The sequence below is a fragment of the Trichomycterus rosablanca genome, chromosome 3 (assembly GCF_030014385.1).
Source record: "Trichomycterus rosablanca isolate fTriRos1 chromosome 3, fTriRos1.hap1, whole genome shotgun sequence".
In the NCBI taxonomy this organism is placed as follows: Eukaryota; Metazoa; Chordata; class Actinopteri; order Siluriformes; family Trichomycteridae; genus Trichomycterus; species Trichomycterus rosablanca.
Genome location: NC_085990.1, coordinates 20171515 through 20243603, shown reverse-complemented (window position 1 = coordinate 20243603; position 72089 = coordinate 20171515). Strand labels below are relative to the sequence as shown.

General features: G+C 39.6%; 4 protein-coding genes across 4 annotated transcripts in view; all 4 read right to left on the bottom strand.

The window, feature by feature from the left end:
- wu:fe05a04 (zinc finger protein 37) overlaps positions 1–1755 on the bottom strand; it is a 14979-nt gene extending 13224 nt beyond the window's left edge. The window contains exon 1 of the mRNA XM_062992274.1: positions 1515–1755. The gene's annotated coding sequence lies outside the window, so the exon portion shown is untranslated. The remainder of the gene's footprint in view (positions 1–1514) is intronic.
- An 8220-nt stretch (positions 1756–9975) lies between these two features.
- On the bottom strand, positions 9976–16831 carry LOC134310370 (zinc finger protein 91-like). Its single transcript, XM_062991939.1, has 5 exons — positions 16755–16831; positions 15241–15417; positions 13960–14075; positions 13461–13604; positions 9976–11582 (listed from the first exon to the last, which is right to left on the bottom strand). Exons 2-5 carry the CDS (start codon positions 15386–15388, stop codon positions 10791–10793), a joined length of 1200 nt encoding a protein of 399 aa, XP_062848009.1. The 5' UTR covers positions 15389–15417; positions 16755–16831; the 3' UTR covers positions 9976–10790.
- A 20053-nt stretch (positions 16832–36884) lies between these two features.
- LOC134310640 (uncharacterized) lies at positions 36885–59451 on the bottom strand. Its single transcript, XM_062992273.1, has 9 exons — positions 58917–59451; positions 53490–54002; positions 45817–48683; positions 43427–43658; positions 41641–41790; positions 40851–40934; positions 40563–40764; positions 38376–38577; positions 36885–38165 (listed from the first exon to the last, which is right to left on the bottom strand). Exons 1-9 carry the CDS (start codon positions 59449–59451, stop codon positions 36885–36887), a joined length of 6066 nt encoding a protein of 2021 aa, XP_062848343.1.
- Positions 59452–63387: 3936 nt separating this feature from the next.
- Positions 63388–70580, bottom strand: LOC134309748 (trypsin-2-like). Its single transcript, XM_062991010.1, has 5 exons — positions 70529–70580; positions 68769–68931; positions 67030–67280; positions 65675–65811; positions 63388–63574 (listed from the first exon to the last, which is right to left on the bottom strand). The coding sequence occupies exons 1-5, from the start codon at positions 70569–70571 to the stop codon at positions 63425–63427; spliced, it is 744 nt and encodes a 247-aa protein (XP_062847080.1). The 5' UTR covers positions 70572–70580; the 3' UTR covers positions 63388–63424.
- Between the last annotated feature and the right edge of the window lie 1509 nt (positions 70581–72089).

Here is a 72089-nt window from a genome sequence, read left to right as displayed (position 1 = left end):
TTTTGGGCAGTGTTCTGCTGGGAAACCTTAGGTCCTGCCATCCATGTAGATGTTACTTTGACATGTACCAACTACCTAAGTATTGTTGCAGACCATGTACACCCTTTCATGAAAACGGTATTCCCTGATGGCTGTGGCCTCTTTCAGCAGGATAATGCACCCTGCCACAAAGCAAAAATGGTTCAGGAATGGTTTGAGGAGCACAACAACGAGTTTGAGGTGTTGACTTGGCCTCCAAATTCCCCAGATCTCAATCCAATCGAGCATCTGTGGGATGTGCTGGACAAACAAGTCCGATCCATGGAGGTCCCACCTTACAATTACAGGAGTTAAAGGATCTGCTGCTAACATCTTGGTGCCAGATACCAGAGCACACCTTCAGGGGTCTAGTGAAGCCCCGACGGGTCAGGGCTGTTTTGGCAGCAAAATGAATGTAAAATCAGGAAATGATGTTGGACAAGAATATTTTAAGAAACCACACAATCTCAAAACTGTCTTGATACAGCCAAAAGTATGTGGACAACCATTCCAGTTATCAAGTTCAGTTGTTTTAGTCACACATATTCATAAACATAATAAAGTACATGCCTTTAACTTTGTCAGTTTGGAAAATACCCATTCCTGTTCCTGTATGACTGTGCCCCAATGCACAAAATGAGGTCTATAAAGACCTGATGAGTTTGGTGTGAAGGAACTTGAGTGGCCTACACAGCACCGTAACTTTGCCCCATTAAACGCTGACTGAGAGCCAGGCCTTCATGTCCAATGTAATCACCTGACCTCACAGGTCACAAAAGAGTGGAGGCTGTTATAGCTGCAAACAGAAAAGTAGTTAAGGGAAACTCCATATTAACGCCCATTAATTTTGGGCATTAATGGGTTCTCAGGGTATAGCAGGTGTCCATGTAGTGTTGATGTTCCTGTCAAGTGTATGTAGACTTACCTACTGTACCTACTGTACAGAATGGCATGAATGTATAGTTCTTGTTACTAGTAATCATGTTCCAAACACCAAGGTAAATACTGATTGAAACGAAAGCAAGACTCTTGCTCTAAGACATTGGTCCAGTTCGGTTGCACATGTAGAGTATGTGTACAGACTGTACAGGAGTGTGCGGAACACCGTGATCTTATTATAGTGTAGTAAACAAAGAGCCACGGCGAGCATAATCTTAATTACCTTGGAGCTAAATTAACTATACAGCCTGCTATACTGTAAATTATTAAATTCACGTTTTTTCAGTCATCATTTTTAAACTAAGTGGTTTATTTAATAAACGATGAAATATAATTTGTGGATACAATATATGTATTTGAACACAAAACCAGTACCTGGGTTGCTAATGCTAACAAGCTAGCATAGCAACTGATAGTTACAATGTAATGCACGTTATTGAACACAGCCCAACGCTAGCATGCCTTAATAATCCGTCAGCTCAGTACCCAGTGATAAAGTAAAAACAGCATTAAAATACAAAATGGTTATAAAATATAAATTAGTACGATATACCTACAATAGATTCCTAGTCCACCTCACGCCATTCAAAGTCAGTTTCAGTTCGAGTGGTGTCAACACAGAGGTTCATTCACTCAAAAAGCACCCCAAAAACACACATCTTCAATATCCCTTCGATCTCTTACGCTTTCGATGCAATATGAGCGCGTCAAAAACACGATAAAGCTTCGTTTAAATGTAAAAACTTGCACTTTTCAAGCTACCCGGCTCTATTTATTAGTATTTCCTACATACTTTTGAGTTGAATGAGTAACACATGGCACGTTATCGCCACCTACAATGCTGGAGATGGAAGCTTGCAAACTTACCTTAAAGTGTACCTCGCTTTATTAGGTACACCTTTTTTGGTAGTACATGGATCATTCCTACAATTCGGTGCCTTTTGTGTCCCCGGTACTGATCATTGTATTTATTAAATAAGATTTTAAACAATACAATTTCTAAACATCTTACTGAAATAATTAACACTTTCAAATACTAAACACAATGTTTTCTACCCCCCTGCCCAAATGACTGTATACATTTTACACTGTTTTATCTCTTAGATACCAGAGGTTTTCCCATGTCCCCAGTGCTGTACATTCTGATGTATTGATGGATATATGAGGTTTAATCATGAAAATATCTCAGTCTTTCAATACTGTTTAAAAGGTTTAAGTCCCTCTAAACCTTGGATTTTTTTTCTTTATGAGTTCCATTGCTGATTATAAGGGTTTTTCACACGTCCCTCAAGTTGCTGTCCACCCTGTTATCTCTTACTACTGTCTCTTAAAATGAAAAGCTGTTTTACATACTGACATCATTTCCTGGAGCTCACATGATCTTTTTGGAGGGAAAACAACTGTGGAAGATGAGTGGCTAACTCCTCATTTTAAAGTTGTCTTATATGGTCAACCATAACATGTCCACCCTGTTATGTGATATATGGGAAAAAGCAATATGATTGATCATTTTAAAAATTATCACACTAAAAAGCAGAGAATTCTTTGTCTGAATTCACTATTATGCTAGCATGGTTTTGCTCACTCACTAGCTAATGGCTAATTTTATGTCAGAATGTCCACACGTCCTGATATTGCAGAGTGAGATGTGGCACTGGGTCAACAGGGGAGGTGCTACAATCTAAATCGTTCGACCAATCAAAAACTAGCTGCTGCTATGACATCACCACATTTGCCGGGCCTTTCTCGTTTTTCTCCTTTTTTTTCTATTTTTCTAATTTTTTAACCTCAACCAGAGAAAAAGCTCCGTGCCACGCACGCACTGAATCCCCTTGTTATAATACATGTAGTAGTACCGTTTTTTTTGCTTACACAGAATAATATTTTACATATTGTAGCTAGCCTTGGCTTGGCTAATCTCTCATAGCTTTTTGCTATGCTAGTTAGTAGTTAAGCTAGCTGGCTAACCTAATATTAAATCTGAGAAATTTATTTCATGCTTTGCACACTGTTAATATTTTGCTTGGAACAATGATTTCCAACATTCTTTCAAATACTAAAAGTAACACAGTTGCCGGATCTTTCAGCTTGCATGCTTATTACCTAGCTAGGATTAGCTAGCCCCGGCAAATGTGGTGATGTCATAGCAGCAGCTAGTTTGTGATTGGTCGAACGATTTCGATTGAAGCACCTCTCCTGTTGACCCAGGGCCACATCTCACTCTGCAATCCGCTTGTTAAGTGGTGACGTGTCGACCTTATGATACGTCACATCCGGGTCCAAGTTGGCCGAGTCCCTCGTATTTTCAATATGCCACAGTGCTGTGTGCCGTACTGCTTCAACAGGTCCGAGTCGAAAAAAAACTACCCAACTGTCTTTTTACCGCTTTCCTTGCGATTAGATATCATGAAGTAATATTTTTGTTCATAATTCAATGTAAAAAGGTAAACTGTCATTGTATATTCATTACACGTGTTTCAAGGTTTTTTTATTTTATTTCATATAATAATGTGAGATTCTGGATTTTTACTATATAAGCTATAAGCTATACTGATTAAAAGTAAAACCAAAGAGTTAGAAATGTCAGTTTTCATGTAATGAATTAAAAATATGACCGCTTACCTCTTGATGAGGTGACATAAAATGAAATAATGACATGAACTTTTCATGATATTCAGATTACCTGAAGTGCACTAGTGTACTGCACATCGTGTCTTATTTGTATCTTAATGTATGTTTCTAATATATATATATATAATATATGTATATAATAAGACCTTTTCTCGTCCAGACAGCTATTGAGAAGGACTAGACATTTATGACTCGGGTAATGTTTGTAAATCCAATTTCCAACGACAGCAACACGAGTTCCTTAAGTTTTCCACAAACAGAATTTATTTTAACTTTCTTCTTACATTGACTTATCCGTTAATCCAAATTTCTTATAAAAACTCACTATGTTCGCAATTGGCGTATAACAAACAAAACTACGATCATAAATCTGTTGTTCCACGTCCTCTTTCTTTCCGTATATTTGATAAATATTGTCAGTATATAGAGTCAGTACAATTCTGCCCCCCGCAGGCTCCACCGAAGAGGACTAATGAATAACAGCATACACTGATTACCAGGAAAAATCATCAATAGCTGAAATACCAAGTCACCTCAAATAAGTATTCTTTAACCAAAGAGAAAATATTTATGACAATAAACATAGATCATTACAATTAGTGCAATATGGATCTTACAATATATATATAAAAAGGTTCACAGGTTTAGCCATAGTTGTTTGCGTTTGCGATTAGGTTCGTTTGGCCCCGGAAATGACGCGTGACGTCACACTTAACAAGCGAATATCAGGTTGTGCCAGAACATCCACCATGTTACGGTCCACCCTGTTACAACCTAATACGTAACAGGGTGGATGTCACAGTGTAAATGAGGTGCATGTGTAATTTAGCTTGACCAATATTAGTTTGGAAAAGTATAACATTTCCTTTTTATAATAAAACATGAAAAACAAATAAAAACAGTGTTTCATTTTAAGGTCCAAAAGGCACCCAATCCCAGGAATGACCCTTATACTTTTACTGATTATTTATATGGCTATATCTGCCATACAGAAATTGTGTCACCCCCGTACCCTATCAATCAAAAAGGATCCCCATATGACGACCATTGACCATATGATGTTTGGGTGGTGGACCATTCTTAGCACTCCAATGACATTAACATGGTAATGCCATGGTGTTGTACTGGTGTGTCTGAGATGTGGCTGAGTTTTTTTTAAAATACTGCTTAAACTTACTGTACTCTTTATTAAGAAGACATTTTTGGTTAGAGTCCAGTTACAGACTAGAGTCATTTTTATGCACAATGTGTGCTAATATTATAATACTCGTATATAAGCTGCTATAGCTGTACATCGCTCTGCGGGGCTGGGCAGCTATATGAACAACGTTTGGCTGTTGTTCATACAGGGTGGGGAGCCAGATAGAAACCTCGTAACTGATGCAATTACGACCTCTGCTGGCTGGTTGATGGTGTCTGCACAGAGTAGAGGAATAATGCTGATCAGGATGTGGCTCTCTGTGCACAGGGCTGATTCGCATATGAACTCGGCTGTTTTCTTGTACTGGACACAAACTAACGTGTTGTGTTTTCTTGTACTGGACACAAAGTAATATGTGTTGTGTTTTATTTTCTTGTACTGGACACAAAGTAATATGTTTTGTGTTTTATTTTCTTGTACTGGACACAAACTAAAATGTGCTTCGTTTTGTTGTACTGGACACAAACTAATATGTGCTTCGTTTTGTTGTACTGGACACAAACTAATATGTGCTTCGTTTTCTTGTACTGGACACAAACTAATGTGTGTTGTGTTTTATTTTCTTGTACTGGACACAAACTAATATGTGTTGTGTTTTATTTTCTTGTACTGGACACAAACTAATGTGTGTTGTGTTTTATTTTCTTGTACTGGACACAAACTAATGTGTGTTGTGTTTTATTTTCTTGTACTGGACACAAACTAATGTGTGTTGTGTTTTATTTTCTTGTACTGGACACAAACTAATGTGTGTTGTGTTTTATTTTCTTGTACTGGACACAAACTAATGTGTGTTGTGTTTTATTTTCTTGTACTGGACACAAACTAATATGTGTTGTGTTTTATTTTCTTGTACTGGACACAAACTAATATGTGTTGTGTTTTATTTTCTTGTACTGGACACAAACTAATATGTGCTTCGTTTTCTTGTTCTGGACACAAACTAATATGTGTTGTGCTTCACTTTTTTGTACTAGACACAAACTATGGTTTAGACATTTCTGCAGATTGTCCTTTGCTGTGATCTTTAAAGTTGTGCGCTTGCCGTACTCCTAGCAAGAGTTGGAAACAGTGCAAAATCCCCTTCTTTTGCCCCAACCCAAGTCTTTAGCAATGCTCATGTAACTGTTTTTTCCAGTGCATCTTTGCATTTTTTCTGAAATGCTGAGAATTTGAAGCAATTCTTCTGACACTTTTAATTGACTGATGTGGCTCATGAAGCAAAAAGGCCTGTTGCTTCTGGGCTGTGCGACCAGACACACACAGCTTCTTTTTGTGTTAATAATAATTCAAAAAATAATAAACCACTGTAAACATCACAATAATTAGACTAATTAGTAATGCAAAAATCTAGGTACTGTGCTTCCAAAGGCACACACATTTAATTCATACGTAGACATACATTACAACTTTAGACTAATGATGCGGCTAAAGAATGCTTTAAAATAAATACATTTAAATATTAGCATATTTTGCTCTTACTTAAAAATACCACTTACCATGCAGAAGCTCCAACCCCCCCCCCCCCCCCCCCCCCCAAATATGACTGATAAACCAAAAACACAGTGCCATTGATGCACCAGTTTAACTAGTCTAAATACACCAACAACAACAGAGCTCCCTTAAGGAAAAAAGATTAGCTGCTCCATGTCCATGAAGATCTTAGTGTCTAATAAAAGTTTGTTTCGTTGTTTGGATTTTAACGCCATGTTTAACATGTTTGTGTCATTTAATGGCAACAATAGGTATTATGTATCTGTCTTTATACAGATTCCATGGAAGTAGATTTGCAGTTTGCTTTATTGTGCATCAAAAGAATCTAATTGCAACAAAGGGACACATTCAAGTAGGATATAGCAGGATTATTTTTAAGGTCCACAATTGTAAGGCATGTATTACTAATTTGTCTCTTATTTCCGCTTAGAAAAATTAACATTTTAGCAGGAATGTCCATACTTCTGCATAAGACTGTAAACATTTTGATTAAAAATGAACGACAGGTTCATTTAGCAAAAACTAATAAATTGTACTTCTTTAAAAACAAACATTCTGACATCGGTTTGCTAATACTCTAGCAAACAAAGGTAAATATTTAGCACATATTCGGGGTCGATATGCTGGAAAGGGGGTGGGGGCGTTACTTTTCCACTGTGGTTTCCACTGTGCACGCTGGTGGATCGTGTCTCATTCAAACCAGAGCGGTAGAGAGAACAGAGTGGCGACACTCCCATAGGGAACCGTTGGAAAGGGGGCGGGACATATTTTCTGTGCAGCTTCCGGGTTGTGGAGCTCTGTATAGTTCCAAACATCCCATAGAGCCCCATTCATTTCCACTACTTATCAAGCATTTTTAGCTGTTTGTTGCTTTGTTTTAAAAAAAATAATGAATTTGATGTCATTAATATACGTAATACTGTTATTATTTAGCATTTGCTCAGCACTAAATGTTACATGTTTATCTTAATTAATAGGTATAACTGAATTTAGCTTAGTCAGCTAAGCTAAATTATTGACACTAGAGTCTTTTCACCTAAAATTGATTAATTAAAAGTTGATTAATCAAGAGTCTTGTTACAGAAATGATAATAAAACATCAGAGCCATAATAAATCATTATACTTTTACTTTCATTCTTAAGTACATTTGAAGGTAAATTTAGTTTAGTACTTTAGTGGAGGTAAAGAGTATTTTTACTTTTACTACTACTTTTACTGGAGTAATATGTTACCTTGGATATCTCTACTTCAACTCAACTACATGGTTTGTGTACCTTGTCCACCACTTACATTAGACAAAATGAACTAGTGCATATTAATTATGAATTAATTCATGTATTACATGTAGGAATAAATTATTACTTACTCATGAAATAAGACATGAATTAATGCTATTTCATGTACCTGCACTATAATGTTAAAGGTATTGGTACGGTAGTGTGTTTATGAATCTGTTCATTCAGTGCAGGTAAACCTTATGAATCCAGCCACATGGCTTAGTGTTTAACCAAAATGATTATTATTATGAATCCTCAGGAAAGTGAAGGGAGATTAGTTTATGTAAAAAACAAAACATAAAAAACTGTCTAATCTCTGTACTGTATATTGTCTCTACTACTTAATGATATCGCATTATGTAATGTATGCTAATATAATGTACTGTGTGTTAACAAGAACGACCTATTAAGTCATTATAAACATCAATCTTCCACTTCATATACCAAATTGATATTAAAGCAGATGCAGTAAATGTAAACGCAGTTGAAAATACCCAGAAATTGTACAAATGTTTATTATTTACTGTTTAATATTTCACTCACTGCTGCCTGTCCCATATGAGAACATGACAGCGCCGGGTTTGTTTGGAACTATTGGAGGGTTACATGAACCACGTGACCGCGTAGCGGCGAGATCAAGGAGTGTCGCAACTCTCTCTATCTACGGCTCTGATTCAAACAGGTCAACGTGATTGACATGAAAAGTGACCACTGTTTCTTTAATTTGCGGTTTGTTACCATAGCTACGCCTCAGCCCACCTAAAGCACTGCTAATCTAGAAAGTTTTCATTCATCAGAAGCCAGTTGCATTATTTTCCTTTTGTAACCATGAGTGTGCAACCAAGCACAAAGAAACCAAAAAGTTTCGATTCGGGCAAGACCACTGCAATGACGGCTGTTTCGTTCATACATGGAAGCAGCTGACGGATAAATTTTAACTCTACAATCTGACGTTCATATGAAATCAAGCGCTTCTGCTGGACAATTCTGGAACTTGCTGGCTGAGGTAAAAATATCCTAACAAAAAAAATGTGCCACATATTTGACTGCCAGCATTTTTTGATCAACCTACTTGTGTGAAACAGCCTTTTGCCACATAAATAAAATTAAGTCTAAATATTGGTCCACCCTTTCTGATGAACACAATTGGTATCAGCAGCTACTGTCCAGACTACATAAACCTGGCTGACACCATTCAGTGCAAATAATCAGAATAAGGTTGGTGTGATTTTTCAGCTGGTAGCCCTGTAAAGCTGAATATCAATATAGGCAACTGAAGTAGGGCTGCCGTGATTGGTCGACCTAGTCGATGACGTTGACGCAAAAAATGCGTCGACTTCAATATTTTACGTCGATGCATCGTTTTTAAAACTATGTTTATAAATTATCCTATTTAATTTCTACAAAGTTTCCATTCATATAACCGTTCGTATGATTTCCCTCAGCACTACTTGCTACGCAGCATGACCTAAGTCGTATTTGGTCCAGTCACTGGTTGCCAGCATTAAGCGCAGTCTTAAAAAATGCCATCTGAAGGCGATTGTAGAGAGCTTTCAAAGAAAAGCTAAAAGTTTTCCAATACCCAAATCATCAAAAGTTTGGGAATACTTAAAACTGGCACAAAACAAAAATGTGGTTTGTACACTGCTTTAATGGAACCACAGCAGCACTAGCACAATGTTGCACATCTTGTTTCTTTAAGCTTCTTAATCATGGAGATCCTAGAATACCCTATTTCTTAGCGAGTTCAGTTAGGGCGCATTTTTACTTCTATATTGTTTTATTAAGCTTCTTAATCATGGAGATCTTGGAATACTGTATTTCTTTGTGAGTTCAGTTAGGCCGCATTCTCACATAAATGTGCTTTAACGCTTACCACTGTTATAAGTGAATGTGTATGTTAGAATCTGGGCTCAATCTGTCGATACTGTACGTTGGACTTAATGAGACGTGCCCACCTCTAACTATTTTATTTCTGCTATAAATTTAATCACTTTGCTTTGCTGTACGGAATGCCATAAACACGTGTTACACTTTTTGTTTAATATGGAGCACTTGAGAATTGATAATATGGACATAAACCCTCTTTACATTTAGTTTTGTGCCATATTATTATGTCATACAGCTTGTTAATAAAATAATAAGCTTAAATGAGATTCTGAATTAAATTTTTTGAAGGAAAATTAATCGTTAAATTAATCGACTAATCGATAAAATAGTCTATAGATTAATTGATAGAAAAACAGTCATTAGTGGCAGCCCTAAACTGAAGCACATTTAAAAACAGCTACAAAGCTTTGAAAATGATGAGGCCAACCTTAAAAAGTAGATCATGATGACCTGTCGACTGAAATAGTAGATCTCAAGCCACGAAAGTGTGGACACCCCTGGTATAGAACAGCCCAAACTCAGGATAGGATTGGTGATTTTATATACGTTTGTTTATTACACAGGTTAGAATCTTCAGCCACAGATAGAAAAGTTAGAACTAACATCGTGTTACTACAGAAAATGAAATGATGCCGATTTACTAAATTCATTCAGGTACAAGATCACTCTGCAACACACACACTTCTAAAAATGAATGTTAAAACAGGATTATTAAAAAAAAAAAAAAAGATATTAAAATAGACTAATAAAAGGTGATGCAAAGCGTGTTGCTACAACTTTTTCAGGTTTAGGACCGTTGATATCAGCATGTATAAGCCATGGGTTTTATTCTGCTACACATCTGTTTTTTATTTGTGGTCTGAACCAGTGTGCCTCGAGACCACAGGCTTTTTAATGACCCCAAAAGCCTTTTAGTTAACTGTAAACTGTTGATTAATGACTGTTAATTACTGGTTGAAAGAAATAGGCAAAACTTGCATTGAATCAGAGGTGTAGCCAAAGAGATGATTGTACAAATTTAAACACAGTTTTGTACAAATAATTAAGCAGTCAATACCAGTAACATTTTCTTTAAATTAGCAGAGTAAGTATACTGGCCTTAACTATTCTTTAAGAAACACTGGCCAAAATCATACACCATGCCACACTGCAAAACACATCAGAATGTCAGGAGGCCACACTGGACTTTCTGCTTTACACTTCTGACAAAAATCTAAAAAAGACCCACCCACTAAAACAATCAAAATCATATTTAAACTTAACAAAAAAACATGTTGTTCCTCTAAAGTCCACTTTTAAAAACTTTCCATCAAACTACTGCTGCTTTTCCATGCCAAACTTATCTCTTCCCACGTCCAGCTGGCTTTTCATCCTCTTTTTCATGGGTCTGTTGGTGGTTTTTAAGGTTGCTCTCCCGACCAAAGCTCTTGCCACAGGTTGAACAGCAGTAACGACCGGCCTGGTGCGCACGGGACATGTGGGCCTCCAGCTGTTCAGGACGGTTGAAGCTCTCCTCACACTCTTGACATGGATAAGCTTTCCGTTGTGTGTGCTTCTCCTTCTTGTGCGCCCGCAGTAGGACCACTGAGGGGAAAGAAAGGTCGCATTCTGAGCAAGGGATCTGGCGAGCAGCCAGAGGTGAAGCTTTTGCTTTCTTGGCATCAGGTTTTTCTTCGTCAGCGTTGGGATCTTGCACGCTGGACTTTGGTGGACGCCCCCGCTTCACCGTTGCTTTGTCCTTCGTTTCAGCTTCTGCTGGTGCCAGAGGTGTGTCCTCTGTCTTCTCAGTCATTTCATCTTCTTCGGTCTTGCTTTGTTTCTTTTCTCCAGCTGCTACTATTTCAGCTTTGGGTGGTCGACCACGCCTCTTGACAGGTCCGCTGCCATTGCAGTTTTGATTTCCTGCATGGTTCTCTTGGTGCTGCAGCAGTTCGGCCTCTTCTTCGTAGCCCCTGCCACATTTGCCACAGCGATGGGTTTTGTTGGGGTCATCAGCATCATCTCCCTCTGGCTGTGCAGGGTGCTGGGACAGACGGTGAGTACGAAGAAGTGCTGGACTACGGAAAGTCTGGTTGCATTCTTTACATGTAAATTGACGCTCAGGACACACCTGCCGCCGGTGTGTGGTCAACTAGAGACAAAAAAAAGCAAATATAAGCACTATTAAACACTGCAAGATTCGGAGTGCTCAAGTGGCATAGCAGTAACACACATTTGCCCACCAGTGTCGGGGCACCTATACGGACAATAACAGGCTTTTCTGTGGATGAAAAGGTTGGAGGGATTCCTCATAACTGTAGCAATTTCAAACAAAAGTTAAAAAAAAAGATTTCCTGTGTTTGTATTGACTAAATTGGATTTTGTGAATATAAACAAATTAGATGCCTGTAATTCTTATAAAGCTTTGGACAAAGGCATGTTTCTCACATTTTCTGTAATTACACTTTTAATAGTTTGGCGGATACTAATTTGTGTATTTTTGCTTTTTGGCTCGTTTCCAAATTTTTTACCAGCTCAGCAATCCACAAGCACTACTGTCTGATCTCCCTCCTCATGATGTGCCATACATTCATTGTATATACAAAGCCACACTGTTTGGTACTGGCATTGTCTTGTTAGAATAACCATGGACTTCCCGAAAAAAGATGTTGCCTTATTATGGCAGTCTTTTTACCATAATAAATGTTGGCTTCTGCACCTTTCTCTGTTAAGTCTGGATGGATTCTTCGCAAGTTTGGCAAGAAAAACATTCTGCCCAAATACAAGTTGAAACAAGGGCCCATCTGAAAGTCTTTTGATCAATCCGAGATGAACTTGGCCTAGATGACGCAATGGTATTGATGTATGGCTTTCTTTTTGCATAATAGTTTTAGGTTGCATTTCATGATGCAGCAGAAGATTGTGTTAAGTAACAACAGTTTTTTGAAGTACTCCCATGCATATGTGGCATTTATCAAAGTAGCAAGACGGTTTCTCGAGTACCACTGTCTTAAGGCACAAAGACTGCAGACATTCAGCAGTGGTTTTTGGCCTTGCCCTACACTAATTCCCTAAATATTTTTACGGCATTACGCAGGGCAGATGGTGAATCCCTACATTATTGCAGTACTGCATTAAGAAATGTTTGTTTCTTTTAAATTGATTGACAGCTTTCTCATGAAGTTTGACGTAAAAGTGATGAGCCATGACACATCTCTGCTTACATCCTCATTAATGGATCCTACTTTGATACCCAACATTGTTACCCTCACCTGTTACCAATTCACCTGACTATTGTTGAAGGTTTTAAAATGGTGTAGCTTGAATATTTTAGAAACTTTTTACATTTACAATTTGCCAGTTTGCCAATTGTCCTAATTTTTTAGTGTTGCGGGCATCAAAATCTATATTTGTTTACATTTTAAATATATAATAAAAAATATAACCCCACTGGAAACAAAGGACAACGTTTGGGGCCTAAGGTAACAGAAAAAAAAATTTTTGTTTCCCACTATTTTTCCCTAATTTTCTCCCCTAATCTAGTCGTGTCCAATTACCCTGAATGCGTTCTCTATACTGATTCGACCCTTCACCGCTGACTGAGGACACCTCTCAACTGACATACGCCCCCTCCGGCACATACAGTCAGTACAGACTGCATTTTTCACCTGCACGAGTTCATACACTGACGGGCACTGTGTACGGAGGGCCACACCCCCATCAGCAGTATTCCTCAGCCCTGTGCAGGCGCCATCAGGGGCCGCAGTTGCACCAGTTATGAGGACCTATGGTCCGACTTTTTACCACCATGAAGCAGAGCTGAGATTCCATACGACGTATTCGAAACCCCAACTCTGGTGTGCTAGCGAACTTTTTACCACTGAGCCACCTAAGCGGCAGAATTTATTTTAGAATCTTATGTAGAACAATATTTATAACAGAATTCAAAACAACATACAAGTAAACTTTCACAAGCAAAAACATTCTTGGAAGTATTCCTTCCAAAACAACATCTTTAAACGGCACTCACCTCTGAGAATGTACGGAAACACTCTCTACAGTGAACACATTTGAAGGGCTTCTCTTCTTTGTTGTGGGTGGACTGATGCTGTGTTAGTTCCTCAGAGGATGGAAAAGTGCGGTCACACACGTAGCAGGTGAAGAGTGTGTCGCACTATAACAGATAAATGAAAAAGCCCTTTGTTCATGATGAATCCAAGATGTTGCTCTGGCATGCAAACCATGAATTAGCTGACAATAACTTACACCTACAGTGTCTACAAAATGTTTTGTATAGTGATTTGTGGCAGCATGCAGGTTATTGTAATCTGGACAGGATTAATAAAAGAATACTGGATTTAAAAAAGAAAAAAAAACTGCTTCACTGTGTCAAAAACATAGTGACATAGTGGAGTTCAAGTAAAAGCTCAAAAAGTGGGGACTGAAAACCTTTTTAAAAACACTCTTTTTAATCTACACAACACTTAAAACCTAGCATTCGTAACATTTCTTTAAACAATTGAACATACCTGCTGCAACTGCTGTTTGTATTCCTCCCGATGACTCTTTTTCATGTGCCGTTCTTTGGCTTTGGAGTTACAGAATGTTATGAAACACTGGAAACACTGTAGGCTCTCATGTTGGTCTAAAAAATTGACACAGAAGACAAAATGTACAATATTATTAGTCTAGTACTTTAACTAGCATAACTTTCAGCTCCAAACCAGTAAAGCCTTACATTTTACAGGCTACTAAGAAAGACAATAATTGTTTTGGAGGCATTAGGATGTTTTTTTCTTCAGCATGGATAAACAAACATTCAAACAATTACTACAACTCAAATTTAGTGGCCAAAAACTCTCCATGAACCTAAGTATCTTAGGCAATCCCATGTGGGATCAAACCTAACACTTGGGTTTGAGAACCTGTGACTTAAAACTTTTAAAAAAAAATGCCCAGGAAATAACTTGACACTGGGAAAAAAAAAAATAATCCACCATAAATGTGGGGGCTCAGGCTACCTTAGTTTCGAAGTAAAAGCAAAAGTAATATTGCTGTAAGAGAGTGGAGAGCAAGGTAACCAATGCAATTTAACCCAATCTTTCAACATCATGCCTAGTTCACACTACACGATTTTTGCCCTGATTTTCGCATGCCGACTGGTCGGCGCTAGATTTGCAACTCGGAGTGCGCTCTGCAACCGGAGAGAGATATCTAGCATGTCAAATATCTGGATATGAGTTGCCAGACTGGCTTGAGTGCTATGTCGAACAGCCAATGAGAACGCAAGATACATAGTGAGGGGAAACGCAGGGGAGGAATTGTAAAAAGGTGGGACAGGGGTTTAATATAGTTTATATCAGAATACATCAGCACACACACAAGTTTTACAGTGTTTCTGACCTTATCGTTCTCTACAAAACATAACACCAACGTTGCACCAAACATAACACCAAAATATTTGTTAACCTCCAACTCACTATAGAACAATCAATGCTGTTCCTATTTTTTCTACTTGTTTTTACGCTGCACATCAGCGCACAAACTTTGATCGCTCGCTACTTGTTGACGTGCATTTTTGGATGTGGTATCATTTAACCCCTCGTCACTTCTCGTGTTTGTTTTCGTGACAAAACGTAGTTTGGGAGACCAGTGTAGTGTATGTGTGAAAGCCACATCGACTTGATAGACTCCCGAATACAAGAGATCCAGTTGTGTAGTGTGAATTGTACAGTGACCTGATCACTTGGAAAGTCGTGTAGTGTGAACTTGGCATTACTTGAACCCCAGTTTAACGGAGCAGTCCTTACATGATGAAATGGTGGGTGGTGCTGAAGGATTTTGAATGACTATTGTGGTGTATGGCTGCTCTAGTTTTTCAGCATTCAGATCAGCAGCTGTGGCGGTCTCTCCACCTCCCATTACAATCTCCTCAATCTTCAGTATATCAGAATCCATTCTGTAGAGCAGAAGTATCTGTACACCCTCTATGGAAAAAAAAAACAAAGTGGTGGTGATTAACAAATACTCCCTATTACAAATTCAAGCTATTCACTTATGTTATGGGTATAATACAATAAAATCAAGTTCATGGAAAACCAGGAAAGCTCGGGGGGTCACATGGAGCTTAGAATGGCTCTCTGTGTACACAATGTGGCACTGTGTGGTCTCTTTTGGGGGTTGATCAGATTGGGGTGAAAGCAGCAACAGATTTAAAATCAAACCTTGGAAACAACTGGGGTACTACAGTAAATAATTTAAGGAATTTTGTTCATAGTGTAAACAACCATGTTCATAAGTCAGGTATGAAAGAACTACCCCAACATTCTTTCATGTTCATGGGTCATTCACAATTGGGGGTAATTCCTATTAGACTAACAGTCAGTCTTTTTTCTTCTTGAAAGCCTTTTACCTTGTTGTTGTTTTAATCTCCATTACAATGCTGCAATCAACCTACCTTTGTTCAAACAGATATTTAGAAACAATTTGGAGGTTAATCGAATGCAGCAGTAATAAACAAGTTTACGAGACGTGACGTTGCTCGAGAACTTCCGATGAGCACTTGAATGCAGCATTGCCATACTATAATTAAATAAATACTTAGACTTTAATATGTTTAGAGGCAAGCTAAAAATATTGAAACCATCACATAAATACATCGCTGCATTTCTGAAACTAGCTCAATTATAGGGTAAAAAAAAAAACTTTACCAATTTGTGCACCGTGAACGCAACTCTTGCGAACACTGACTGCAAGGCGGACTATCAAACTAGCCAGTTAGCATTAATCGGAGACCTAACCGTGCACACAGTGGAAACATTACCGTGCAGATAAAAATTCGTATGAATATTAAATCTACATAAATTGCATTTCGTTACTGCAGAACAAGCCCAGTTCAATTAAAAACGTGGCCACGTTTTAATGAAGTCCGAAGTGACAGGAACAGTTAGCATTAGCTTTGCTAACAAACCGAGGGCCTGAACATCCTAACCGCCTCTTTTCTACACAATGCAGCGCCCTAAATAACAACTCAACATGAAATAAAAATCACACTATACCATGATCAATGCTACCAATTATTTTGTTAGCGACTTAAATAACAACACGGATAATTGTACGAATGCCTTCTTGGTCAAATAAAGCATCGTTTGCATTTAGCTAGCTTGCTGGCAAAGCTAACACATTTCATATTACTAGCCAACTGTTCACCAGCACTAATGAACTGAAAGAAAATAAATATTTTTGCAAAACAGTTTACATAACACCATGTATTTAATTACAGTTTGTAATAAAGAGAGTAGGAAGGAAAAATAAAAGTTCTTACGTGCACGTTTATAGAAGTAAATCAACACCAACAAGTCATTCAAATAGGTTTCAAGGGGGCGCAAGTGGACCGAAACGTTAGCCACCAGCTATCGACGGGCGGGAGATAATCGGTTTGTATGTGTGGTTGACGAAAGAATCGGTTCATTGAGTCAACTCCTTCAGGTTAACGTTGAAGCCGACGTGGTGAAGAGGCATTTTAGACAATTGTTTGTTTGTTTGTTTATTAGGATTTTAACGTCATGTTTTACTCTTTGGTTATATTCATGACAGACACAGTAGTCACTCGTTACACAAGATTAATCGTTCACCAGGTTATATCCAGCACAGTCATGGACAATTTTGTTCACCTCACTTGCATGTCTTTGGACTGTGGGAGGAAACCGGAGCACTCGGAGGAAACCCACGCAGACACAGGGAGAACATGCAAACTCCATACAGAAGGGACCCGGACTGCCCCACCTGGGGATCGAACCCAGGATCTTCTATTTTAGACAACTGAGGTGTTGCAGTCCCACTTGCGAGTCAAGTAAAAATAAGTACAAATATTGCCAGTGAGTTTTATCTGGTTATTGTGTGGCACGGTGGCTTAGTGGGTAGCACTGTCGCCTCACAGCAGGAAGGTCCTGGGTTCGATCCCTAGGTGGGGCGGTCCAGGTCCTTTCTGTGCGGAGTTTGCATGTTCTCCCCGTGTCTGCATGGGTTTCCTCCGGGAGTTCCGGTGTCCTCCCACAGTCCAAAAACATGCAGTCAAGTTAATTGGAGACACTGAATTGCCCTATAGGTGAATGGGTGTGTGTATGTATGTGTCTGCCTTGCGAAGCACTGGCGCCCCATCCAGGGTGTTACTGTGTGCCTTGCACCCATTGAAAAGCTGGATTAGGCTCCAGTGTATGTGTGCATATATTTTTATTTATGTAACCTTTTTCATATATTAGTACATAAATACATTATCCTTATACATTTTTTTTATCAATTTAACCTTTTTCCAATTGAGAGTTAAGGGCCATGCTTTCAGGCATAACAGTGGCAACCTGGAAGCTGCTGGGGTTTGAACCATTACTAGGTCAGTTTAATACTTCATCTGTGTAAACACTGAGTTAATATGCACTGGAAGGATATTCTGTTTGAATACTTGTTTTAACAATAGTGTTAAAAATGTCTCAATGCGTACAATTTCAAAAAGACCATAATATCAAGAAGGTGATACCATCGCTAATTATAACCCTACACAGAGTTTGAAATATAAATAAAAACTGACAATACTACTGAACAAAGAATCAGTTGAAAGAGTCGGTTCATAATGTGATCTGTGCCGACTCATTGAGAATTTGCAGAAAACTGCGCTTGCGCAGATACTTGACCATCATTAAGACCGATTTCTTGAAGTTCTACATGCAGTAAAATACAACACATTTAAGTCCAAAATAAAAAGCACATCCTTGATACACCCAACCACTACACAGTCATCAGGAAATTTCTGAAGGTGGCAGAGGTCTGACCTGTTCTGGAAGCCAGTGGTGTACCGGGTGAAAAGAAAAGGGGAGAGCACATTTCCCTGTGGTGGTCCAATGTTACTAACCAGACAATCAGACTGGTAGGTCTCAAGTTGCACATACTGGGGTCTTCCAGACAAGTAGTCCAAGACACAGGCAACATTGCCCTGTCCACCTGCATGTTCTTTATCTTCTCCCCCAGCATGAATATAAATATTTGCTGTTTACAACACCATTGCTGTATTGTGGTTTTTATTTTAAATGTTGAGGCATCATGGCAGGTTTACACATTTCTTGTACAGCGGTACCTTGAAACTCAACGTCAATTAGTTCTGGGAGTGGTGTTGAGTTTACAAGGCGTTGAGTTTCAAGGCATTTTTTCCTCTAAGGATGTATGGGAAACCTGTTAATGCGTTTCATGGTCCTGTGGAAAATAATTGGGTTGTTTTTGACACTTATACACTGAAAATAACACAAATATAGTGTAAAAACACTGGAATAAAAAGCTCATTCTTACAATTTCTCATTACCTCGAGCTGTAACACAAGTTTAAAAGTGAAACATTGAGTAAAATCCAGCTAAACACAAATACATGTGGACACTTTCAGAGTGGATTTGATGGTTATTCCACACAAATGCAGATTTGTCTTATATTCATACTTTGATGATGTATTACCTCACCGCTCAAGCCAAGCGGTGAACAAAGTGACTGTTCATTGTTTTTTAAAAATATTTTCTTTATGCATTTTTCTCCCTTTTTAGCTCGTCCAATTGCCTGATTGCGTCACGCTTCCTCTCCAGTGCCGATCCCCGCTCTGATTGAGGAGAACGAAGCTAACCCACGCCCCCTCCGACACGTGGGCAGCATGCCGTATGCATCTTATCACCTACACTTTGACAAGTGCAGTGCAGCTCAGCGTTGTGTACCGAGAGACACACCCTGAGAGCACTCTTTTCTCATCTCTGTGCAGGCGCCATCAATCAGCCAGCAAAGGTCGTAATTGCACCAGTCATGAGAGAGAGACCCTATTCGGCTTAGTCCCGCCCATCTGAACAACAGGCCAATCGTTGTTCATGTGGCCACTCACCCTTAGCCAGCAGGCAGAGCTGAAATTCGATACGATGTGTTCGAGATCCCAGCTCTGGTTCCAGCGTGTGTTTTTACCGCTGCGCCACCTGAGCGGCCTGCGACTGTTCATTGTTAATTTGAAATTAAGTAAATAAATTTTTAGAAAACAAACTGAACACATTGAGTTTAAGGGTACAAATTTCTCATCAAATGGCATGCAGTTTCAAAGATTTTGAGTCTAGGGGACGTTGAGTTACAAGGTACCACTGTACTTGTATTTGCCTAATTTCATCCTAGGCCCGAGTTGCACCATGCATGAGACAGTATGGCATCTTATCCAGGGTTTATTACCACATTGTGCCCTCCGCAAGATGAATAAGGCTTACCAATATTTAATTCCGCCAGTGACCAAAAGTGGAAATAACTAAGGTAAGTTTACAAAACTCTCTCTCTCTCTCTCTCTCTCTCTCTCTCTCTGTGTGTGTGTGTGTGTGTGTGTGTGTGTGTGATTTCATTAGCTAGTATTTGCTGATGTAAAAGTCTAATTAATGGTAAAAAAGGAATGCAGTGTAACATCTGGATTCTCCAAAACACCATCTAAAACTTATTAACCCTGTTCACACAGTATCACTTCGATATTTAATATTGTGCAGTGAGCTAACAAGCTAACACTTTTAGCATTTATTGTAAATTGAATTTGACATTCACTATATTCCTGGTGTGGTGTGTGAGTGGAATCGTGTTTCAAACTGGCCCTTATCTTATTTTTGAATCAGAATTTCTTCGTTCTACACAGAAACTTAATTGTATGTATTAATATACAATTGTTTTGCCGTTCAGGTGGCACAGTGGTAAAAACACACGCTAGCGCACCAGAGCTGGGATTTCGAATACATCATATCAAATCTCAGCTCTGCCATCCGGCTGGGCTGAGCGGCCACATGAAGAACAATTGGCCTGTTGTTTATATAGGGGTGGGGTATTAAGCCGGATAGGGACTCCTCGTAACTGATGCACCATGACCTCTGCTGGCTGATTGATGGCGCCTGCACAGAGGCGGATCAGGGTGTGTCTCTCTGTACACAAGGCTGATTCGCATATATGCACTCGCTTAGTGTGGGTGACAAAATGCATACGGCTGCTGCCCATGTGTCGGAGGGGGCGTGGGTTAGCTTCGTTCTCCTCAAATCAGAGCCGGTAGTGTAGAGGAAGCGTGATGCAATCGGGCAATTGGACGCGCTAAAAAGTCGGGAGAAAATGCATAAACAAAATATATTAAAAATACAGTGTATCACAAAAGTGAGTACACCCCTCACATTTCTGCAAATATTTTATCATATCTTTTCATGGGACAACACTATAGAAATAAAACTTGGATATAACTTAGAGTAGTCAGTGTACAACTTGTATAGCAGTGTAGATTTACTGTCTTCTGAAAATAACTCAACACACAGCCATTAATGTCTAAATGGCTGGCAACATAAGTGAGTACACCCCACAGTGAACATGTCCAAATTTATCCCAAAGTGTCAATATTTTGTGTGACCACCATTATTATCCAGCACTGCCTTAACCCTCCTGGGCATGGAATTCACCAGAGCTGCACAGGTTGCTACTGGAATCCTCTTCCACTCCTCCATGATGACATCACGGAGCTGGTGGATGTTAGACACCTTGAACTCCTCCACCTTCCACTTGAGGATGCGCCACAGGTGCTCAATTGGGTTTAGTCCATCACCTTTACCTTCAGCTTCCTCAGCAAGGCAGTTGTCATCTTGGAGGTTGTGTTTGGGGTCGTTATCCTGTTGGAAAACTGCCATGAGGCCCAGTTTTCGAAGAGAGGGGATCATGCTCTGTTTCAGAATGTCACAGTACATGTTGGAATTCATGTTTCCCTCAATGAACTGCAGCTCCCCAGTGCCAGCAACACTCATGCAGCCCAAGACCATGATGCTACCACCACCATGCTTGACTGTAGGCAAGATACAGTTGTCTTGGTACTTCTCACCAGGGTGCCGCCACACATGCTGGACACCATCTGAGCCAAACAAGTTTATCTTGGTCTCGTCAGACCACAGGGCATTCCAGTAATCCATGTTCTTGGACTGCTTGTCTTCAGCAAACTGTTTGCTGGCTTTCTTGTGCGTCAGCTTCCTTCTGGGATGATGACCATGCAGACCGAGTTGATGCAGTGTGCGGCGTATGGTCTGAGCACTGACAGGCTGACCTCCTACGTCTTCAACCTCTGCAGCAATGCTGGCAGCACTCATGTGTCTATTTTTTAAAGCCAACCTCTGGATATGACGCCGAACACATGGACTCAACTTCTTTGGTCGACCCTGGCGAAGCCTGTTCCGAGTGGAACCTGTCCTGGAAAACCGCTGTATGACCTTGGCCACCATGCTGTAGCTCAGTTTCAGGGTGTTAGCAATCTTCTTATAGCCCAGGCCATCTTTGTGGAGAGCAAAAATTCTATTTCTCACATCCTCAGAGAGTTCTTTGCCATGAGGTGCCATGTTGAATATCCAGTGGCCAGTATGAGAGAATTGTACCCAAAACACCAAATTTAACAGCCCTGCTCCCCATTTACACCTGGGACCTTGACACATGACACCAGGGAGGGACAACGACACATTTGGGCACAATTTGGACATGTTCACTGTGGGGTGTACTCACTTATGTTGCCAGCTATTTAGACATTAATGGCTGTGTGTTGAGTTATTTTCAGAAGACAGTAAATCTACACTGCTATACAAGCTGTACACTGACTACTCTAAGTTATATCCAAGTTTCATGTCTATAGTGTTGTCCCATGAAAAGATGGGACACTTTTTTTTTTTTTTGGATATCACTTTTGTGATACACTGTATATATGGGTCAAAGACGAGACGTAACTTTTTAGTGTCCCCACTTGATAAATAATATACAATTATATTAATATAAGTGGATATACCTTCAATCTACTCCATTTGTACATCTTTACTGAAACCTAAAGTAATTTTTACGGAAAATGTATGATTTTTGAAAAAATAACCCTTGAAACCCCCAAAATGTCATTCAGTGCAACGGTCCCCCTACCTCTTTAAGTAATAAAACATTAAGAAAAAACTAATTAATCTTAAGTAAAACTTAAAATTTACTGCTTTGGCATAATTGTACAAATGTCATGTGTGACATATTAAATAATATTCAATCAGATGTGTTTTTTAATATTAATAATATTCAGGATACTTTCAGTCCCCATTTTCCCAATCTTCAGTTGTCATTCAGTACAACGTTAATAAAGAGCCTTATTTTAATATGCAATCAAGCTACTGCAGTCATGTGACCAATTATAACAACAAAAGAAGACTCCTGGGGACCCTTCAGCACACACACGAGGTCAATGCATTTTAACATTATTTGATAAAAATGTCTTTTTACTGACATAGTACATTAAAGAACAAAACTGAGTGTCATTCAGTACAACACAGAAAACATAATATTACGGTTAATCTTGTAAACAAATAAGGTTATTAACATTTAAATGTGAATATGTGTAGAAATGTCTTTGAGCTAAGGTCAATGTTAGCTTTTGCTAACCACTGGGATAATTGTAAAATGTGCAGAATTTCGCTGTTGCACTAAATTGACAATGACATTGTTATACTGACTTTTTAATGTTTTAAAATTATTTTTAAATATTAAAACCACTTTTTTTCCATTCGTCTTCCTTAATAAGAGCAGTAATTACAATGAATATTAATAATTATGTTTTTGATGAAGTGGTCCCTGAGATTTTGTTATTGTCAAGTACGATGACCTGCCATTCGTTGGGCAGGTACTGCTGTCTGTAGGAGATGAGGTGCAAGTTAGCTGCATGCTACAAAATTTAAACAGAAATTCCTTTGTGTGGCCAAATCCACCTGATGAAATTTACTACCTTAAGTCTGATGTCAAAATCATAATCGCAGAACCAAAGCCATGTACAGCAAGAACCTCAAGGTTAACAACAAAAGACTGGAAAACATTTGTTCAGTTCATGAAATAAAATGCGACTTCAAATGGTTTTCACGGCTGAATGAATTTAGATTTACTGCAGCAACTTTTTCACGTGTTATGACACAAATTCCACACTTCCACACTGTTCTGGTGCCTTACAAGTTGTTATGATGGCTTCATTAGCTATGTTTTTGATTGGCTTACTTTTTTCATGACGTAGTAATATTATAACACGTACTTGCCACTGGTGTGGCATATTTTCATTCTACTACTGCTACTTTAATCAATAAAGAACTTAAAAACAAATTAAGTCATGAATATTCTGATGTAACAGGATAATTTGGAGTATGTCATTCAGTGCAACATAAAATCATCATACAGTGCAACAAAAACATTTGCTTAAAATAACTGTAATAAGTAATTATTTTTTTTTTTTTTTTCATGTGAATGCAAGAGAATCCAGGCCTGCTTCATAGAAAACAGAGTATGATTAGGTTTCAAATAGAATAGAATGTGTAGCAAAAACATCTTGTATACAAATAAACAAAATCCCAAGACGCATTAGAGTACAAACAATGCACAGAAAATTCAAAACAGAGTAAGTACAGTTTCTTCTGAGGTTTTAAATCTTTTGTAAGAGATATACTAAACTTATAAATTTGAAATGGCTAAGATTGTTCCTTGTGTGTGTATTTTGTCATAAATTAGTCGTTGCACTGAATGACATTTTTGTGCCCTTGTTGTGTGTCAACAACACTAAAATTATCAAATAAGCAAAATGCTGAGAAAAAAAATACATATTTACCATAGGTGACACATTTGTGCACAATATTAAATGAAAAAATTATACAATTTAACCATTTTATTTTTTTGGTACTTGGAACACCCTATTCGTCTTTCACCCATATACAAATATATATACAACTGTTTTTGTTCTACTACATGCAATGTGTTTTTGATCTGCTATTAAGAAAATTGAAGAGAAGCAAAGCTCTACATCATGGATGTTTCTGAGGAAATCAGAACTCTCAGAAATGTTGCAGAAACGGCAGAACAGATGGGGCTATTAAACCAGTCATATCATAAAGGAATTGCTACCATGCAGTCTTTATTTATATAGTCAGGCACAGACAACAATAGTGAAAAAGACGGCCTGATTGTTGTTCTTAAGTTCTTAAGTTTTAACTCCAGCCTCCGCGCCTGGATCAACTGCGATGATTGGTTGGCGGTACAGATGCTGCCGCTGAAGCGCTGGGATCTATTCGCTGGAGTCCGGCCAAGCGTTCAAGCGAACAGCAATCCATTGGTGGATCCTATTTGGAGAGTGACAAAGGGGGTGCACAAGAACACAAACACACGGCACCAAAGAGCGACCAATACAAATAACAATCATGATAATACGCTGCCTTGACGCCGGTGTAACAGTGAGTGAATAGGTGGGCAGATTGAATGACAGGACTCATTACAGGCTTATTGAAGCATTGTTTGATTCAGTGAATAACAGGTCGTACTGTAAAGGAAAACAAAAGCCAAGTTCAGTGCAGTTTAACTCAGTGCAGTTTAACTCTAGCAAAACATCTAAACCTATTAATGTGAGGAGAGAACAAAAGTCTCTTACCTCCTTGATTAGAGTCTCTATGATCTGTTGCTGATCTGCCATGTGGGTCAGCATGATATCCACGCTTTCCTTAGTGGTACGAACCAGTGTGGGCCTGAAAACAATGGCAAGATTTTTTATGTACATCTGACATGACAAGGAAGATGGTGAGACATGGTGTCAAACAAAGAAGTTACTAGTTTCCTACTTTATACTGAAGGTGCTTATTTAAGGACACTGCGTACCTTGTTCTTCTCTGAATTCTGGGCCACTGTTTTAAGGTGAGCTATAAGAAACGCAATGAGAAAGTATTGAGATGGTGTGCTGGCAACTCAAGGACCTAAAAAAATCAAATCTTGGTTACGATTTTTATTATAAGTTCAAATTTGCCGCTCAGGTGGCGCAGCGGTAAAAAGACACGCGCTGCAACCAGAGATGGATTTCGAGGGTGCGTCGTTTCGAATCCAGCTCTGCCTTCACCGGTCGAGGCTGGGCGGCTATATGAACAACGATTGGCCTGTGGTTCAGGTGGGGGGGACGGGATTTGAGACCGGACAGGATGCTCTCTCAGGACTGGGGCGGTTGCTGGCTGGTCGGTGGCGCCTGCATGGAGACGGGAGGGGGTGCGGTGGAGTGTGTGCACGGTTGCGCTGCACTCGTCAAGTGTGGGTGATGACGGTCGATTGGCTGTGCACGTGTTGGAGGAGGCGTGGAACGGCCTCGTCAGCCCCGACCAGGAGCAGGGACCGGCATTAATGAGAGGATGATTGATGAGATGAAATTGGACGCGCTAAATTATTTAAAAAAGAAAATAAATAAATAAATAAGTTCAAATTTGAAAGTTCAAATAGCTTCTCTTTCATCTAGCACCTGTACACCTTTCTCTATTCAATTACCTGTTACCTATTTATAAATTTTCCAAAAGCAGAAGGATTTTCTGCTTTGATTAAAAGGACAAAAATGAACACAAACTCACCAGATTCTTCATCGCATTTAGTCTCTCTACTGAATCCGTGGCTCTGTTGGCACGGATAAACTCACTGTATTTTTCTATAGAGTACACGCACAGTGAAAGTTGGTAAGCTTTAGATGCTAAATGTTGAATACAGATATAATAATATAGATTTCTTACTGTCAGTGAAAAGCGGGTCAGGGAGACTCCTGAAGAAAGATTTCAGTAAACTACTGATCATGTCCTTTAATTAATCAGATCAATAAAAAAACAGAAATTACAGCATTAAATATAAAACATTAGTAAATAAAGCATTACTGTTAATAATCATCATAACAGGTGTGTTTAGTTTTAGCTGTGTGTAGTTTTATAGTTTTGTGTTATTGTACACAATCAACCATAACATTAAAACCACCTTGTTTCTACACTCACTGTCCATTTTATCAGCTCCACTTACCATATAAAAGCACTTTGTAGTTCTACAACTACTGACTGTAGTCCATCTATTTCTCTGCATGCTTTGTTAGCCCCCATTCATGCTGTTCTTCAATGGTCAGGACCCCCATAAGTAGGTATTATTTGGGTGGTGAATCATTCTCAGCACTGCAGTGACACTGACATGGTATGACTGGATAAGACACAGCAGCGCTGCTGGAGTTTTTAAACAGCTCACTGTCACTGCTGGACTGAGAATAGTTCACCAACCAAAAATCTATCCAGCCAAGGTGGACCAATTAGGTAGGAGTGTCTAACAGAGTGGACAGCGAGTGGACACGGTATTTAAAAACTCCACTCATACTAGCACAACACACACTAACACACCACCACCATGTCATTGTCACTGCAGTGCTGAGAATGATCCACCACCCAACCACCCAAATAATGTAGTGGTCTGTAGTGGTCCTGTGGGGGTCCTGACCATTGAAGAACAATAAGAATGGGGCTAACAAAGTATGCAAAGAAACTGATGGACTACAGTCAGTAATTGTAGAACTACAAAGTGCTTCTATATGGTAAGTGGAGCTGATACAATGGACAGTGAGTGTAGAAACAAGGAGGTGGTTTTAATGTTATGGCTGATCGGTGTATAGTTCTGTAATTGTATAGTTTAAAAGTTGTGTGTAGCTGTAGGTAGTGGTATAGTTGTGTATTTGTGTTAATGTAATACAAGATGACCAGACTTTCACCACACAGTATCAGGGTTGATCAGAGGCTCAGCTGTAGTTCGTGATCTTACTGAGTTGTTGTGAGCTGGAGGATATTGGTCCAGTTTCACTCCAAATTAGTGGACTGCAGGAGTCCCCTTTTTGATTGACCACTTCCTCGCCCATTTCACCATCTTTATCTTCTTTCCCTTCTCTTCATTTAAGCTGGTGGTATTTTTTAGGATGTTTTTGCTCTGCTGATGTTCCTTCTTGTGCAGCTACTGCTGGACCTTGTGAGCAATCAGCTCCTCGTTTATGGTGCTGTTCTGCTGAATGGCTCGGATCCAGGCAAGCATATCATCCTCATCCTGAGCCTGGAACAGGTACCCGCTGTCTCGATTCCTCAGCTTCAGGACGTTCTTCATCTTTGTGTCGGTATATGAGATGTCCACCAGGCAGGCCACTGTGCTAGTTTTCTGGAGTTTTTGCCCCTCTTTCCTCTCCTTGTACAGGTGAAGGGTGGGGCCACAGAGTACAGCATACACCTGGCTCCATCCCCGCTGGGCTCTGGCTACATTATGTCAATTACAAATATAGAGATAATAAGATTGGCTCAATTTGTAATAGTTCTGCAATATTGTGTATTACGCTTGCTCACTATACAAACAATGACTCGTTATTAGAACTGAAATAAAAATATGAATGGTGTAGGGATACAGCATTTTATAAAGTAAAAACAAGTAGAGTTCTTATCATATCATATCAATCATTTCTGAATAAATTACAGGAATTAAGTAGCAGAGAGAAATTTAAGTCTGAATCACAGCATTGTATCAGCACTGAATCGTTTTAGATTCAATTATTAACAGAAAAACAATACAGAATCAGTTCATACTGAATCACTAATAGAAAAGAAAACACAGAATCACTTCAGAGTAAATCGCTGCACTAAATTTGTGCTGAATTACTTAAGATCCAATTACTGAACTGAATCATTTCATAATGATCAATATTAGTGAATTTTAGCAGAATGCATTGAATCATACTGGACCAAATCACTGCAGTGACACATCACTAAAGCATTTTAGATTCAGTCCCTCTACAGAATTAGTGCTGAAAAGCATTAAATGAATCAAATGAATCTTTCACAGCCTACAAAAGCTCCTCAGGCCAAAATGTCAACATGACTGTCTCCAGAGTCACAAATGCAGCATCTAACCCGTGTGTGTGTGTGTGTTTTAATGTATGTTACTTTGTCCAAGCTTGGCTGGCGGATGTTCAGGTTTCCCTCAGTGGTGGCATCACATAAAGCTGTTGGGTACAGGTTTCCAGAGGGGCCACCGACCAACTGTAACACAACAATAAACAGTTTTATTAATTAGTTTGGCAGATTAAGCAGCTTATTAGACACAAAAATTTGCGTCACGGATTGTGAAATGTTACCGATTTAACATTTTTCATTCGCGTAACGTATGAAATATGAGGTGCAATATGCAATATGAGGCAGTTCTAGCATATGGCAATTAAGTAAGTGTAACAGACTTTTCTGTGGTGTAGTGTGCTGACAATGTTTAATGTATGTGTTTACGTACCGAGTGCATTTTGTCCCTTTGGGGATTCCATAATCAATGGAAAAGTCTGCTTCTCTACACATGAGATCATCTCTTTGTAGTTTGTGCTCAAAAGAACAAGCCAGTAAAGTATTATGCTCCTGATAGTTTGTCTATGTACAGTTAGTAGGGCCCTACTTATGTGAATAAAAACTCGAGACAATTCAAGTTTGGAAAACTAGCTAAAGCGTTTTTGTTGTTGTTGTTGTTTGCATTTTTTATTTGTTTGGGGCAATTATAAAAAATTTTTTTGTTTTTTTAAATCCTCACAGTTTTTGAAATATAAACATCTACCAAAAGGTTGAGATTTATGGTAAAATCAGAACCCGTACCACAAATACAAAAAACTATTAAAATAACTTAAAATTTTGTGACTTTTTAAACAGTTTGAGACACACAGGTTAAGGATATATCCAAACAGGGGAAATTACCATTGCCTTGACCTGGCAGAGGTCTTGTACATGTGCACCAGCATGTCAGAAAGATCAATGCCTTCCATATGCTGATATGCATGAATGAAATGATTGACAAAGGATGGCAATCTTTGCATGGTCAAATTTGTTTAGGCCTGGGGGTGAAGTAGGCTCACTGGTGTCTTCTGGCTCCAAGTTTTTAGGGAGTTTTTCCTTTTTCTGTTTTTATGGGGCAGCGGTTTAGAAGATGAGCTTGTTGAGGCAATCTCCTCATCCATGGATTCACAAAATGTTTCCCCAGACTCTTCTGCTTGGGCAGATAATAAGGATCCTCTATTTGGTCACCATCACTCAGATTCAATATTAGAGTCTTGAGGATTTTCTGGTATGAGGGCCAGAACCATCTTGCACCGTAAAATGTTTTAGAGTCCATATATTATTTATAAAATAAAACACAAAAAAGTTACAAACTGTGTACTTTTATTAGTTTAATATATTTAATATGTCTAGTAATATGTTAGTATACCAAATATGTCAGTTTGTTAACACAGTATTACTAGTACAAGTAGCATTTCCACAATTTTTTTTAAGATCTACTATATTTACAGTACTTAGGAAACATGTCAGAAATGATAAAAATGACACTGATATAATTTAAGCAAATATATAATGGAAAAACATTAAGTGCATTATAATAATTACAGTGACTATAATTATTTGTTATTTTATAAAATTGTAAATTTATTATTTTGGCCTCATTTCCTTTATCAAAAGCCTAAATGACAATTCAAATGTCAATTTAGACCTTACAAAATCATTCTTCATAAAATATGTTAGCATATATTTAATGTAATAACAATAAATGCATCATATTAACAACAATAAAAGATCAGAGTTTTTATTTTAAAAATGTAGTCAATTCTAATTACATTAGCATATTATAGCTACCTTTATTATAAAGTGACAAACCGTTTTGTAGCGCATGTTTTTCAAAAATAATTTTACCAGTACTAGAGTTCTTTTTGTTGAATAAAGTTACATAATTCTTTACATCAAAACCTGTAAAATTATAATATGTAAATAAAATATGCTTACCTTGGAGAATTACACAAAAATTAATCCACGTGTGGAGTGGTTTTCCTGAAAAGGCATACTATTGAAGTACACAGTGACCCCTTGTGGATTATTTTAGCCTAACATACCTCTACTGACTGGGAGAGATGGCAGTCACGTGGGGTTAGGTTCAACACCTTTTTTAAGGAAATATAGTGACTCAAAATGTGCTCTAGCAAAATGCTGTGCAGAACGTTAAAAGGTTAAACATTTTATAGCATATTTTACATGTTAATCAATAAAGTTAAGCCTTTATACACTAAAGTCAATGTGTTCACGTGTTTAACGTCATAGTACAGAAATCAGGGGCGTAACAACCTAGTGGGTGGCAGGGGGGATAGGTGCACTGGGGCCCATGGCTGGGGGATGGGGGGGGGGGGGGGGGGCCCTCCACGACATGTTTTTTATTTATCCTGTAAAGGTAGGACAAACCCTTTTTGTATTTCATGAAAATATTTCATGAAAATATTTCATGAAAATCTGGTGAACCATAACAGATTTAGTCTGGGGGGTGCAGTGGTCAACATTGCACAGTTACCTACAATACAATACAATACAGTTTGCATCCACATTGCTTTATCCTGTGCTGATCAACAGGATATAGCCCAGAGATTGAACAAGAAGGAAAAAACCATGATCAATATTCCAAGGCCATTATTAGTATGTGTGTACAACCCCAAATCAGAAAAGTTGGGACAGTATGAAGGATGCAAATGAAATAAAAATGCAGTGTTCCTTACATTTACTTTAACTTTTATTTGATTGAAGACAGTTTGAACCCAAGATTTTTCATGTTTTATCTGCTCAGCTTCGTTTAGTTTGTTAATATACCTCCATTCCTGCATTTCAGGCCTGCACAAAGAAAAAGTTGGGAAGGGGGAAATTTAGGGATAGTAATGAGGTGAAAAAACTAAATAATTATGTGATTCCAAACAAAGGTGATTGTAATCATGGTTTGGTACAAAAGCAGCATCCAGGAAAGACTGAGTCTTTGATGAGCAAAGATGATCAGAGGATCTCCAGTTGGTCAACGAATGTGTGAGAAAATTATTGAAAAGTTTAAAAACAATGAACCTCAAAGAAAGATTGGAAGGGATTTGCATATTTCTCCCTCTACAGTGCTTAATATCATTACATGATTCAAGGAGGATTTTTAGTGCGTAAAGGCCAAGGGCGCAAGCTTAAGCAGAACACCCGTGATCTTCTATCCCTCAGATGCCACTGCATCAAGAACCACCCCTCAACAATAGCTGATATAACCACATGGGCGAGGGATTTCCTTTCCAAACCTTTGTCAAGCACTACAATACAGAGTTACATGCACAAATGCCACTTAAAACTTTACTGTGCAAAAAAGAAGCCTTATGTTAACCATGTCCAGAAGCAGTGTAGACTTCTCTGGGCTCGGAAGCATTTAGGATGGACCATCACACAGTGGAAACGTGTATTGTGGTCAGATGAATCAGCATACCAGGTCTTTTTTAGGGGAAAAAATGGACGCTGTGTGCTCCGGACCAAAGACGAAAAGGACCATCCAGACTGTTATCAGCAACAAGTCCAAAAGCCAGGGTCTGTCATGGTATGGGGGTGTGTCAGTGCCCTTGGCAAAGGTCATTTACACTTCTGTGATGGCAGCATTAATGCGGAAAAGTACATTAAGATCTTAGAGCTTTTTCATCTTTTCCAGGGACGTCCATACATTTTTCCACAAGACAATGCAAAACCAAATGCTGCACACATTACAAAAGCATGTCTGCAGAAGAAGAGGGTACCCGTGTACTGGACTGGCCTGCCTGCAGTCCTGACCTGTCTCCAATAGAGAATGTGTGGAGAATTTTAAAACAAAAAATGCAACAATGACATTTTAAGACATGTTTGCAGGAAGAATGGGACAAAATAAAACCTGAAACACTAAATCACTTAGAAAAGTTATCTTCTGCATTTTAAAGCATCTGTGGCTCATGCGTGAATTAACACTGGTTTTGGTAAGACATGCAAAAGAGGAAGACCCAGTGGGACCCCTCCTCCTTTGAAGCACAGAGGAGTGTCCAAGGCACCTCCTAAGATCAGATTTGGACCTGGAAACCACTGGCCTCAGCTCACGGAAGCAAAAAATGCACACAGATGCCATGATGCTCCATGCACACCAAAAAAAACAAGTACATCTACTTGCAGTGTCTTGTGCCTTTGTACCCTGGCTGCTTTGCTAATGTCTACAGTAAATAGAAGTGAAGTCGTTCTATGTTTTCACAAGTAATTGGACTGTTCATGTTTTTAATCATAGCTGGTCCAGTACATGTTAAAACATTATAGAATTTGTTGTACATCCTTAAATGTTTGTATTTTACTTTATTTATTTCTAAAAATTATTGTTTTATTCATTGGGCTGTAAATAAAATATCACTCTCAGTGAAACTCAAATGCATGCTGTCCACCTGAGTGGACACATGAATAACTCTTAATTAATTACATTTAAAATTAAAAAAGCAATTCAATATTTCTCTGAAAGGAAAATTAGACCATTTAGAAAAAAATCTTGATTAATGTTGTCATAATTCACGCATGAAAAGGTTAATATTAACAGATTCACCCATTTTTAGGCCTTGCATATGGACATCCATACACGTTTCCTCTCAGAATAGGTGACAAAAGTAGACTGATAGGGTTTCAAACTGTACAACCCCTGTATTGGTAAAATGACAAAGCTAAACTGAATTAAATCATATGGACACACAGAAATCACCAGCTCTAGTCAATTAAATCACTGACAATGTTACAGCATATAACATTTTACTACACCAAATTACCCATCAAAACAGCTGTTTACATATGACCCCCTTGTTTTCAGAAAACCCACAAGAAGTTGTGATTTTTTTTATTACCAAAGAGTTTTTATTTCAGGTATTTAGTCACAGAAAAAGAACCATTGCAGAAAACAATTAAATCCAAGTGATACAATGACATACCTGTCTCTAGTAGGTGTAGATAAACCTGAACTAAGACCTCATAAAGCCAAAGCTTCAGACAGTTTTACACATCCTTTAGTAAGCTTTCAAAAATAATTACAAAGCAGTTCATAAGCTACGTGGTCAAAAGTATGTGGACATTCTTTCTAATTATTGACTTAATGTGTTTCAGCCACACCTGAAGCTAACCAGTGTATAAAATAAATAATGTACAATAAATCATATGGCAACTGTGTGGGAAAGTCCCCCTCCTGTTTTAGCATAACCATGTCCATTTGCATAAAGCAAGGTCCATAAGGACAGGGTTTCATGTGGGGGAACTCCAGTGGACTGCACAGAGCCCTGGCCTGTAGCCCAGTGAAAATCTTTGGGACGAAATGAAACATCAATGCCTGACCTTATAAATGCTCCGTATTCACACATACATGTTTAAAAATCTTGTGGAATGACACAAATGGGACCAACTCCATATTTATGGTCATAGTTTCGATTGGGATATCCAACAAGCTCACAGCCAGTCGTCCACATACTTTTGTATTGAACCAAATGACTACAATGTGCGCTATAAGCTATCAGAGCCATAAAAAAGGAATTGCATGATACATGTTGGAGGAAAATAATTTACAATTGCATCTACATATTTCTGTACAAAATCATTCACAAAGGATTCAGGGAATTAATGACATACATAGAAAATGCAAATATGATACAAATGTGGCAATAATTTGCAGATAATGTACTGTATACCTCTGAAATGCCAGAAAAATATTTTGTGTGGGTGTATGTGTAGGGGTGCAGCTTAAAGTCAGTCACTTTTTAATCCATAAGCACCGGAAATCTCCACTCAACTGCCTTACAAGTGATATATCATGTAATCAAAATGTAACAACCTTAAACCCAGATCCCAAAGAATATTTAAGATGGCATTTTAAGTTTATGTAAAATGATGTTAGACCCACCAGAGTAATTTAAGACTGTTACCATTTAAGCTACCATTGGTACAGGCGTCCAGTATCAGGACTGCCAAAATGTTGTTTTGAATATTAAAAGTGTGGCTTAGCAGCTTGAAACTTGTCATACAAACCAAAGGTACCCAAATTCTTTGTGATTGGATGTGTAAATTGGCTGACAATGGCATGTTGGCATCATCTTCTGAGTAGCAGTGCAGCATTAATAATCACTTTGCCGCCGCTCAGTGATAAAATGTAAAAACACATGCTAGAACCAGAGCTGGGATCTCGAATACATTGTATCGAATCTCAGCTCTGCCTTGCCGGCTGAGCGGCCACATGAACAACAATTGGCCTGTTGTTCAGATGGGCGGGACTAAGCCAGATAGAGTCTCTCTCTCATGACTGGTGCAATTACGACCTCTGCTGGCTGATTGATGACGTCTGCACAGAGATGAGAAAACAGTGCTCTCAGGGTGTGTCCCTCCGTACATGCAGCTAAGCTGCACTGCACTCGTCAAAGTGTAGGTGATAAGATGCATACGGCATGCTGCCCACGTGTCGGAGGGGGCGTGGGTTAGCTTCGTTCTCCTCAATCAGAGCAGGCATTGGCGGAGAGGAAGCGTGATGCAATGGGGCAATTGGACACGCTAAAAAGGGAGAAAAGGGGGGAGAAAATGCATAAAGAAAAAAAAAAATAAAAATATATATATATATATATATATATAAATAAATCACTTTGCCAGGGCTTTTTATGCTTTTTTTGGTTGAGGATGACATTTAAAGGGTTCAGAATGTTCATGTCTCCCCCACCCCACATATCAATTTTTGCAAAAAGCAAATCATTACCATACGGTATTGGTATTGAATAAAAATGAGTTTTAATTGGAATATACAGCCACAAAATGGAATTAAATTATGCTCTTCTAAAATAAATAATTTGATCTACTTCAAATTCCATATAAACAATTTTGTGAACATTGCCTGGGACAGCATCTATGCATGTCAGGCAACATTATGTATTGTTTACAAACACTAAGTTTAAGACTGCTACACTAAATCATTTTAAATCATATTTTTTGTTTGTGCACAGGCTGGATTTAATCTTTTTATTACTTGTTTACTAAAGTAGCATTTCAGGCTGCTTTTACATGCCATCCTGTGAAGTGTAATGGATACATGTTTATAATACATTTGAACAGAGAAATTGATTCCCCATGTTTTGCCCTTAAATAATGTATTACAGTAATTCATAAACAAAGGCTACCTTAAAATAGTAAAATAAAAGTATAAACAAATACAATCAGCTCCATAAGTCAAATTCATCCTGATCAGGGTTGCCTTGGGTCCAGCACTACATCCTGGACAGGATGTCAATTCATTACTTACACCTATGGTCAATTTAAAGCAGCTAACAAACCACTGAATGTTCTTGGGAGCATGATCAGTCTGATTTACTGATTTACCTTGAAGATTCCGCTTCACCTTTAAGCTGCTTTCACATGATACGCTGATACGCTTTTGTACATTGTTTACAGCAAGGATAGGCCACTTAATGCAGCTTTTCGGCTTGAAAACAATACAACAGTATTGACAATATTGGCTGACAGTATTGCAGTTTAAAACAAGAAAGCTCAGAATGGTCATCATTTGGAAACATGAGAGCATAATAAAATGGGCTGAAGCACAAAAACGTAGGATTGCTATCTAAAATGCAAAATGCTGTATCTTTCTCACAACACGTTTAGGGGTTTGTGAAACAGGGAGAATCAGTTTCTGGCATAGAAATGGTCAGTGGCAAACTGGGTCAAAGTTAAATTAGATTGAACTTGAGTGCCTTTGAGGATCGCACATGCAGATTAACCACTTTACCGCATGGTTTTTACTACTTGTCACTGCGCTCATTGTTCAATCTAATCTGACAAATTGTGTATTTGATGTAGTCAGAAGAAGCTAAACACAGAAATGCCAGAGAGAAACTGATTCCCCCTGCTTCACAAAAGCCTGAACTATTTAATCCAAATTTATACCTAGGCATGACAAGGTGAGAAAAATACAACATGAAAACTAATAAACTGGAACAGGAAGACCAGGCTTGCATTTTAGATAGTTTCCTCATCCGGGAATCAGTTGTCATGGCTTCCTAGCACTTTATTAAGATTTAGTTTACACTTAGTTTCATGAACCCACTTTATTTTTTGCTAGGTTTTCATCCTCCTCCAAGTGTCGACCACTGCCAGAGCTTCATGATTTTAAAATAAAATACATTTGATATAATATTGCATATAAATGCACTGTCAATCAATTGTGTCAGTATTGTTTATTAGTTCAAGCTTGTTGCTCAGTGATTACAGCCAGCAGAAAGCAGATCATGTACGAGGGTTAAACGCTGGAGTAAGGCGGATGTATAATGCAAAGCCTTGAGTAAAAAATGTGCAAAATGTTCATCATGTGAAATCAACCCTAGATAAAAGAATCTGTATGCACTTTGGAAACCACTAGTGCTGAGTTAAGTGAAAGATCTGGTATTTGTTCTTGTGTTAAGTATGAAAGGGGCTTAAGACTGAAGTCTTTCCACACTTTCCTACAAAATAGTTTTCAGATCAGCATAACGTCATAAAAATCCAAGTTTGTGTCCCAGTCTGAGCTGCAGAAGTAGAAAATCTGACTTGATTGAAACCAGTAAATAAAATGTTGTGCACATAAGTGGAGCTCATGACAAGACATATTTTCCACAAAAGAATAAAAAAACACAGTTAATTACTTTGTCAATAAAACAAAGTTGAGTTATAAAACTGCCAAAAATGACTAACCACAGTAATTCATATTTCTTATTTTCTTATTCACTTCCATGACTGTGAAACTTCAGGAAGCAGTTGTGATTTCGGGAGATACAGAGGAACACACAGCATTTGAGACACCGTACTCTGGATGTTCTCTCACAACCTCCGAATCTACACCTGGCCTCTTCACCTTCGGAAAGCTGTTCTGGCCAATGGCCTAAACCATCGTACCGTGTAGCCACATCAGGCAAAGGGGTGTCAAATGCATCAGAAATGCCTACGGATGTAGCTGAGTCAGATCGCATTGGAGATGGAGGATATGGGGGTGAGAAGCCTTGTGTGTCAATACTGCTGGCAAGGATTAAACCTTTGGAAACTTCTAAACGGAATGCCATTAGTGAAAGTGGCTCTGAAAGGTGGTTTTGATCTTGCTTGTACTCTAACCAAGAGTTCACTAATGCCAGATCTACGAGTTCCCAAAGCACAGACTGTGGCCAAGCACCGGGTGATGGGTTTGTACATGGTGTCCGATAAAGGCTTCTCAAGTCTCTGTTCAGGTTCGCAGCTTTGATAGCCCGCTCAAAACCACTAACGAGGGATGTTGAACGAGACTTCTCCTTCGTTACAGCAGACAAGATGAAGCCATGATGGCATCTGAAAAGTTTTAGTTTCCCATCAGAGGTGACAAACTCATCACCTATTTGTCCCCTGGAACCACCGACCTTTCCAGCACTGCGTACTCCAGATTTAAGAAGATGCTCCAACATGGAAGGTGTTGATAACTCTGGCTTGCAAAGAAACACCATTCCTTTATCAAGGTTATCGCCTTCTTCCTGAGAAACCATTTTCTCAACGACTTCCTCACGGTTGCTGTCATTTACCTGTAAGCTGTAGTCCATCACCTGCCCGGCAGCACTGACCATCACAGTGTGATCCAACGAGTGTGTCGGGTGTCTCTCAAAAGGAAGGCGATACTGATCAACCCCATGGTTTCCGTTTCTTTTAAGGACTCGACATCTTTCTTGAACTCTCTTGATTATTGCCTGAACCTTCCACAGTGGATCTGGGTCTGGTGCTGTGCAATTCTCCGCACCTTGGATCCTGCATGTTGTGGAATTGTTGACTGACAAATCTTCAGGACCGTGTCTTAGTGCTTCACCTTCGGGGTCCATCTGGTCTGTATTCCTTCCATTACTGTGGTCATCTCTGATTGGACTATCTTTGGAATTGGCCAACCTCAGTCTAGAAACGAGTTCAGAGAACCTGGACGTAGACATGGCATCAGCAATCAGGGGCACTCGGGTGTAATCCTCCCAGTACAGCTTAATACTAGGAAACTAATGGGCAACAGGGAAAAAAAAGAATTAGAACCATGGAACGCATTAACAGGTTTTCCATACATCCTTATGGGAAAAAAATACCTTAAAACTCAACGCCTTCAAAACTTGATGCCACTCCCAGAACCAACTGACGTCGAGTTTCAAGGTACCACTGTATTTTAAACTCTTGCTTGTAATGTTTTAATATGGTGTGATGTCATGACTCACCTTCAGAGTTCCCATTGCAATGTGGATTCCTACAAACTGGGCCACCTCTTTTGCAGTAACAGGTAGTTTTGACACTTGCTTTGTGCAGGCTGCAATTTCTTTCCATGTATTCAAACCAAAATACTGAGTGAAGTAGTCTATATGCTTAGGGGGCTCTCTGCTACCATCACCTTGGTGGTCTGATGGAGAAGAATCTACACTGCTAAAGAAAAAAGAAACAATGAGTCTATAATAAAATATTATACAAGTACTAACAAAGCATGCAGAGAAACAGTCAGCAATTATAGAACTACAAAGTGCTTCTATATGGTAAGTGGAGCTGATAAAATGGACAGTGAGTGTAGAAACAAGGAGGTGATTTTAATGTTATGGCTGATCAGTGTATAACTAACACTACATCTGCAAAGGCTGTTTCTAGGAGTTGTGTTCACATACTTTTGGCCACCAAGTGTATCATGATGCTATACTTCCAGTGGGGTCACAGTGGTTGAAAATGATTTATATTTATTAAGATTTTAACGTCATGTTTTACACACTTTGGTTACATTCATGACAGGACAGGTGAACACTGGCTACACAAGATGTATCAGTTCAGGTTTAATGTCAAACACAGTCATGGACAATTTTGTATCTACAATTCACCTCACTTGCATGTCTTTGGACTGTGGGAGGAAATCGGAGCTCCCGAAGGAAACCCACACAGACATGGGGGAGAACATGCAAACTCCACACAGGAAGGACCCGGACCACTTCACCTGGGAATTGATCCCAGAACCTTCTTTCTGTAAGGCCACCATTCACCAGTCTGGTCAACTTTATTTAATTTCTTAATATACATCCATTTCTGCATTTCAGGCCTGCAACACATTCCATCCATTTAAATTTTCCATAAAGTTCCATCTTTTTCTGATTTGGGGTTGTATGTGGACAACTTATAATTCTTTTGATGAACACCCCATTTCAAAATCATGGGCATTAATATGGAGTCTCCTCCTGACTCTTTGCAGCTACAACAACCTTCACTTATCTGTAAATGCTTTTCTCCTATTGTTGGAGTGTTGTCAGTTATACCAGACTGGTCAGACCTGACTCACAATTAATGTCCCATTGTATCCCAAAGCCACCATAGTTCTTTCACACCAAATCTGATGAACCATAGTTTCCTTAAAGACATGGGCTGCATCCGAAATTGCATACTTCCATATTGAACAGAACGCGAAAGGAGTACGCGAGAGTAGGTAGTGTGTCCGAATATATAGTATTCATTAAACAGTGCGCCAAAAATACCTGGATGACATGCCGCTCAGGTGGCGCAGCGGTAAAAAGACGCGCTGCAACCAGAGCTGGATTCTGAGTACGTGGTATCGAATCCAGCTTTGCTTCACCGGTTCGAAGCTGAGTGGCTGTATGAGCAACGATTGGCCGGTTGCTCATATGGGGGGGTGGGACAAAGAACCGGATGTGGGTCTCTCTCTGTCAGAATGCGATAACGTTCTCTGCCGGCTGATTAGAGGCGCCGGCACAAGAGATGAGGGAGAGTGCCCCTAGGGTGTGTCTCTCCGCATGCAACGCTAGGTGGCGCCAAACTCATCAATGTGTGGGTGGCAAAGATGCATCTGGCTGCTGCTCGTGTTTCGGAGGGGATAGGGGTTAGCTTCGGTCTCCTCTGTCAGGGCAGGGTTCGGCATGGACGGAGAGGAAGCACGATGCAAATTGAACAATTGGATGTGCTAAAAGGGAAAAAAATAAATAAATAAATACCTGGATGACCTACTGCATGGGCGGCCACTTTTGAGTATGCAAACACAGCACTTGCGGTCCAATACTGATTTTTAAAATTTGTATAACTGTGGTGATGGCCTGTCGGGCATCACATGACATCGGTAAGATGGCGGATGTAGTATGTACAAGGTTGTGTAGTGCAGTACACACAGAGTCATGGTGTAACAGGAAGAACTCTGCACCAAACATTTGCAGCAAACTTTAATGCATAGAATTTATTTCATGTAAGTAAGTTGTGTGGCTGAAAAACCTGAATTAGAAAATTAGAAGGGATGTATAAATACTTTTGGCCATATGATGTAAAACATGCACCTTCTAATAGATACTACCACACTGATTCTCAAGAATCAATTCTTAACTACTGTTTAACACATTGTTCAATCATTGTATGGCAACAAGACTTACTTAGAATTTCTGCCATGCCGCTCTAAGCCGGACTTTTCCGGTTGGCACCCTCTTTCGTTGGTGTGAATTCCACGGTAACAGGACATGATAAGAGCTTCAGCTTCTGGCTCGGATTGAAAGTTATCAGAGTCTTCCGTATCTGAAGCCTGGGAGAGGAACTCTAAAAAGTCTTCTGTGCTCTGTTGCTCTGTACCCACACTGCCTGCAAAACCCATTCCAGAATTCTCAGTAATAGAAACTTTGTGTAAAGTGAAACATTTAAGCAGTTGTGATAACTGTGGTATTTACCCTCTACAGCGCTCGAGCTCACATTAGGTTGCATTTCCATTTGGGTGCATCCTACCCTGATCGCCTCACAATCCTCCAATCCAGCTGCAGCCCCATAGGAGCATAGAAAATAGTGATTAATACATAATTTAACACGGCCTCTTCAAACTGATACACTATATGTTCAAAAGTATGTGGACACCTGACCATGACGTTGATGGGCTACCTATTCCCATTTATGCTAAGAAGCGTTTAGGCTGGATGAAAAGGTCTGGCTCACATTTGTGTTGCATTTCATTCTTATTTATTTATTAGGATTTTAACGTCATGTTTTACACTTGTTACTTTCATGACAGAAACGGTAGTTACTCATTACACAAGATTCATCAGTTCATAAATTTAGTACCTCCAATTCACCTCACTTGTATGTCTTTGGACTGTTGGAGGAAACCGGAGCTCCTGGAGGAAACCCATGCAGACATGGGAAGAACATGAAAACTCCACACTGAAAGGACCCGGACCACCCCACCTGGGGATTGAACCCAGGAAGGACAGTGCTACCCCACCGAGCCACTGTGCCGCCCTCCAATCCATTCTAAAACTGTTTAACAAGGTTAAGTTCAGAGCTCAGTTCAGTGCAGTCTTTATGGACCTCTTACTGCACGGGAGCACAGTCATGCTCTAACAGGAAAAGGCCTTCCTCAAACTGTTGCCACCTGAACTCAATAACTAGAAGAGGTGTCCACATATGTTTGGTAATATAGTGTACATGTAAAATCAGTACAACCCATTGATCCCACAAGACCTTTACCTAAAATCCCTTGTTCATCAAGAGAAGGCTCCACCAGCATCTCTCCCTGCTCCTCCTTAACTGGATAGAAAATGCACTGCTTGCCAACAGGCTGAGGAACTGGAGAAGCATCAGAGGGAATTCTAGATGTAGGATGGTCCAGGGACTCTTCTTAAGAACATAGGAGGAAAAAAGGTATCAAAAAAACAAGCAAGCAGCAGTTGCAGTTAGTTTTGATTAACATGCAGAACACAATGACCTAAAGATCCGGTCAGATCAGAAACTTGCCATTTAAGTCACTTAGTACTGTGCATGATCAGCCAGAGACTGGGATTTTAGCTGGCACTATGACTTAGCACTTAGCAGCACCAAACCAGTCAATGAATCTGGTTTTGCATAATTTATTAAAGCAGTTTAACATCCCAAAATTAACATGAAGGACAAAATTAGGCCCTATGTATACACAATGTTTCATATATATAAAGTGTGTCAGCAATCTGCCTGGTAAACCATAAAAGACAATAATCTATGACATTTTACATCCACCCAATTCAGCCTACTGATTCAACCATGTCACTGATTTTGAATGAATAAAAATAAGTTAATAGTGTGTTAGGTAATCCTGTGTAAAATGTCAGTGGGTTCACTATAACATTAGTAAATTGCATATTGATGTAAATCCTATTAAAATTATAATTGTTGTGTGTAAGATTTTAAAATTAAAGACGAGCCCTGACCGAGTCTTCAGAACACTAAAAAAAAAAAAAAAAATTCTAAGACGAGAGCAAAAATATGTCCTAGGTTTCAAACAGTTAAAATCCATCTGAATCAGTTCATTTTGCGACATTTTCATTAACCACTGTAGCCTGTTCACAGTCAACTGGTCTGGTTCCAGTGGGAAACAATGAGCGCATGGCAGGAATACCCTGGACAAAGCGCTAATCCATCACAGGATCTTTGCCCATCCCCCATCCTCAAACAAACCAATCATGTCAGCCGGCTGATAGCACCACTAAGATTTAAATCCAGATACTATAATAAACCGCTGCACCACCAGAATGCAGTGCCAGCAAAGGCTGTAATTGCAGCAGCAATGAGGAACCCATTTGACCTCCCTCCCTCTCTTGGACGCCCTTTGGTATATTGTCTAACCTAAATTTTAGTGGATCTTACACACATGCCACTCAGAACCTGTCTACAATGTCTTATGTTTTGGCCTGTGTGTGTATGCGCATATACATATGGCACTTCATTCATTAGTTTATTATCTTTTTTTTTTTTTTTACCACCGCTTTATTCTATTCAGGGTCAGGGTGGGTATAATACACTGGGCGAAAGGTGAAAACCCTGGACAGGTAAGCCAGTCCATCACACACAGAAAATGACAAATTACATAACAGGTCCACCCTCATAATGTAACTGATTAAGAAAACATTGAATGTAACAGCAGTTTTTTTTCACCATACCTGTATCACTGTACTGACTAAGCCAAAAGTATAACAGATGGATGGGAATATATAAATTGTTAGTTGTGTATTTAGGACAGATGGGAAAATGTGGCATAGTAGGGTAAATTACAGATTTATCATTGCCCTTAATCCATCATTTAGGCATTCAGACTGACAGATGGAATTATCTTCAAAGTATTTTTTTTTTTACTGCCAAGTACTAACATACTGCAGATTTCAGCTGGACAGTGATGGTTAACTGCTTTATAACCCTGTTACACAGTGGTACATGGTAAACACATTTGTAACTACTACTTGACCCTGTTACACACTTGTTTTTTGTTTATGTACAGACTTACCCAGATGTGAAGCAGACATTTGCAACTGTTGGTTTTCCTGAAACACACTGACATCATCTAAAATATGGTGATCCTCTGCTTTTACCAGAATCACATGAACCCCTTGCAGTACACCTCTCTCAGCAGGCTGGTCATCATTGGGTGCAGGAGCTAATGAACTGGCTTCTAATTTCACATCTGCAGAAGTGCCATCAAGATTTACTACCTCGTTAGCTGGATGTGGACTGTCATTCTGTAAAGAAATAATGGTAAATCATTATTAACATACTCAAAGCTAATAAAAGCTACATCTAATGGCCAAAAATATGTGGACACCCCTCCACACTAATTGCTAACAGATGTATAAAATGAATTACATTAAAATACATTATATGTTTGTGTTTCTGATTTTGTGGCAGGAGTTTTTAAAAATCAGCTTTCTATTTCAGTAAAACTCTAGTCTAACCTCACAACTGCTTGTTTCACTAAATGTTTCCAAAATCTCAAATCTTTTTGAAAGCCTAACCAGAACAATAGAAGCTGTTGTCCATGGCTTTTGAATGGGAAGGCCAACAAGCTCATGGTATGTGTCTACATACGTTTAGCTATATAGACATGGCCCAATGCTGATGCTTTTGTGAAGCCCTCCTGGCACCCAACTATCCCCAAAATCCCCTCAACACAGTCACGATGGGTACGAAAGTGAGTGTATTGAGTATGGAAACATCAAACAATAAGTGAACATAGTAAACTAGTATGAAAAAATAAAGCCTATTTAATTAAGCTCTTATAAGTTTTATTTAAATTATTAGTTGTGTAATTTTAACGTTGTTTTTGACACAGGGTCACCAAGGAGTTGCTAGAAACTGTGATGAAAACCTGAAGACTTTTTAACCTGCTCCAGATAAAGTTTCATCTATAGTACAAGCAAAATTTCCAACTTGAGCTAAATCTTTAAAATGCGAAATGCAGAGGTGTATTTAGTGCAATTGAGTATTTTTATTGAGCATTTTATGTCATGCTACATTAATTTATATAGGCTACAATTACATTTTTATTCAGTAATTTCAGAGGCTTTTTAATAGTTTAAATACCGTTTATTTAATTTGATTTATTGAGTTCACAATAAATACAAAGTTATTAAACACCATTTACTTATTATAAAGACAATTTAGTGTACTACATATAGTCTAAAAACCTGCATTTGGGTGGCGCAGCAGTGAAATGTGCTAGCCCATTACTGCTATGATCCTGAGTTCCAAATTTCTGCGGTGCTACAGGCCAGTCGAATGTCTACACAGACATGATTGGCATTGCCTAAGGAGAAAGGGATAGCCGAACAACCTAGCCACTGATAAATGCACTTGTCAGTGTGCTCCGAGTGCCGGTCCCAAGCCCGAATAAAATATGAGGAGAGTTGCATCTGAATAAGCATACAGCAAAAAACTGTGCCAAGTCAGGTATGCAGACCACAATGATCCACTTTGGTGACCCCATCAGAATTCTGGTTTCCACACATGCACAGTTGTATTTTTATAAAAGTCGGAAAACTGGCCGCTCAGGTGGTGCAGCGGTCAAGTACGCTAGCTCACCAGAGTTGGGGTTTCGAATACATCGTATCAAATCTCAGCTCTGCCTTTCCGACTGGGCTGGGCGGCAGCATGAACAACGATTGGCTGTTGTTCAGGGTTAGAGGGTAAAAAAGTCGGATCATAGGTCCTCATAACTGGTGTGACTGCGGCCCCTGCTGACTGACTGATGGCGCCTGCACAGGGCTGAGGAATAATGCTGATGGGGGTGTGGCCCTCCGTACACAGTGTATGAACTCGACTCGTGCAGGTGAAAAATGCGCTATCTGTACTGACTGTGCGTACTAGTCATGACTAGACTGGGGGATAAAAATTGGGAGGGAAAAAAAGAAGCAGTTACAGACACCAAGTAACTTTAATACTGGGCAATAAAAATCAGCTGGCTTAATATTTTTTTTTAAACTGGAAAAGAGCTAAGTATTTTATTCTCTCCCAATTTCCCACTGCATTCCAACCTTTAACACATTATAACACCCACGATTGCTGGGAACGGCTGTTTTTCTCTCTGGACAAATAAAAAAAAAAAAAAGCTTAAAGAATAAAGGTGACAGTCAATGTGGGCATCCCTCCCCTCAGACACCCACATGCCAGTATAGCTGGTAAAGCTAAAACTTGACAGTTAATCCTGGTCTCTGTCATGGTGGAATAGCTGATTAATCTGCTGTGCCATCCAAGCACCAACAGTATACCTAGTTTATGGAGTATGCAGTTAACATAATAGTCAGATGGTCAGTGCGCATGTAGACACACTCATCATCAGCCCCTTGGTCCTAAACATTTTACTTGAATTTGATGTACATCACATACACAATAAATACCCACCTTTCTCATGATCTCTGGCTGGTGATGAACAGTGTTCTCTTCCTGTCTGCAGGAACCACTGTTCTCATCCTCTTCTCCAGGCTTCTGAATCTGTGAACCATCCGATTCCTCCAAAGCTGGTTGTACAGAAGCTGCAGTGGCATCGTTTGATTTCCTTTTTTTGTTCACATTCTCAGTCGTTGCATCATGGTTATCAGTAAGTGAATAAAGCTCATAAACAACGCTACAGTCTTCATCGTTAGACACCATCTCTTTCATAACTCTGTTTTCAGCAGGTCGTCTTTTTCCTCTACCCCTACCTCCTCGTCCTCTTCTACCTCTCGCCACCACTTGGTTCCGTACTTTCTGAATGACTATCTCCCCCTCTTCTTGCTTAACCTCAGGTTGTTCCAATAAGTGGGAATCAGAATATTGTGTGGACGCTGAATTCACAGTTTTTGCAGGAGACTGGTCCTGTGCGGGAATGTGGTTCACTTGGCTGCTGTTTGGCTCATCTTCCTGTTCGTCAGAAGCTTCTTGAGAGTTGTTGGCCTGAGTGGACACATGGATGTCGACTTCATTTTGCTCTTCAACCATGACTAAATTTACATCTAAAGGCAACTCCTCTTTAAAGTCCATGTTTTCCTGGGACTCAGAAACTGACTGTATTTCTGTGATCTCAAGTTCCCTTGCATTTTTGCCAACTGTGTCATCATGGCAGGTAGCCACTTCTGTAGATGTCACCTCTCTGGCATTTTCCCCAAGTGCTTCTGAATGTTCTAGAGGGGTCTCCTGACAAATATGGTCATCCTCTTTGGCCTGTCCTTCAACAGGATTTGCTGTCATTGGGAAAGAAGGTGAAGGACAAAGGGCAGGAAAAGATGGTCTGTGCTCACCTCGGTCATCCAAACCAATCTCTCTCAACTCAGGATCTACCTCCCAATCTGAAGACACCCGAGTTTCAAAGCTCCTTGAGTGGACCGTATTAACAGGGATTGTATCATTTGACGTAAAGCTCAGATGAGAGACTCCACTCTGACAGTGAATGGAAGCCATGTGCTCTTGCAAAGCAGACACCTCTGAAAAATGTTTCCCACAATCGTGACATCCAATGACGACTCGAGAATATGGAGGACTTAACGCAATTTCCTGATCTATTTTTGTCCAAGCCTTTCGCTTTCTTACAATTTTCTGTTTTTCACCAAAGGATTTAGAAGTCAAGTCATCAACAGAGGGCTTTTGCGACTCATTTTGCACCTTTCTGGATTTCTTTCCAATTGATTTGCCTTTCTTTTGGCTTGTTGTTTTAGGAGATTTGTTTTGTGTCCCTTTCGCTGCCGGCACAACTGTGGTTAGCTGATTGGTGGCTTCTTTGGTTTGGAACTTGTGTGTTAGTTGTTGGTCTAGTCCTGTGGTCTTTGCATCCAGCTTATGCACTTTCAGCTGTGGCTGCTTGTGACCTTTCAGCAAGAGCAAGGCTGCTTGTTTTATTTGATCCATTGTTGAGGGCAATGACACATTTTGGTCTTTTTCCGTCTGTTTTTCTAACTTCTGGCTTTTTTTCTTTGCTTTACTTTCCGCTTCGTTAGCTTTAGTTTTCTTTTTAGGAGGTGTGTCTGGAGTCTTTGTGGGCTTTTTTTTCTTTGGTAAAGGTGATTCATCTTGTTGGGTCTCCTGAGCAGGCTTTCTTACCTTACCTAGCATTTCTTTTTGGTTTTCAAGTTTTCTCTTCTTGGGTTTTCCTCGAAGTGTTTGCTCTGGAACTTTTATAATTTTTGGATCACTAGAAAGATTAAGGCCCTTGATGAGCCCAGACTTTTTAGTTCTTTTCCCTTTTTCGTGTTTCTGGTTTTTCTTTTTCTGTTTTAACTGTTGTGTATCCTTTTTTGACAAAGCAGGAACTCTATCTGAAACAACATCATGTTGATCTTTGTACATACTTGTCTTAGAGATTTGTAACAGCTTCCGCTTTGATAGTTTTTCCTTTTTTTCTCTAGGCCCAAACCGCACTAGAAGTTTCTTACTTTTTACCGTCTCTTGTTTTTTTGAAGCCTTTGATGAAGTGTTGTTTCTTTTAGCAGAAGCCATCTGTGATTTCTTTATCCCAGCCTTATCCTTATGAGGTGCCTGTCTTTTAGATGTTTTCTTCTTCATTGGCAGAGCTCTCTTAACATTCTGAGAATCTTTTGGACCTGAGAGATCTTGCTCCTCAGTTGCCAATGTGCTTTGCTGTATTTCAGCTTCGCTACTTGGTGCTTCTTCCAATGGAGGCCTTTCCTGATCATGGTGCACATTGCTCAGAGATGACTGCGATTCAGAGATCTGTGACTTTACATCCTCAGATGGAATTAGATCCAGCTGCTCAGACTGAGGTATAGGATCTGGATTATTATCAAGGTTATCTAGGTTTTCCTGCCCAGCTTGTAGCTCAGGTTCTACTAAAGAATCTCTTACCTCAGGGTTTTGATCCTGGGGTTCAACCACTTGATGTTCTTTTGTGTTGGTATTGTCTGAATCGAAAATGTCTGCTGATTTTGACACATCTTCATTCTCACTTGTTTGCCTATTTTCACAGTCAGGTATGGAAATCAAAGATGAAGCATTGTCTGTTGCCAGAGTTTCAACATTGGAAGCAACTACAACATCTTGCTCCTCTGTTGAATGTAACAGCTCTTGGTTGGCCTCCAACGGAGAAGTTGGGACTGTCTTTTCAGTCAGTTCTGGCAAAACTTCACAGTGAACCTCATGTATCTCATTTGACTGCGTTTCTGTCAAATCTGGATGAACAGTTGGAACCTGTTTCTCTTGATACTCTAAGGAAACCATTGCTGCCTCTTCCAGAATCAGAGTTTCTTCTTGCTCAGCAGCAACCCCAACATCTAATGATTCTACTGTGGTGACTTGCTCAGTTACAGTTGACACTGCTCCCTCATAAACTGGGCCATCCCCTGTCTGCTGAACATCATTTGTTTCGAGTGTTGGTTCATTGAAATTAAAGTGCAATGGTTGTAGAAGGCCTTCTGACTGTTGCTGTCCCAGAGTTTGAAACTGGTCAGCTCCATAAATAACCAGCTGATTTACTTTTTTGACATTTCCAAATTGTTCGATTAGCTTTTTAATTTGATCAACTCCAAGTGGGCCGATTTGTTGTGCCGTTTGTCCGATAGGTTCAATGCATAGTACAGATCGTTCAGCTGGTAAGCTCTCTTGTAACACTTCTGGTGACTCAGTGCTGTTGGATAAATTGATGACTTTGCATGGTGCGTGTTTAGTCCTTAAATGTTTAAGCTGAGATTTGACAGTCTTGAAAGATTCATTGCACTGGGAACATGCTATTTTTAAACCTGGAAGAGTAAAAATGATGGATATTAATGTCTTTGTTATAAGTGGTTTGCTGTCAGTGTTAATCTGGCATAGCCTAGTGGTCAAGTGGTCCAAACTCAAATATATCAGCCTGAAAAAATCTGTATTTTCACTATTTAAAAAGGTGACATGTCCTTTGCTAATTCAAAATGTAAAAATCTGATTGTTAGGGTGCTCAGGTGGCGCAGCGGTAAAACACGCTAGTACACCAGAGCTGAGATTTCGAACACATTGTTTCGAATCTAAGCTCTGCCATCCGGCTGGGCTGGGCGCCTACATGAACAACAATTGGCTGTTATTCATACAGGGTGGGAAGCCGGACCAGGGACTCCTCATAACTGATGCAATTACGTCCTCTGCTGGCTGACTGATAATGCCTGCACAGAGTCGAGGAATAATGCGTTGATCAGGGTGTGGCTCTCCATACACAAGGCTGATCCGCATATGAACTCGCCTTATGCAGGCACCTATATAACACCAAACATTAAAGGATTTAGCTTTCTAGTTTTAATTAAATTTTGGGTAGTCAGAAAGACAAAAGCAAAAAGAAAAACACACTAATACTATCAAACAGAGCACGTAACTCGCACACACAGCGACTTCAGACTCAAAAATGACTTGTGAACAACAAGAGTCCCTAGCGTCAGCATGTGTTAACATTAGTGACCTGTGACAATTATACACACACACATACATTATATATATATATAATGACTATATTATTATATACATATATACATATATAACTATTATAAATATTCTGCTCTCTAATAACGCTCCGGCGCAACAGGTAAATGTTACAGCCATCGCTGTCACTCCCTACTCCCTACCCAGTTTGAAGTTCATTTAAACATTTTCGTTACCTTTGTATTTGAATCTCACTTAAAGTGGAGGAATACCCTACGTAGTGCACTTCACAGGAACAACTGTGGTGAATGGAACGCTCCTACAGAATTGGCGCTAATGGTTGAAAGACCGCTTTCTGAACCAATCAGACCTTCTGATTTTAATTTTTAGTAAGAAATGCTGTTATTTGCATTTATTCAGTTTGCGTCACACAGATGATGTGTTAATGAAACGCTTGATTGGCTTTCTAACGAGTTCGTGTTTTACTTCACAACCCGGGAAAAAAGTTTGAAGGTTTTTAATTATAAGCACATTTGCAAAATAACGGATTATATTCCTAATGGGACACACGGTTATAAATTTAATAACATCTGAAAGAACATAAGCTAAGGTAAGCAGGGGTGGTAGGGTTTGAGGTAAGATATGTGTGTATTTCTGTGTTTATGTGACAAGAGACCTTGGGTTTAAGAATGAAAAATATCATTTTAATTATTATTAATTAAAACCCATCTTGACAGGCCAATCTTCTTCAGAATTTTCAACAGGCAGCAGCTGAATTAATGGTTCCAGTAATTATGGCAAATCACCCAGACCCTGAAGCAGCAAAGCATCCCCACACCAACTCACCACCACTGCTATGTTAAAGTAGTTTTAAAACAATAAAATAACTTTTTTGTATTATGGAATGTCATGTTAGATTTGTGCCAGGTGTAACAGGACCCATATCTTCAAAGAAATTCCAATTTCTTAATCCAATAGCCAGCTGGAACTTTGAATGTGGACACTATGGGTGTGTTCGAAATCCTAGGGAGCTGCCTTGCTGCCTACATAGGCAGCTGTCTCAGTAGAGAGGATTAGGCAGGTTATTCAAACACACTACTTAGACAGCGATTCCATCGGGTTTCGCTTACTAAGCTAACACAGTTAGCATCTTGCCATTCAAACCAACGGGATGGGGTGGCACAGCGCGCTAGCATGTCAACTAACATTTCCCTCCATGTACCGAAAACGGTTAAATTCGCTGACAAGCCTGAACTTGCAAATAAAAACACTTGTGCACGTTTATACAAGTTAAAAATCAATAATAATTTATTTACGTTTAAAAATAACTCGTTTCTCCGCACCGTCAGCCATGTTTGTTTTGTTTTTTTTCGGTGAGAGAAGAGCTGCCGCACTGAATGCTGGGATTGCCTTGATCACTAAGGACACTTCGGATGCTCACTCGTTCTGGAGTCAAAATAACATTGAAATTTTAAGATGCCTAACTAGACAGCATATTAAGGCATCTAGGAATTCGAACAGCCTCATTCTCGGGAGCTAAGTCAGATGACATAAAATGCTGTCTATTTAGAGAGCGCACTAGCTTTTCGAACACACCCTATAATTGGAAAAGGGAGAGAGCTAGCTGATATAATAGAGAAGATAAGGGTTGACATACTATCTGTATGTCTAGGAGCATCAGAGGTGAACTTAACCCTTGTATTGTGTTAGGAAGCTGCCCACACTTTGTTAGCGGGTCAAATTTGACCCGATTTAAATCAGCCTGAAAATACTCAAAAACAATAGTTATCATCCAATTTTGTTTCTCACCTCATAGCTAACTTAGTTTGTATTTAAATCCATGTAAACACTGTTTTCAATTTTATTTTTTTGGCTCCATAAACTTCATCTCACAATATACCACTCATTTTCAATAAAAAAAAAACTATAGTGAATTTCCTATAGTGAAGAAACAATGTAAGGATATTATCTGAGTCTAATAGACTAATATCAGAGCACACTGAGCAAAAAAGTTGCTTTTTTTTTTTTTTTTTATCTAAACATTATTTAGTGACATCAGTGCTGCTACGGGTCAATTTTGACCCGTATAGATTTTTTCACTTTTTCATAAAACCAACTTTATTTTACTCAGAATAGCAGGTGTAAATTGAAAATTAAACTATAAATTGAACATTGAAAAACAATATTTTGTGTGTGTGCATGTGTATGTGCGTGTGTGTGTTGTTTACATGCATATATCACAGTATGTGATTGTTTTAGTGTGCTCCTTGCAGATGTGTTTCTTACATGTGTGGCAAGTGGTGCTAGTTTTTCTGTCCTTGTTGAAGGGGCAAGACTGGCACCTCTTTTTCTTGTTCCCCCTGGCATCACCTGTCTGGTTCCTTGTGCAGGATGCTGGTGTGGGTGTAGCCTGAAGCTCTCTCACCAAATTGACAGAGGCTTGGGTTCGGGGCAGCCACTGGTGTATTTCAATGTGGGGATATACCAGAGTCCTCCCCAACTCCTCCAGAAAAAGCCTCCTTTTGAAGGTTTTTCTAATGTTCCATCCAGGATTTATTTCCATCCACACCACAGATGCATTGTATGCAGAAACATACAATATATTATAAAAGACTGCCATTGGCCACCTTTTTGTCTTTCGCTTGCATGTGTATGTGCCAGTGACCTAATCCAGGATCATATCTGGCTTTTTGTCCTCCCTATGACGTCCCTATGTCCTATCACAATGACGTTTCTGTTTTTATTGGACAGTTTGACACAATTGTGGTTCTCTCTAAGAATGCAAACTTCGAGGAGAGAGGTGCCCTGTCCTTTGTTCCAAGAGGTGCAAGAGGAAGCTCAGATTTGTTTTTCCTGACCATTCCCACCATGGTCAGCTTCTTCTTCAGCAGTTCTTGGTCATAGAACGTGAAGAAATTACTGCATGTTATATGGTGCCCCTGAAGACCATTTGTCATGTCTAGGACCACTTGCTTGTGTGTCTGTGTGTCTGTGTGTCTGTGTGTCTCTGTGTGTCTCTGTGTGTGTGTGTGTGTGTGTGTGTGTATGTGTGTGGTGGGGCAAATTGAGCCATATTTGATCCACAGAGCAACCCACACCTTTTATGTGATAGACACAACAGCCAGTATTCTATGCCGGGTCATATTTGACCCATAACACCACAAATGTCACTTTTTTTATTAGAGACATTCAGAATGGACTAAAATTATGAAAATTTCTTTTGTTGTGTTAAAATAGCTGTTTCTGAGGATATCATGAAATCTTGTTCCAATACAAAAAAGCAAAGGGTACTTTTTACATACCTGAACTTAAAAACGGGTCAAATTTGACCCGAACACAACATAAGGGTTAAACTGTTCTGCTATGGTGTAGGTGGGAGGAGAAACGGGGTAAACTTGAAAGAACAGTACAGCAAGAATGTAGTGAAGGTGAAAAGAGGGTATAATAGAGTGATGAGTGTTTTACTGTTAATAAATGAAACTATCATTTCAAAACGTTGAGTTTAGTCAAGTTGTCCTAGTCTTAATTGTTTTAGATCTTTAAACAAAATGTGTTTGAAGTGAAACAAATACACAAAAAAATAGCAGAATCAGGAAGGGGTCAATACTTTTTGACAGGACTGTATGTGGTTTGAACAGAAAATGCTTTTTTAAGTACACTAGCACATACACAGTAAAAAGGATTAGATTAATAACAATGCTCACCTTTAATCTTCTTTTTCTTTGTAAAATGCAAAGGGCCTTCTGTGTTCTGTATTTCATGTGCTCTCAGATGTTTCTGAAGAGTACTGCGCATGCAGAACCTCTTGGAACATTGCTTATATAAACAAACGTATGGCTTTTCTCCAGTGTGTTTGCGCTGGTGGTACCTGAGCAGGGTAAGGGTTTTGAAGATCTTGCCACAGTCCAAACAGCTGTACCCCCCCTGTTGCTTGCTGAAATGCACTCTCTTGTGGGTTGTGAGCTCGCTTGATCGACTAAAGGCTTCTCCACATATGGGGCACTTGAACGGCTGCTTCTCAGTGTGAGCGCGCTGATGGGCCATGAGCTCGGTGGAGCAGGTAAAATACTGGTCACACACATAGCAGGTAAAATACGAATCTCCAAGAACGAACTGTTCATACTCGCTGGGGTGGTTCATCTTGATGTGGCGCTGCTTGCTTCTGTCGTCGCTGAAGATGATGTGGCACTCCAGGCATTGCAGCGAGAGCTGAGATGCTAACAGTGAAACATAGATAAGAAAAACTTTACTACTAATTCTACGGACATTGGCACTTATTTATTAAAACTGTGTATGGTGGAATTTAAATGTAAACTATGTATGCACTAATGCTAAAATTGTTTAAATGTACACATACACTGATCAGCCATAACATTAAAACCACCTCCTTGTTTCTACACTCACTGTCCATTTAATCAGCTCCACTTACCATATAGAAGCACTTTGTAGTTCTACAATTACTGACTGTAGTCCATCTATTTCTCTACATATCTTTTTAGCCTGCTTTTACCCTGTTCTTCAATGGTCAGGACACAGAGCAGGTATTATTTAGGTGGTGGATCATTCTCAGCACTGCAGTGACAATGAATACCATGTCCACTCACTGTCCACTATATTAGACACTCCTACCTAGTTGGTCCACCTTGTAGATGTAAAGTCAGTTGGTCATGTTCTAGACCTTCATCAGTGGTCACAGGACGCTGCCCATGGGGCGCTGTTGGCTGGATATTTTTGGGTGGTGGACTATTCTCAGTCCAACAGTGACAGTGAGCTGTTTAAAACCTCCAGCAGCATTGCTGTGTCTGATCCACTCTGATCCACTCATACCAGCACAACACCCAAATAATACCTGCTCTGTAGTGGTCCTGTGGTGGTCCTGACCATTGAAGAACAGCATGAAAGGGGGCTAACAAAGCATGCAGAGAAACAGATGGACTACAGTCAGTAATTGTAGAACTACAAAGTGCTCCTATATGGTAAGTGAAGCTGATAAAATGGACAGTTAGTGTAGAAACAAGGAGGTGGTTTTAATGTTATGGCTGATTGGTGTACAAACACTTAAATTACACCTAGGTAAAACCTGTCAACCAATAGCCTTTGAGCTGTTTTATGCTCCATAGGCATGTACTCACAGAACTGTGGACCTTTTGGAAAGATTGTCCCTTTTTTTGATCCAATTTTCGCATTGCACCCTGGCAACCTCTGCTGGCAGCACACACCTTCTATGACAAGTGTAAAACCACCAGCTCCATATATACACTAAGCCTCATTACATACAGAAGACCACACTTCTGTCTCTGTATTCTTCTTCTCGTGCAGGAGCCTCAACTAGTTTCTGTTGCTTCTTTAATGACTCAATCTTTTATCCGCCCTTTCTTCCCTAAGTCACAGCCTATTGTGTCTGTTGTGTGCCCCCGGTCCCTGAACTCAAGACATTGGTCTGTGTGGTGATGGGCTAGACCAGGGGTCCCCAACATTTATTACCGGGCCGCACAGACATAATAAATAATTAGATATTGCTACAAAAGCAATGAAAACACTGCTTCCATTTCCAACAATCTATCTTTGTGAAGCGGGATTTTCTGCAGTGGTGGAGTAGACTGGACACAAGGAACACACTTTGGGTTTTATTGTCTCCTATCACCCCTAGGTGGGAGCGTCTCGTTGCAGCGATAAAAGCTCAGGGTTCCCACGGATTTTCCATCATTGGTAAGTACTATCGTTATGCACTATGTGTTTTTTATTATGCTGGTCACATAATTTTATTTTAAATCCTCCTGCCCCCACTGGTTCGTGAAATTATGTCTTATATGAAATTATTTATGATTATTTAGATTAGGGCTGGACGATATGGCTAAAATTTATATCACGATATAACTCCTAATTTCGGTTGATACGATATAATTCCGATATCGATAAGAATAATACAAATGTCAGAAAAACTGCCAAAAACACCAAAATTGGATGGCGGTACCTGCAAACCTCTTTTCTGGTTTCTGGCAAGAAATACAAGCTGAATACACCACTGAATTAGTCCTTCCTCTCTTATCAGCTATTTCGTCTGCTTCTTTTTCAACTGTGGACAGTGGCGGAGCCAGACAATCTTTATAGGGGTGGCCAGACTGAGACCATTGCTCACAGGGGTGGCACAGAAACTGTCTGATACCTTATTTTTTGTATGTGGCTAGTGGCTGTTGATCCAGTAGTGTTTTGGTCACTCACTCATTTAACTAAGGGAATGAGTGCCATGTAGAATTACATCAAGCCCAGCATAATAAGCTTTTTATTTTTTTCTCAATTTCCCTGACAAGTGAAAAACTAAAATATAGCCTATAACCTTAACATTACGAGGAAGAATTTCAAAGATATTCTTTTGCAATACTTGATCATTTGACTGCAAACTTGTGTGTACTGATGAGACTCATTTGAACCCCAGAACATGCTAGTGTGAATGCATGGAAAACAAATTTAAATTTTCTTTAAAGAATATGATACATTCTGACCAACACTATTAAGCCAAATCTACAAAGCCTTCTACAATGCTGGGGCTTCTTAAAACTGAATATTCTCTTTTCAGTAGAAGTGTTATTTAAATGCTATTAAATTGTTTTTTGGAAAAAAAAACGCCCAATCTGGCAACAGTGGAACACGCAGAGCCCGTTGGTGCCTTTACTCGTAGCGTGCCACAACTACTCAGCAGTAGTAGTACTAAGTAATAGTAGTACTAAGTAATAGTAGTACTAAGTAGTATTAGTACTCAGTAGTATTAGTACTAAGTAGTATTAGTACTTCTTCTGTAATTGTGTTGGTGGTTGACATATCACCGTTATTGAAAGATTTTCTATTGCGATATATATCGATATCAAATTATTGTCCAGCACTAATTTAGATCTATATAAATTCTTAAATATGCCTAATACAGTATACTTTGACAAATCTGGTTATTAAAAGAACTATATGCATAGATCAGCCATAACATTAAAACCCACCTCCTTGTTTCTACACACATTGTCCATTTTATCAGCTCCACTTAGGAGCACTAAGTATAGAAGCACTTTGTAGTTCTACGATTGCTGACTGTAGTCCATCTATTTCTCTACATGCTTTGTTAGCTGTGTTTTACAGTATGCTGTTCTTCAATGGTCGGGACTCTCCCAGGACCACTACAGAGTAGGTATTATTTGGGTGGTGGATCATTCTCAGCACTGCAGTGACACTGAAATGGTGGTGGTGTGTTAGTGTGTGTTGTGCTGGTATGAGTGGATAAGACACAGCAGCGCTGATGGAGTTTTTAAACACCTCACTGTCACTGCTGGACTGAGAATAGTCCACCAACCAAAAATATCCAGCCAACAGCGCCCCATGGGCAGCGTCCTGTGACCACTGATGAAGGTCTAGAAGATGACCAACTCAAACAGCAGCAATAGATGAGCGATCGTCTCTGACTTTACATCTACAATGTTGACCGATCAGGTAGAAGTGTCTAATAGAGTGGACAGTGAGTGGACACAGTATTTAAAAACTCCAGCAGTGCTGCTGTGTCTGATCCACTTATACCAGCACAACACACACTAACACACCACCACCATGTCAGTGTCACTGCAGTGCTGAGAATGATCCACCACCTAAATAATACCTGCACTGTGGTGGTCTTGTGGGGGTCCTGACCATTGAAGGACAGGGTGAAAGCAGGCTAAAAAAGTATGTAAAGAAACAGATGGACTACAGTCAGTAATTGTAGAACTATAAAGTGCTTCTATATGGTAAGTGGAGCTGATAAAATGGACAGTGAGTGTAGAAACAAGGAGGTGGTTTTAATGTTAAGGCTAATCTGTATACATTACACTAGGTGGTTTAAGTAAGCGTTATGGACGTTTTTGGCATCTATCAAAAAAATTGTTATTATTTTATTTATAAATGTTAAATATATCAGACAGGGTAAAATTTGGGCCTGGTGTTGTTCATTTCATTGTATAAAAGAAGGATTTTTTTTAGTGATCTTTGATCTGCAGAAGGAGCAGATGAGGCCTGGTCTCCTTTTAGCTGGTAAGACTGGGTAGGTTTAGTGTGATCAATAAGGCATCTTATTTGTTACCAGTGGTTTTTAAGACAGTAGGTTCTGCTTGTTTCTATGATTTACATTTTTGGCATTTAGCATTTTGCATTTGCATTTTATCCAAAGCGACTTACAGTACCATGACAGTATATTGTCCAAGCAATTGAGGGTAAAGGGCCAGTACCTTAACCTCTAGGCTACAACTGCCCTACAAGAGGTCAGACGATGGTGTCTATCATTCTTTCTGCCATGTTCCAGTGGTGTAAGCTCTGATAGCTGATATGAGGTCAGAGGAAGGGTAATGGCATTGCAGAACTGCGGAGGATTAAGCTTGTTTTGCTGCCGAGTCTGCTTGTTCGTTGCCTCTGAGGCCACAGTGATCTGGGACCCAGCAAAATTGTATATTGTGTTCATGTGTCATTAGTTGCTTTACTTTTTGATTAATATACGTGTGATGCTAGGTCCTGGAGGCAGGACTTTGAGTCCATACAAATTAGACAATTGAAGTGATGATTGCTCTGTATGAGTTCCAAGGCTGGCTGTATGGCTCAGGCTTCCGTGGTGAAGAGAGAAAGCTGATCTGGTATTTAAATTCAAAGGCTGTACTGGTTGATTGCTATAGCAACAGTGACACCTTTTTTGTTTTAATGTGGGTGACAAGTCTTCTGATTTCTGTGAAGTGTTGATATAGTATTGGGTTTGTTATTTCCTTTTGCAGGTTTTGCTTGAAGGTCCTAAGGGGGGGGGGGACACAGCATGATTGCTGTGTCTCAATCCACATCATACTTCACTTAATTAATGACAAATTAGAACACAACATTCCTATTTTTAATAGTTTAGTAGTATGTAGTATGTAATTTGAGAGGCAGTCTTGCATGTTATCTGGGAAAAATAAACTATGCCCACACCCTTACCAAAACACATTAATTTGTCTTGAGTGTCTCCAAGAATCTCCATGTAAATGCAGCCTAGATATCAATTCAAAATTAAATAAACGAATTACAGGCAGACACAAATATAACATCTGTGTAACATATTTCACACAATAATCAATATGAACATCAGATAAACTTACAGGTCAGGGGAATGACTGGGGGTCTGGACATATCAATCTTTAGCGGTTCCAATCGATCCTTCTTCGGAGGGATGAATTTTCTGGCCCATTTATCCCCTTTAGAGGACCCTGCATCTTTAGGGGCCATAGTGGTGGACTTTGAGCCTTCAGGGGAGCCGTTTTCATTAGATGATTTTAACAACTGGACACTTGTACCTGTAGCTTCCTTTAGGTCGGAACCCTCCAGGGATTCGCTTGGATTTAAATCCAATAATAAACCGTTGGTTTCTATTATCTCATCTGGCACACCGAGATCTGATGATAAATTATCCAACTGAGTGGTATTAGCAGTTCCTGATGCTTCCTCCCCAGCAGCCTGGTGTGTCACAATTGTAAGAGTACTTTCATCTGGTACTTCCTCTGCTGGGGATATTGGCTCAATTATTGCTTCTGACGGCACATAAAGACTTAGTTTCTCCCCTCCGAGACCAATGACCTGGTCTAAACCTCCTTTAGAAAGAAACAGATCACTGACTGACGGACAGGCAAACTCCATGATCCTTAGCTCCAGACGAATCTTAGATATAGCCAAATTTCCTGAAACATTAACAAATAAGAGCAAAGAGTGAAGACACTGAACAATGTAATTCTTGCACATACACATCGATCACATCGATACACACATATACATCGATCAGGCATAACATTATGACCACCTTCTTAATATTGTGTTGGTCTTCCTTTTGCTGCCAAAACAGCCCTGAACTGTCGACGCATGGAGTCTGACACCTTTCTATCAGAACCAGCATTAACTTCTTTAGCAATCTGAGCTACAGTAGCTCGTCTGTTGGATCGGACCACCCGGGCCAGCCTTCGCTCCCCACGTGCATCAATGAGCCTTGGCCGCCCATGACCCTGTCGCCTGGTTTACCACTGATACTGATCACTGCAGACCAGGAACACCCCACAAGAGCTGCAGTTTTGGAGATGCTCTGACCCAGTCGTCTAGCCATCAAAATTTGGCCCTTGTCAAACTCGCTCAAATCCTTACGCTCACCCATTTTTCCTGCTTCTAACACTTCAACTTTGAGGATAAAATGTTCACTTGCTGCCTAATATATCCCACCCACTAACAGGTGCCGTGATGAAGAGATAATCAGTGTTATTCACTTTACCTGTCAGTGGTCATAATGTTATGCCTATTGCATGTCTTTGGACTGTGGGAGGACACAGACATGGGGAGAACATGCAAACTCCCCACCTGGGGATCGAACCCAGGGTCTTCTTGTTGTGAGGCGATAGTGCTACCCACTTAGCCACTGTGCCACCCCGTGTTGTGTGTTGTACTGGTATGAGTGTATCAGTTTGGGATTTTAGTGGTTGGAAATGGTGGAATGATGGAAGGAGAATAGTGTTTCAACCAAAATGCCAAGTGTCTTGTGATTAGAAAGGGTCTAAGTATTAAATAATCCCAACTACACTTATACACTGAAACTCACTGACCAGGTCATGTTTGGGTGGTGGATCATTGGGCTGCAATGGCACTAACATTATAATGATGTGGCAGTTTGTTGTTCTCGTATGAGCAGGCCTTTGGTAAAAATGGCAAAAACTTTATAAACATTATAAAGAAGAACCAAAACCAAGAAGATATACACCAATCAGCCATAAAAATAAAACCACCTCCTTTTTTCTACACTCACTGATATCCTTTATTTGTCATATATACTGTACATATACAGTTGTACAGTACAATGAAATTCTTTCTTCGCATATCCCAGCTTGTTTGGAAGTTGGGGTCAGAGTGCAGGGTCAGCCATCGCACGGTGCCCCTGGAGCAGACAGGGTTAAGGGTCTTGCTCAAGGACCCAACAGTGGCTGCATAGCAAAGCCTGGATTTGAACTGCCAGTCTTCCGGTTGATAGCCCAAAGCTTTACTCACTAGGCTATCACTGTCCCATATAGAAGCACTTTGTAGTTCTACAATTACTGACTGTAGTCCATCTGTTTCTCTGCATGCTTTGTTAGCCCCCTTCATGCTGTTCTTCAATGGTCAGGACCCCCACAGAGCAGGTATTATTTAGGTGGTGGATCATTCTCAGCACTGCAGTGACACTGACATGGTGGTGGTGTGTTAGTGTGTGTTGTGCTGGTATGAGTGGATCAGACACAGCAATGCTGATGGAGTTTTTACACACCTCACTGTCCCTGCTGGACTGAAAATAGTCCACCAACCAAAAATATCCAGCCAACAACGACCTGTGGGCAGCGTCCTGTGACCACTGATGAAGGTCTAGAAGATGACCAACTCAAACGGCAGCAATAGATGAGCGATCGTCTCTGACTTTACATCTACAGGGTGGACCAACTAGGTAGGAGTGTCTAATAGAGTGGACATGATATTTAAAAACTCCAGCAGCGCTGCTGTGTCTGATCCACTCATACCAGCACAACACACACTAACACACCACCACCATGTCATTGTCACTGTAGTGCTGGGAATGATCCATCCATTGAAGAACAGGGTGAAAGCAGGCTAAAAAGATATGTAGAGAAACAGACGGACTACAGTCAGTAATTGTAGAACTACAAAGTGCTCCTATATGGTAAGTGGAGCTGATAAAATGGACAGGGAGTGTAGAAACAAGGAGGTGGTGAAGATGCAGTGACCTTTTCATACCAGATGTAAACGTGCATGAATTTTTACCTTACATGAATTAAAATTGTTGCAATAGAACAATGTGGGTCAAACAGGCAACAAACAAACGTGTACTGTAGATATTTGATGTTAGATGGGTTATGTGTTTAACCATTAGAAGAAGCTACTCACGCCTCTGGGCACAAATCTACCCAAAAAAAGGTGGAGGCGCCTTATGTTTATATGTGGCTATTAAACCTCATCCATTAAGCTTTATAAATAGCAAGTTAAAATAATAAGGCTTAATCCAATTATGCATCAATATGATCATATGCACGATGGTTGTATGCACTTAAAATGCGACAAATAATAGATCTGGATCGCAAAAGAGGACTTTAAATGCAAATGCCACATAATTACTTAGACTAATGCATTACCTGCATATTACTAGAATGTCCAGTATTTTACTGTGTCACCCTGAAACAAGTGCTAGTGCTAGCGTTAGCTGAAGCTAGGCTACCACTGCTTTATATAGCCCATTGTCGACCTCTTAATGAACTGAATCTAAAACACGCATACCTGCCAACCTAACGATTTACTTTGTTCATTACAGCCACTCTTACAGCCCAAAACACACAACATTGCTTCCTAATGTATATTTGTAGCTTACCTGCATTGTTTCTTTCCTGCAGGCATCACCGTGCTGGACCAAATCAACGAGCGTGACGTCACGCAGTTTGTAGTTTCTCTGGGAATTGTAGTCCAAAATAGTGGTGGTAAATTCGGTTCATTTTATGGACTCGGGTTAATCTGAGTCACATCAGTAATGTGATCCGGTTCACTTGATTCACTTGTACTGACATCTTGATTGCGATTGATTTACTGCATGAAAATGCATCCAAATTTCACTTGTCTTCCGTGCTCTCATCTTCTGTAAATAAATCCTTCTCTCTTAATTCTCTTGGCACCTCACACTTCTCTTATCAGTGAAAAGTTGACACTTTTTTCTAAGCGGAATCTTGATCATGGGGGAGAGGGGGGTGGACTCACCTACCAATCAGATGGGTATATTAAAGCAATAAGCCACGAGAGACCGTGCGTTACTGCGATTTTATTACGGGGAAGGTTGTTTTGGCACGACGCGAAGGGTTGTTTTCGCACAACCATCCATATTTTATCCGGACTTGGGACCGGCACTACAATGCACTGGTTTGTGCATCTAGCGGCTAGGTATCTATAGGACAATTCAGTGTTTCCAATTAGCCTGGTGTCATGTTTTTGGACTGTGGGAGGAAACCGGAGCACCCGGAGGAAACCCACGCGGACAGAGACATGGGGAGAACATGCAAACTCCGCACAAAAAGGACCCGGACCGCCCCACCTGGGGATTGAAGCCAGGACCTTCTTGCTGTGAGGCGTCAGTGCTACCCACTAAGCCACCGTGCCGCCCATCAGAGCTCATATAAACACACAACATTTTTGTTTTTAAAATGTATATTCAGTATTGTCATTCAAATCTACATCAATGCAAGTGTTATTGATTCAAACAGAACAGCAACACAAATTCAATTTTTAGACGGAGCTCTATTGTCACTAGTGCTATTTTAGAACCAGGGCACTGTGTTGGTGACCCCTGCCCCAAACCATGTCTGTGCCATTAGCTCCATCTTTTTTTACAGCCTAAATCTTTAGTTAGTACTAAAGTATTTAGTACTGTAACCTGATAACCAACAGTTAGTTTGGGCTTTTTAGTATTCTGGCTAGTTTTAAAAAATACTGTTTTTTATTGACAAAAGCATTTCTGTTTTAAATCAACAAAGTAAAAGTATGTTTAAACACCACAAGTTAAAACACTAATTACAAGCTTGTTTATTCAGATCCAATTTCCACTTTAGTTGGTAGCTATAATAGTATCAACCCAGTCAATGTAGCGACAGACTTCAGCATAAACACCAGGAAAGCCAGGCTCAGCACATCCATACCCCCAGGACACAACACCCTGCAGCTTTCCGTTACATACCACAGGACCACCTGAGTCACCCTGAGAAAAAAGCAAATTAAAAAGAGTATAAGCAGTTATTCTAGAACATTAACTGTAAAAATACTCACAGTGAATAGAACCAATTTTTAACAACTTAGTTTACTATAGCACTTTGTTTAGTTTAGTTTATTTATAAAGCACTCTTAAACAACTTACATTGACCAGAGTGCTGTACATTCATTCAACTATACACATAAAACAAAAACAATTTCACAGACAAATAAAACAAAACAAAAAATAAATAAATAAATAAATGAGGTACATGACAAAAAAGGAGAAAAGATGGATAAGACAAATGCAATGCTGACTAAAATGATGTAGGGCGACGGCATTTTGTACCCACGGTGCTCAAACAACCTCTCACTATTCAAATGCAAGTTTATATAAATGTTTTTAAACGCACTTTAAAAACAGAAATCGAAGGTGCTTGGCGAATGGTGGGAGGTAGAGTGTTCCATAGTCTCGGAGCATGAACTGCAAACGCACAATCACCTTTGAGTTTCAGACGAGCACTTTGAATTGATAACAGCATAACAGCATAACAGCACTTTGAATTGAATTCTGAACTGGACGGGTAACCAATTAAGTGAAGCAAGGACTGGTGTAATATGATCTCTTTTCTTAGTATTAGTCAACAACCTGGCTGCTGCATTCTGAACTAATTGTAAACGTTGCAAAAGAGAATGGTTAATCCCAATATATAATGCATTACAGTAGTCTAATCTCGAAGAAATGAAAGCATGGATTTCTCCAAGACTTCTCCAAGTCTGAAAAACAGAGAAAAGTCGTGAGCTTTGCAATGTTTCTGAGTTGGAAAAAGCTACTCCTTACCATAGAGTTGATTTGTTTGTCAAATCTGAGGTCCTTTTTAATGTGTCTATTATGTGATATAGATATCCTTTATTTGTCATATATACTGTACATATACATGTACAGTACAATGAAATTCTTTCTTCGCATATCCCAGCTTGTTTGGAAGCCGGGGTCAGAGCGCAGGGTCAGCCATCGTACGGCGCCCCTGGAGCAGACAGGGTTAAGGGTCTTGCTCAAGGACCCAACAGTGGCTGCATAGCAGAGCCTGGATTTGAACCACCAATCTTCCGGTTGATAGCTCAAAGCTCTACCCACTAGGCTACCACTGATCTGTGTTTTATAATTTTATGTGAAAATAATTGTATCCCTAGGAAATTTAGTTAGCTTTTTTTTTTATCTTCGACATTATTGTTAGTTGTTGTCTGAAGTCTTTTTAACCAATGGCACCGCATTTTATAATTAAACTGGGCGGAATCTGCACAAGAATAAGCTATGTAACCTTTATATGTTAAGTACATCTTTATTTAAGTAAATCTTTATAGAATTTGACATTATGTTTGAATTAAGGGCAAATATTTACACTGAAAAAAAAAATCAGTGATTGAACACAGAACCTTCTTGCTGTGAGGCGACAGCGCTACCAGCCGAGCCACCGTGCCACAACAGAAAAATCATGTGACTGAAACCCTAGAGCAGGGGTGTCAAACTCATTTTTACCGAGGACCACATCTGCATTATGGTGGCCCTCAAAGGGCTGATTGTAATGTATCCTGCTGTGATTGCAGTCTGCCTTTTAAGTCTTGGACAATTTGTTGTTTTTCTTGGAAGCTAAATTCTGTGTCAAAATATCAAATTTATACTGTATATTTATAATGTATACCTACATTTATAATGTACTCCTTTACCACAGACACGGCCTCATAACACAAGAGATGTACCGGTTCTTCTTCTTGAAGCACAAACTTGTATTCACTTTTCCATCTTATTTGTAAATATTTCTCAACATCACTTGTTGGAAAACCGCCTCAGTTAAACGCTGATGTGGAAACACTGCCATCTATTGGCGGGGTGCGGTCACTTTGCGGGTCACAAAATCAGCATGCATTGTGGGAGATGCAGTTTATGTACGATTTTACAGTGTATTTGAAGACAATCATACATCTTTTAAGCTCTCGCGGGCCACATAAACGAGTTTGACACATGTACCCTAGAGTATATTCAGAAATGTAGTTCATGTAGCTAACAACTTGTATTTTAGCAATTTAAGTTCTTGCAGTTTTATTTTACCTGGCATGAGTCTTTGTCCCCTTCCATGTACCCAGCACAGAACATGTTATCTGTAATTTTGGATCCATAAGCATTCTGGCATGTTGAGTGTGCGATCACAGGCAAATTCAGGCACTGTAGCACGGACGCATAGTCCTCTGGAAAAGATTAGACATGATATTATGCTTCAGTCTATGCACTCTTAATTTCATATGTTTCTGAATTTCATGCACTTATTAATGTAAAGGTTGGGACATTTTGTTGGATTTGTGATAAATATACATAGGAGGATGGGGAAGGGGGATCTGAAACCACTTAGAAACATGCTATTTTGCAGTTTTCTCAAATTTAATACAATGTTTTTGTCATGGGGTGGTGAGCGGCACGCAATAGTGAACCCAAGTGTATCCACGCACCTACAATGTTTTAGCTCGCTGAAGGCTTAAGTGCTAAATTTGGTGAATTGTCTACTGGTGCTGACCTCCGCCCCAATTGTGGAGAGCAAACTGACACACGCACACCCCAACACGTGAGCAGTAGCCGACTGCATCTTTTTACCTGCACAAAGTGAGTTCATATGAAAATCAGCCTTGTGCACGGAGAGCCACACCCCAATCGCATTATTCCTCAACTCTTGTGCAGACGCCATCGATCAACCAGCAGAGGTCGTAATTGCACTAGTTATGAGGTCCCTATCCGGCTCCCTCCCTGGGTAAACAACAGCCAAACGCTGTTCATATAACCTCCCAGCCCAGCCGGATGGCAGAGCTGAGATTCAATACGATGGTTAATTAATTAACTAAGTGAGCAATGATGCTCTAACAAGAATGATAGGTGATGATACAGTTTTGCTTCTTAAATAATTCATTAATTCATTCATTGTCTGTTTTACCACTGGTTTATCTTATTTAGGGTTGAGGTGGGTCTCATTCACTGGGCGAAAGGTAGGAAATGCCCCAGACAGGTTGCCAGTCCACCAAAGGGCAAATATACTCACACGCACCTACTTACACCTATGGCAAATTCGTATCTCCAATTTACCTGACTCCATGTCTTTGGACTGTGGGAGGAAAACAATACAGGCTCCACACAGAAAGGACCCAGACTGCTCCACTTGAGAATCGAACCCAGGACCTTCTTGCTGTGAGGCGACAGTGCTACCCATCAAGCCACTGTGTCACCATATCTTAAACAAATAGATTTTTGTTGAAATAGGCTTTACAAAATGTAATGTTTCTTTTTACAGCACTGTACACTGTATTTAGTATTAATTGTATCAATAAATTTGAAGCCAATCTTTGGTTGGATGGTTTTTATACTCTTAAAGGTTCTTATTCTCATACACTTCTACATGTAGTGCATTTATATTGCCTCACCTCCTGTGTTTCCCCATCCAGACACCAAGCACTTCTGTCCTGCTACTGCACAGCTGGATACCAGAGGAATCGGCTGCACGTACTTGTTAAAAACTGCAGCTTCACTCAATTTGATCAGCATGAAGTCGTTGTCATATGTGACTGAATTATAGTTGGGGTGAGGGATTACTTTCTCTGCCCAAATCCTCTGCTCTGTGCCCTCATCGCTGAATATGTTGTGCTCTCCCAGATGAAGAGCAAGACGATTGGCCCTTTAAATCCAAAAATATTTTTAGGAACCGTGTTACATAATTTATGAATTGCATATTTTATATGTACATATTCAAAAAGTGGAGCAACAAGTACGAGGGTTCTTCAAAATGTTTCCACACTTTTTAAAACTCTGTTTAAGAATTTCAAAAACAAATGACATCACTTTTCTACAGTCTCCTTCCTTTGCAATCCATTTATGTCTCAACGTTGTACCAACTTTTTAATGCCATCCGCAAAAAAATTTTGCTTTCACATCATTACCACATGAAAATCTTCTTCCCCTTAAAGCTTCTTTGAGCACTCCAAAGAGGTGGAAATCAGATAGCGCTAAATCCAGACTATAAGCTCTCTCTCAGTCTCTCAGACACGACCAATTACTACTACTCCCACCCTCACTGTTTCCAACCAAAATATAATAGTGCGGAAACATTTTTGAAGATCCCTCGTATTTAATCACCTGTTTTTGTTTCTTACTAGAAACTACAGTATATAGCCAAAAGTATGTGGACACCTGAACATGGGTCATCCCATTCCAAAACCCTAGAAATTAGTATGAGTGTCACCCCATCCTTTCCGGTGCATCCTTCAAAACGCTTTTTTAAAATGCATATTGTCCCTTTTTCTCCCGATTTTAGCGTGTCCAATTTTTACCCAATTGTGTTATGCTTCCTCTCTACTGGTGCTGACCTCCGCCCCAATTGTGGAGAGTGAACTGACACACGCACACCCCAACTGGACTGCATCTTTTTACCTGCACAAAGTGAGTTCATATGAAAATCAGCCTTGTGCACGGAGAGCCACACCCTGATCGCATTATTCCTCAACTCTTGTGCAGACGCCATCAATCAACCAGCAGAGGTCGTAATTGCACCAGTTATGAGATTCCTATCCGGCTCCCTCCCTGGATGAACAACAGCCAAACGTTGTTTGTATAGCCGCCCAGCCCAGCCGGATGGCAGAGCTGAGTATCAATACGATGTATTCGAAATCCCAGCTCTGGTAAGCTAGCGTATTTTACTGCTGCGCCACCTGAGCAACAAAAAGGCTTTTTATAAGAAGATTTTAAGATTTTATTGTCTGTGAACAAATTGCACACATATTTGAAAAAGCATTTGTGTGGTCAGGCACTTATACTGGATGAGAAGACCTGCCACACAATCAACATTTCTTCCCCAAGTTGTTAAGAGGGGGTTGATATCAGGGCTCTGTGCAGATTATTATGACCTTATGGACTGTGCCTCATGCATTCCCCAAAATGTTACCCCAACATTAAATACATATCAGATATAATTTGATACCTGTTAGCAATAGGTGTGGCAAAAATACAGACTTAAGCATTACAAGGGATGTCCACATACTTTATATTTAAACAAACATAAAATATACAGTATATTTTTGTTTGAGATTTAAAGACACAGTTGCAGGTGTTATTGTTTTCAACAAAAAGCACCCATTGTCATTCTAGTATATGGAAGTAAGATACCTACGAGACATAACAGTGAGCAGCAGACACAGCCCATCTGCTGTTGATTAGAGATGCACCACACCAGCGCACACCATCATCATATGTTAGATAGATCTGCCAGGGCTGTGAGTGCATTGGGCACTCATACCCACCAATGATCTTATCATCATCAGCTCTGCTGACATCTGTGTCACAAACATTTTAATAAGTGTTACTACAAATGCAAAGTTGTGACTGTAAATAAAATGCAAACTAAAACAGAAAACATGCATTTGAAATGATGAATATACAAATATATTAATACACAGTATTTAATTAATATTTAATTTCTTAACTTAACTAGTACTTAACTTCACTGATTTTTGTAAATACGTATACCCTAATTCTCTGAGCTTAAGCTCATTCGAGATGGTCTGACGCAAAGTGGAAGCCTGCGCTGTGGTCTGATGAGTCTATGTAAATACATCATTAGTGCTGATGGATACATACACATTTTGAAGTAACATATAAAGTCCACTTCTATTATGATAGAAATGTCACATCACATTGAATATAGGTGATTAGTAAGCATTGCTGAAAGATTTAGCTTCAGAAAGTTTAAGTCCTGCCCAGGATTTTGTTCTTCCTTCCTTTAATGTCTACCTGTCTGTGTAACTTGTCAATTAAGAGAAACTGACAAGTCAATCATCTGTGCCTATTTGCCCACCTATTACTGGCAAGGCAGATTCTGAAGGCAAGTTTCTGCAACAGGGGCAAAGCTGGACCTGTTACATCCCACAAGAGTGGAGTGGCTCTTATGACAGCAAGTATTGAGCTTCATATTAACATTCATGGTTTTGAAATAGAAGGTCCAACAAGTTTGTGGTCATACACTGATCAGCCGTAACATTAAAACCACCTCCTTGTTTCTACACTCACTGTCCATTTTATCAGCTCCACTTACCATATAAAAACACTTACTAACTGTAGTCCATCTGTTTCTCTACATATCTTTTTAGCCTGCTTTCACCCTGTTCTTCAATGGTCAGGACCCCCACAGGACCACCACAGAGTAGGTATTATTTAGGTGGTGGATCATTCTCAGCACTGCAGTGACACTGACATGGTGGTGGTGTGTAAGTGTGTGTTGTGCTGGTATGAGTGGATCAGACACAGCAGCACTGCTGGAGTTTTTAAATACCATGTCCACTTACTGTCCACTTTATTAGACACTCCTACCTAGTTGGTCCACCTTGTAGATGTAAAGTCAGAGACGATCGCTCATCTCTTGCTGCTGTTTGTCTTGGTCATTTTCTAGACCTTCATCAGTGGTCACAGGACACTGCCCACAGAGCACTGTTGGCTGGATATTTTTGGTTGGTGGACTATTCTGAGTCCAGCAGTGACAGTGAGGTGTTTAAAAACTCCAGCAGCGCTGCTGTGTCTTATACCCTCATACCAGCACAACACACACTAACAAACCACCACCATGTCAGTGTCACTGTAGTGCTGAGAATGATCCAGATAAGACCCAAATAATACCTGCTCTGTGGTGGTCCTGAGTGCAGAGAAACACGATTGACTACAGTCAGTAATTGTAGAACTACAAAATGCTCCTATATGGTAAGTGGAGCTGATAAAATGGACAGTGAGTAGAAACAAGGAGGTGGTTTTAATGTTATGGCTGATGAGTGTATATCGCAGTGTATTTAGCATGACGTGTGGGGAAAAAAATCAGTGGAAAGACATACTAGTCACCAAGATAAAGACTGCATGATTGTTACTCTCTAAAGTTCTACTCACCAACAGCCAGTAACAGCAAAACAATTGCAGCAGTCCTCATCATCACCCAAGTGATCAAACCCCAAGTGGTATTAAAAAAAAAAGAAATAGGTTTATATAAATCTATCTCTGTGACATCATCTGAGCTTCCCCTCCCACAACCACTAAAACTGAGCAAAATACCAGGAACCTGAAACTTACCAACTGTCCAAACTGTACTTATCTGGAGGACTGTTCAAAGACATGATTACTTCAAGGTAAAACACACATACAGAAAATAAATATAAGTAACTCAAAAACATATCTGAAAAAAATATATTTGGCCATTTGTACAGCAAATGTGTCCAATTACAAATTATTTGAAAGCCTATTTATTAAGTACAGATGGTTTAGACACAGCAATAATACTGTTAATTTTTGTAATGTCTGTAAAGGTGTACATTTATATTAAATGGGAAATGCCTGTTCCTCTGTCAGCATAACTGTACCACTGTGTTCAAAGCAAACCAGGACTTTGTCTGAATAGGCACAAATGTTCTCATACATACATCTCCCAGAAGAGTGAAGGCAGCTCCATATTGTTATAGTGTATGGGTTAGGAGCATGTACTGCCTATTCTAGATCCTGCCATTGTATAACAACAGGATTCAAGTCAGGAATATGACTCAACCACTCTCAATGTTTTATAGGTGGGCTTGTTCTTTGTCTTATTGCTAAACCTAATTGTGCTTGAGCTACAGATCAAGAACAATCTCCTTTTGGATTTTATGGTAGATAGCTGAATTCAAGGTACCTTCCCCCCTTAACACTTAAATCAATTTTATTTATTTATTATTAGGATTTTAACTTCATGTTACATTCATGACAGAAACAAGATTCACAAGTTTAATGTTGAACACAGTCATGGACAATTTTGTATCTCCAATTCACCTCACTTGCATGTCTTTGGACTGTGGTAGGAAACCGGGCATTCCGGAGAAAACCCATGCAGACACGGGGAGAGCATGCACACTCCACACAGGACCCGGATCACCCCACCTAGGGATCAAACCCAGGAACTTCTAGCTGTGAAGCGACAGTGCTATCCACTGAGCTACCGTGCCTCCCCTTAAATAAATTAAAGCTGTACTTCACTCATGTGTCTTTGTCTTTTATTATATTTTGCTTACAATTCAGAAAAAAATCAGAAGAGACAAATACCTGTTTAAAGCAAGTTTACCATGCTCCTATGGTCAAAAGTGTAAACTCCTGAGGGTTAAGAGTTCACAGTAGGTATTTCCACAAATGGTACTTGAAGACAATATTACCACAAGAGCTTGTTGGCCATCCCATTCTAAAAATATAGTCCTTTCTTTGCGGCAATAACAGCCATTACTATTTTTGAAATTAATTTTCACACGATTTTGGAGTGTGTCTGTAAAAATTTGTACTTAATTAGTCAAACAAGCACTTTGACGTCACTCACCATTTAATCAAACACTGATGTTGTACGAAGACCTGGTTTGCATATAGCATTCCAATCCATCCTGAAGGTGTTCACTTGGGCTGAGAACAAAGATACTACACAAATAAAGTTGGAATA

Bases quoted from the DNA above. Each gene is read 5' to 3' on its own strand.
- LOC134310370 (XM_062991939.1), bottom strand. From the start codon at position 15,388: ATGGATTCTGATATACTGAAGATTGAGGAGATTGTAATGGGAGGTGGA. The intron at 13,605-13,959 runs GTATGTTCAATT...TATCTGTTATAG, and splicing joins ACAAACAGCAGTTGCAGCAG to TGCGACACACTCTTCACCTG. The intron at 11,583-13,460 runs GTGAGTGCCGTT...TTTTGTCTCTAG, and splicing joins GTTTCCGTACATTCTCAGAG to TTGACCACACACCGGCGGCA.
- LOC134310640 (XM_062992273.1), bottom strand. From the start codon at position 59,451: ATGGAGTTTGCCTGTCCGTCAGTCAGTGATCTGTTTCTTTCTAAAGGA. The intron at 38,578-40,562 runs GTAAGTCTTGTT...TTTTTTCTTTAG, and splicing joins CGGCATGGCAGAAATTCTAA to CAGTGTAGATTCTTCTCCAT. The intron at 38,166-38,375 runs GTGAGTCATGAC...GTTGCCCATTAG, and splicing joins TTGCAATGGGAACTCTGAAG to TTTCCTAGTATTAAGCTGTA.
- LOC134309748 (XM_062991010.1), bottom strand. From the start codon at position 70,571: ATGATGAGGACTGCTGCAATTGTTTTGCTGTTACTGGCTGTTG. The intron at 67,281-68,768 runs GTAGGTATCTTA...TTGGATTTAAAG, and splicing joins GCTGCTCACTGTTATGTCTC to GGCCAATCGTCTTGCTCTTC. The intron at 63,575-65,674 runs GTAAAATAAAAC...CTTTTTTCTCAG, and splicing joins GGGACAAAGACTCATGCCAG to GGTGACTCAGGTGGTCCTGT.